The following is a 72,089-nucleotide window of genomic DNA, read 5'->3' as shown; positions in this document are numbered from 1 at the left end:
TGCAGGTGCGGCCAGAATAATACGCAGCACGCGAAAGGCGGCCAAGTTAGCAGCTAAGCGCCACCTATCAGCACAACAAAGACACCTCTGGCTATCCGCGCGCAGCGAGAGTGCCTGCCGCCGAGCACCCCTCTTTGCTGCAACCCTGCCGTTATCACTGTTCGAAAGATGCTGAGCTGGTTCGGGCAACACCGCCAGGTGCTGCCTACATCCAGGCGTGCTCACTTCAGCCTCGGTGGCCGCGCGGACTGAAGGGCCGAGATAACACGTAATGCCAAAACGGCCGTCTTGCGCCCGTTTACAGCGCGCGCCGCTCCTCGACGCGAGAAACGGGGCAACGAAGCGCATGGCGCTGTCAGCAGAGTATCAGTCGATCATAGAGCAAGGGATTGCATGCTATATGCTGTGATGTTGTTAGGCCTGCGGAAAAAGTGGGTCCCTGCTACCGGCGCCATATCGCCGCGTTCAATATAAGGTAGTTCCTGTCGCCACTGCTAGGCAGCGTGCATAAGCACGTTTCCGCTGCTCCGCGACCCTTCCTGTGCTCCGTATTATTCTGGCCGCACCTATACCCCCGAAAGAATATTCGCGATCAGGGGAAGAGAAAGGCTATTGAAGCGCATTTAAAATCACGGCTGCCAGCTAGCTCTTAATTGACAATCAGTGTTTCCTTTTTGGGTGTCACCCCCCTACGACACCATTTCCATTTTGACACCATTTATGAATGGCCCTCGTATACGTGAAGCTAACTGCCGGCGAAGGTAGCCAGACGTGCAAGCTTTTCGGGCCGTTTTTAGCGGATGCTTGGTCATTCCGACCAGGGTCAAGAAATCTCTTCCTCTCTCGAAAAAGTTTTACAAGGTGCCAAGGTTCATCGTGAAGGTTCTTCAGACGGCCTAGGGTAAAAAAAATACGGATGCAATTGAGAGGGACATGCTATTTTACGGCCAACGTTTCGCCTTAACATCATCATCATCATCAGCCTGACTATGCCCACTGCAGTGCAAAGGCCTCTCCCATGTCTCTCCAATTAACCCTGTCCTTTGCCAGTTGCGTCCACCATATTCCCGCAAATTTCTTAATCTCATCCGCCCACCTAATTTTCTGCCGCCCCCTGCTGCGCTTGCCTTCTCTTGGGATCCACTCCGTTACCCTTAAGGACCAGCGGTTATCTTGCCTTCGCATTACATGCCCTGCCCAAGCCCGCTTCTTCCTCTTGATTTCAACTAGGATATCATTAACACGCGTTTGTTCTCTCACCCCCTCCGCCCGCTTCCTATCTCTTAACGTTACACCTATCATTTTTCTTTCCATAGCTCGCTGCGTTGTCCTTAACTTAAGCTGAACCCTCTTCGTTAGCCTCCACGTTTCTGCCCCATAGGTGAGTACCGGTAAGATACACCTGTTGTATACTTTTCTCTTGAGAGATATTGGTAAACTGCCATTCATGATTTGAGATAACCTGCCATATGCGCTCCACCCCATTCTTATTCTTCGAGTTATTTCCCTCTCATGATCTGGATCAGCTGTCACTACCTACCCTAAATAGACATATTCTCTTACTACTTCCAGCAACTAGCTACCAACTGCGAACTGCTGTTCCCTTGCTACGCTGTTGAACATTACTTTGGTTTTCTGCATGTTAATTTTTAGCCCCACCGTTCTGCTCTGACTGTCTAATTCATTGATCATGCTTTGCAGTTCATGTCCTGAGTGACTTACCCAGGCAATGTCATCAGCGAATCGCAAATTACTAAGGTATTCTCCATTAACTCTTATCCCCAACTGTTCTCATTTCAGGCCCCGGAATACCTCCTGTAAACAGGCAGTGAATAGCACTGACGAGATCGTGTCTCCCTGCCTGACACCTTTCCTTATTGGAATTTTACTGCTGACTTTCCTCAATGGAGAAGGATTGGAGTAAGCATTATCGAACAGCTCCTCGTCGCAAGAAACGCCAAGTGACTTTCTTGAACCCCAACCGTCCTTCGAGTGGAGGAGCGGCCGTTTCCTCGACTACGCGGGGTGGAGGCGCAGCGTCGAGACTACGTTCGTTTTTTTTTTATGAATTCGGCGGTAAGCCTTTCCGGCTCCGGTGCGTTCACAGAACTCGCAGCACAGCTCTAAGCATTCGGACTTAAATGTTGATGGCAGGATTACTCAGTTTCTAAGTATATGACCTTTACAATTCCGGTGCACCACATACAAGTGTATGGAAAGGATTAAGAAATGTTGTGTAAGTTTAGAGAAACCAGTAATTCGTTTAATTTAGCGCACAAACTGACACCCTGGTTAAACCACTCACTCCAGTAAAGGCTGCACGTCCATGTTCGCCCTCTGTGCGCTGGAAGTGCTGTTCGTACGTGCACGTTTTCTCTTGTGGTTGGCCGGCTCTGGAAGGATTTCTTCGGGTTCTTCGTCATCGCCATCTTCAAGTACGTAGCTGAAAAATGAAGCATCGGCCCTGCAGAGTGGACAACAGCCTGGCATATCACTCCATTTTTCGGAGTGAAATAGAGAGCACAAATAGCCAACATGACAATTTTTTTTGCGGGTTTAGGATTAATTATTCCGCTTGAAGCGACATCCGAAATGTGCTTATCCTTGTCACTGCGGCGTGAAGAACTGTCAACGTCGGTTGGGACATGCTGTCAAGAACCTAGTCACAGATACTCACGTATGACACATGCAAGCGTGAAAGGTACACATTATGTAGACATACCTTTCGTGGTCATCATCTGGTTCCTGGTGGCAAATCCTGCACAAAAATTGGACAAGCCGTCAATTTCACAACATTTTCTGATGCGTTAAAATAACCCTAGTGCGACCGCACAGGGTACTTATATTTATCGAGGCCGATAGAGATGTGAAACATTTGTTATTCTGAATTGGTATGTGTTGGATTTCAGAAATTCTCAATGTGGAAAACATGAACGGACACCTTCAAACGCAATAACGTTCGGAGAAATAATGTACTCTTTTGAAGTTCACGCTTGCTCATACGCACGTTGCCTAGATACTGGGTCGCTGGGGGGGCATTGCCATAAATGCATAAAGGCAGACTATCAGCTGATGTATTCAGCTCACTAATCTCTCAGGCTGCAAGGTCAGACCTTAAAATGTGCTTCACTAAAAGGATGACTGAAACCGTAGTCATGAATTCAGCAAAAATTATGTGCACGACATAAAGAAATCAACTATCTGACGATACCTTAAAGCCACAGCCAAGTTAATTAATTGGTCACGAGTGAAATGAATAAACTTGCCTGTCGTCATTGGATGCATCCAGGTGCACCATTATATTCTCCCTGGGTCTGAAATGAACGAATGATAGCAGTGTGCAGTGTTAGGAATAGAGAACAGAACCCGCCGCTTGAGGAAGAGCTAGAAATTCTCAGCACTTGAAGAGGGTAGCTAGCTACGATAACGTGCACTGTGAGCACATAAGTTAACGCTATGATGTGGTATACTGTAATGGAGTATCACAAAATGAACAAGGGAGGGGAAACCTCAGGTTGCTTGAGCCAACGTTTCGACAAGAGGACTTGTCTTCGTCTGGGCCCAGACGAAGACAAGTCCTCTTGTCGAAACGTTGGCTCAAGCAACCTGTGGTTTTCCCCTCCCTTGTTCATTTTGTGATCGCCAAAGACCATCTACCGCACCCTCTCTATATAATGGAGTATGCTAAGTACAAGTTGTCGTTAGCTTTCCGAAACTTCAAGTGGTCTTTGAGTGATGCCGTAGTGGTAAACTTTGGATTAAAGTCTACCGCCAGCTGTCGCCGAAACAAACACGAGGATTTTGTAGCTGGACATATGTACAAGCCTAAAAATTAAACTTAGCGAGCCCGACATCCCGAAACAATGTCAATATGCGAATATGAATGGTATTTCAGCTAACATTGTGCCATAGTTTACAAAACGATAACCTACTGCACAAATATTTGACCAGCGTAGGGTTACAGGCAATTCTCCAGGCAACGCCAGGATATTATTACAGTAAATCATCGCCAATCTACCCGTCGGCGTTGAAGAAGCAGCACGGCTGGTCACGCAAGAAGCCTGACGGCAGTGGTCACCACGTGACCAGCACCGTGGCCACTCAAGGGCGCTCCACGTGTCCGCGCCAGCCATGTCACTCCGCCGCGACATCAACGCACACGGAGCCGTCTTGCACACAGGCCTTAAAGCCAACGACGTGAATGCGGCGTCATGACGTCACCCAGAGTATGCCTCGAAAAGGTGACGAGGGCACAGTGGCAGGTTGACTGACGAGTGGGAAAAGTATAAATCGTGAAATGAAAGAACTGCTGCGCCGGATGAACACATCAGTGAGTGGTGTAATCGTCCAGCCATATTTTGAAGAAATCTGATTTACTTTTTAAAAACCACATTTAAGTTGCTTTTGTGGGCTTCCTTAGCAACGCAGTAAAAAACAAAAGGATCCATTTCATATAACGGTAGCACAACCGCGGTATAGTTTCCCTCTGACTGTTCGGAGGAAAGAGATTTTAAACGGACCAGTTCTGCGGTATTTTTTTTTCATTTATTTATTTATTTATTAAAGATACCTGCAGCGCCCAAGGGCATTATTGCAGGGGGAAAACACAATAACTTCTGCTCATTTGGCCGAAAGTACACATGATAACAGAAATACAAACACACAACTAATAGATGAGGAGGAAAAGCATGCACTGAATGAAGACAACTACGCTCCACAAAATAAAATGACACTAATGAAATGAAAAAGACACGCGCAAGAGAACTGAGCTCCACGTCACACATCAGATAAGAATGCGCGGAATTGACCTTCCGTGCAGCACTCAGTGACGCCGGCTCAGTGACATTTCTGTCATCTAAGCGTACGAAATATATTAGGGCGCTCCACTTGCATTCACCTCTTTGAATTAAGGTTTCAATGAACATATTCTTAAACAGTTCCAGCCGAACACACCTGCGTTCATCAAATGATACCCCCCCCCCCCCCCCCCCCCCCGAGATGACTTCCTTAGTAAAAAAAGTTCTTGAGCAGGTATTGACGAAGGAACGAAAACATATGAGATGACCTCAGCCTAGACTTTCGGTGTGAACCATTACGTGCGGGTACTACCTTGTGTACGCGTATTCAAGTCCGTGCCTGGCACTCTGAATTTAGACCTTCGTTTGACGAAACAATCAACTTCAGTGAACGACAGCTGAAACTCGGCCAATTTAGCTGTATTCAAAGCAGCTAACTATGCTTTATTGAAGTGGAAGCAGAACATTGGCTATAGATTTCTGGTATGGATTTCTTTTCCGTGTGAGCTGAAATTTTCGGTCATCCGTTCTGCCGTGTGATGAGATAACGAATTCGTTGGCGATAAAGGATGAATCCATTAAACATAATGTTCATATTTTGAGCACAGTTAACGATTGCTACCTCTCTGTATTTTCAATGTATCCCAAATAACTTCAGATTTCACTAATTTCGCACTGCTCTCAGGAACGTACGAGCAATCCTCAGAAGCAGAATATTCCGCAGCGAAGGAAACTCAGAAGTCTACTTTCAGGGTTCGAATCTCTGTCATTGTAAACAGCCTCTGACTACTTTGTTGCATTTTAAGCTTTGCTTACACACTGTTCTGAATTGGTGGCGATTGAAGAGCTACTTACGGTGTCGTGTAATTTCTGTCCCGAATACCACACTGTTCTGGTTTTCGTCAGTCGCTTCTATTCCTGGCTTTACTCGCAACACCTGCCGTGAATTACGTCGGTATCCAGAAGACTACGTGTTAACATTTACTTTCTTGATGGATATTTTCAGCTTCAAAAATAATTTATAGAATACAGCTCCTTGTGTGCTAACTGGCAGACGTCTTTAACATTCCAAAAAACATTCCGACTTGCGCTTACACATTGATTCTGTTCGAAAATTGACAGCAACGGACCTTATAGTGATAGTTATATATAAACACTTTTGTCCCGCTTTCTCACCCAATATATTCTTGTCAAACGCATTAAATAAATTAGATCCATGGCAACGAAGAAATTACACCTCCGTTGCACATGCACGTAAGCTCCTGGAGATACAAAGTTTTAAGTCAGCCGTCATATAAATACACTTATAAATCTTGAGTTGGAGCCAGCAGTGAGAAGCGAATCAACTCGATCCAATTGATCAGAAATCGATTCGTTTCATAATCCTGCAAGTATAACCAGTGCAATATAAGGTTTTTCCGGTTTCCGCCGCACTCTTTCCTCTAAATTTCCAAGCGCTTTCGGCTCAGCAAAATTCGCGCATACGATGCAATAGTTCCGATTCAATAGCTTCCCGTCGATGGCTACTGAACTCGTGCTAAACCGTCTGAACAAATATATTCGCCTAAACTAACACGTTTACCCAGAGTTACTTTCTGTGTGCAATACTGAATTTTTGCCTGGTACCACTCTTTCTCCCATGTAAAGACAATTTAACTTGATAGAAGTTCCACATTTTGCTTGTATTTTTAATTTTTCGTTGTCCTTTTTGTGCATATATTTCGCTTTGTGTCACAGACCTGATATCGCGATTGTTGCATTACTCACCCACTACTGGAATAGCGGCTTCTAGCTGCAGTATCCAAGAATCAGGAAATAATAACTTAACAGAATATTGACAGGTCGGAAAACAGGCAGACTACAAGATATTGCCCATGAAATAGTTTTAGTCTCCACTCTCAATAATCTCAGTTTAACGACTTTCGAAAATAACACAAAAGTAAAGGCGAAATTTAAGCAGGAACTGACGGGAATTTTAAATCCCAAGGGTGTCATAGAGGAGAAAAAGATGGTGCAAAAGAGCACCCAGCTGGTTTCCAAACCACCCCAGCGCGAACCTAGTAAATCTTCCTCCACTGACACCTTTGACCACGCGGCAATTCCCGCAAGGATAAAACCCGCGGTTCCAGCAGATATTTGTACACATGGACAGCATCCCCCAGAGAATAGGAAGGTCGTGTCAATTTATGACTGCACGTAATCGCATTGATATCACGGGGGATTTATGAAAAGTTAGCTAGCGTTTCCGAAATCGGGAACACAATGGAGTTTAGAGGCCGGAACACACAAGCGCTGGAGAAATCAGCCGAAAGCGAGTGTGGAAAGGAATTTGAGGGCATCGGTGATGAGCGATGAAAAAAATACCCCGCCAAATAAGCATAAATCCAAATGAAAACCATATAAAAGGACAGTGCCAGTCAGCACCTATCAGCAGACTTAGAATGTGGTATCCTACTCCTGACATGCATCCCATGCTTTCGGTTGCTTCCGGCAGCAAGATATATGGGAAATACTCAAGATAAGTTTATGGCGAGAAGTCATTTCTATTAATATATATTTCAGTTGGGGATTGCTTTATCGAGGAACACCTGTGGGCGGCTTCATGCGAATTTAAAGCATGTCGACTTTTTCGCACTATGCTTCAGCTATCTTTTAAGCTTTGTAGCAGCACGAAATATTCTTACAACGCTAACTACACGGGGAAATGAAATAAACCCTTTTTTTACTCCATACAGGGGACCTGAAACGACATCGCGCCAGAATAAATCTACATTGCGCGACTGCCTGTCGAATGGAAGGCTTGCTGACGCTAAAATTAATGTGAAGTCGAGAGTAGGACGAAAACTCGTCTGGTCGGGGACAAACATACTGACGGTGAAGAAAGAACGCCGACCAAAGAAAAAACAAAAGACAAAAACAGACGTTTCGGGAAAATTAATATGCTGTAATATCCTCCAAATAACTGCAACAACTAAGTTACAGAAGAATCGATGTGGAGTAAACAGCGATTTAGCCGAAACGAAATGTGCAACAGATGGCCTATTAAGAAAAGAAGCTGAAAAATAAATTATTATCTCATTCGCCGACGGATTTCACTTACGTGTCTTGCCGGTCCTTTGACAGCATGTCGTCAAGTACATCATAATAACGCCACGTGATGTTTGGCAAATCCTCTCCGCCAGGTTTCTTCGATGCCTCCACCAAGTTCTTGAGACGCCTCCAGCGGTCTTTCAAGTTGGCAAATTTCTTCGCTGCGACTTTACCTGCATAAAAAAACGTTACACATTGTTAGTCACTGCTCGCACAGTATAACAGTCCCACAACTCACCTGTTATGCCCATTTGCTTTCCTATTAATGCCCAGCGCCTCTCCTTCAACTCAATGTCTTTAAAATTTATCTCCCTATTGTCGTAGAGAAATCGGTACGGCCTCACAAGCGCTATGAATACATGGGCGTTGAAACGCGGTTCGGGGAGAGCCACCATGGCTGCCGCGCCGACAGCAAAACGGGTGCGGACAGAGCGAGACTACGTTGTTTGAGGCTGCTGGGAAGGAGCGGTTCGCCAGACGCCGTCGCCGTGCCGGGGAAGAACCGTGCAATGGCGGTGGCGCGCCGTTGAGAGAGGAGGAGAGTCAGGCGGGAAGCGCCCTCTCCCGAGGCGTCAACCGGTTCCGCGACGGCAACGAGACGGGGGAGAAAACAGCGATGGGAACAACGAGGCCCACGAAAGCCCCCTACGTCTGGAGGATTGCAGCACAACGAATGCGAGAGAGAGAAGGGAGTGGGCAGGAAGGGTTTGGGGGGGGGGGGGGGGGGGGGGGGGGGGCGTTTCGCTGACCTTGGTAGATCGAGCTCCGCTCCTTTCTCTTCGCTGAGAGAGGGCAAGCAGCCAGAGAAAGCGGGCGCGGAGCGCGGTTCTTTTGAACAGATGTTTTCGTGCTCCAACGTACGAGAAAAGCTGCAAAGTACTGCAAAGAGATGTTCGGCGCTAACCGGCCGCTGTTATAGACAAATACCGAGGAGCCCATTCGTGAAGATTACAATAATACACACTGTACTTTTAAATGGTCGCTAAGCGCTCAATTCAAATTCGAAACAATTGGAAAGGGTCATTTAATTAGTCGCAAATTGTTCTCGCTTTTACACGTACAGACGCCCACAGACTTAACACAAATGACGGAAAGCGTGGCTGGACTGCCGTCGGCGCCACGAAGCGATAGTCAATGGTGCGAGACAATGCTCTCGGTATGTTTGCGGTGGTTGACGACAGCTGGTGCGCAGCTCGCTTTTACTGCTTTTCCGCTTGTGCCTGATTGCCGCGTGGACAGCGCGCTCGTCACGGGGGCGTTTACGCGCTTTTGCTCGCCGATTCGGCCTCCACGGCCCCGGCAACGCTCTTTCCAGTTTTCTTATCGCGGTAACCAGGAATTGCCCGCTAATCTGCCGCGGTTAGCACCTCCTATCGTCAGACACCGCAAACATTCCGGGAGCACTATCTCGCACCCGATGACTATCGCTTCATGTCGCTGACGGCAGTCCAGGCCACGCATTCCGTCATTCGTGCTAAGTCTGTGGGCGGCTGTACTGCAGTTTTACTGTTGTCTTTTGAAAACAGAAATCTAACCCACTCATCTAGTTATTTTTCGTATTACCGGTGTTCCCTTTGTGTTAGGGTGGCACATGAATAATTCCTTGCAGAGCACGAGTTTAATTACTTCCCATCGGAGTAGCCATTTCAGTGCGTTCTGCTGTTCGGTGCAAGTGCAAACGAAGAGTTCTTCTTTTTAGACTACCAAATGCCTCAGCAACGTTATTCCACGTGTCTATCTTCTAAACATGTTACAAGTAACATGTTTTCTTAATCTGTTCATAGCGCGAAGAACGATACTGCCAAATTCTCCTATCCATTTGCTAACTACTTCAATTAATCATCTGTAAGTGTAAGCATTGTTTCTATTAAGCGCAAGATTTTCTTGGCACTCTTTCCAGAGCACGTGATACAAAACGCTGAATATTTTTCTGCATTCTTCATTGGTGTCAGCTCTATCATGAATTTACAGTAATTAAATTTTGTCCATGTTTTAATTTCGAAGTTTCTAGTGCGTAAAAAATATTGTAAATGTGGGCGGAGAAATAGGCTCCTTCAGCAACCATCCTAATCAAAACTATTCCTGGGCGCAAACGTGTGATGATTGATGGAATACTCACTGCAGCTACTCTTTCTATCAAACTGTCAATTGGTAACAGTAAAAGTTAACATTATTTGATGCATCGCGGCGAATTTAGAACTGTAGCGAAATACGTATCACTCCATGAAGGTGTACCAATAAAAAGCATTTAAAGGTATATATTCCATGAGTTAAATGCTGTGCCATGTTTGTCTGTGAATAGAATTCGAGCCGCTGTCGATAAAGACTTCTGAAACTATCGAGTTACATTTACATTACCGCAGCGCAATTTGCCAGGGAAGATGGGCATGCCGGGGGAGGTATGAGGCACACATATACTTCCGTCATGCAATGTGAGTTATGGTATTAATCTATTGGTCAGTACTTTTTGCGGCATGCTCAGTCACGTACTTCATTTTTCTTATTCTCTGACTAGGCTAAAAATGCTTGCTCTGTGGCAAATGCAGCAGCACATTGAGCAGTTTTTTTTTTACGATGACTGACCCATGAAAGCAAATTAAATAAGCGTCACGCAAAGCAACTTCAATGATGATATTTATAATCATTCTCAGTAACCCAATTTCATTTCTTGCATAAGGGGTTACAAGATTAAAAAAACATACCTACAATAGCAGGAACTTTTTTGTACATTTTCAATAAACTGTGATGAGCATGTTATGATAGCAACAATGTTTGGAACTGTAGTAAGACTGACATTCGAGCGAGTTGGTAAAGCATATTGGAAAATTTCCAGCGCACACAGGACAGGGAAAAAGAAGAGGACACCACAAGCGCTGACTCGCAACCATGGAGGAAAAAAAAACTGTGGAGGGAGCGTCCGGCGACAACCTTGAAGCCTAGTCTTAACAAGTAAAGATATAGCAAAAAAAAAGAGAGTGTGTCCCCCCATGATCGCACCACATGATAGCGTGCGGTAAAGTCCAGCCCCGCTGCGCGCGCGCATGCGCCGATTAGCGCGGCAGACTAACTGTAGATAAACTTCCTTGCTGTAGACGCCCGCGCCGCGGGTCGCGCATACGCGCGCACTAAAACATGCCGGAATCAAAACATAAAGGACTGGCTGGGAGAGCGAAAAACTGACGGAGAAAACGGCTTCATAAACACTCGGCTTGCGAACGCTGGCCGCGTGACGTCATGCTCCCTCCTTAGTTTTTTTTCCTCCATGCTCGCAACTAAGCGCTTATTCGCAAACGCAGAAAATGTATGCTCAAAGGAAAAAACACGAAAACATCAAAACTTATGCAGTCACGCAGGCGCATCCAGATATGAAAATTCCCGTTGACGCAATCCTAATCAATTGACAAGAGAGGTATCAGAAGCCTATCATATCCACAAAAACCAGCCTACATGTGTTAGTGACCAATCTGTTGTCCTGCATGAACGGGAGTTTTCATACCTGGATGCGCCAGCGTGATTGCAGAAGTTTTGATGTTTTTTTGTTTTCCCTGTGAGCATATATTTTCTGCGTTAGCGAATAAACGCTTTGTTGCGAGTCAGCGCTTGTGGTGTCCTCTTCTGTGTGCCTGTCCTGTGTGCGCTGGAAATTTTCCCAAATGTTTGGAACGCCGTTCCAGTATGCAGATATTTCAAAACGTGACAGCGCGATAACTGGGCGTGGTATCTTCTTGTCAAATTCAGCTCGGAAAAAACACGTTAATGTGGGATAAAAAAATTATCTCCGTAGAAGTCTAAAGCCCCTACTTGCCCATAACAAAATTTTATTACTATCATAAATTTAAATTTCCACCTCAATAAGATTTTCACGGCTTCTGACGGCCCGCGAAACCACAATCCAAACGAATATTTACTTGTTATTTCCGGAAATGCAAATACGAGGCAAATTATAAAGCGGTCAGTTTTCCTGGTGTCTTCGCAATGAACGCGCGCCGATCATCAAGGCTTTTATCTCGGCCGGCTGCCCAATTCTGAACGATCGAACCAAAATAATAACAAATGACGAGTTGAAGTCTTCTGTTGAAAACAGAATCATGGTGTACTAACCTAGACTGATAGCAGGTTGTCAGGGCAGATTGCAAAATTAAGATACGGTGAGCATCCAAGGCGCCTTGTATCAAGAGGCTTCGAAAATAAACAATTAGTCAAATATATCGAGGGGCACGAGTGTGTCCTGAGATAGCCAAACAAGGCTTTCTTTACTACACGTACGCCAAATGTGCCATGGGCTAAAAAACAAAATAAGGGTTTGGTTTGGTTTGGTTTATTGGGGTATAACGTCCCAAAGCGACAGAGGCTATGAGAGACGCCGTAGTGAAGGGCTCCGGAAATTTCGACCCCCTGGGGTTCTTTAACGTGCACTGACATCGCACAGTATACGGGCCTCTAGAATTTCGCCTTCATCGAAATTATCGCCTTCATCGAAATCTTTCAGGTCAGCAGCCGAGCGCCGTAACCACTGAGCCACAGCGGCGGGGCCAAAATAAGGGAGATGCAACACTAAGGTCGTTATCATGAATAGTGCAGGGGCGAGCAGGTTCATTAATTACAGTGGCGAGCAGGTTCATTAAATACAGGTTCATTAATTACAGTTACAGCAAACTCCAGTGAAACATGTTGCGGCGCCGCCTTTAGCCCCAGTGTAGGCACGTCCATTTAAGCATGAAATGCTTTTACCTCCCGTTGTCGGCAGTGGGGTGACGTGTCACGCCGAGACCGAGAACCAACATCCGGACACTGAATTCCACTCATCCGGGCACTGAAACGAGAACATCCCGGAGTTGAAACGAGAGCACCCGGGCACCGTACGACATTTAACGAGACTCTGAGAGGGCCGCTTAGAGCAAGAGGGGAGCTCCAGGGCGAGAAGGGGTTTGCGCGGAAAAACTGCTTCCGCGCCGTCCCCAAGGATGGCGCTGCGGTCCTACACTCACGCGTGTAAAAGACTGGCCGCTGGGACTTCAGCTCATGACGTTGCCCCCTTTGGCAGGCAGATGTATACATGCTCGCGGAGGATTCGAAACGCTGCATATACATTCCTGTCAGGCCTGCGTCTCGTCGTGTCCGCGTACGCTTCTGCATCGTCCTGCATTTCATTGCCGCCACCGTCACAGCTGCTTAAGCCGAGCAATGGAGCGTGACAGAAACCGGATACAGCTGACGAGGCAGGGCGGAAGAGATTCCCCGGACACTCACAGGAAACGATTGCGTCCACATGGACCAGTGCACGGTATGTGTGGTGTGGTGTGGTGGGTTGAACGCTACACCCATTTCAAGATTTTGACTAGTACCATCTACAAGCAATGTATTATGCCCGTAAACATTTCATGCTTACTCTACTCTCGGTTACGGGAGAGGCAGAGATTTTTTTTCTGTCAAAGCGATGGATAGCGTGATAACGCATTATGCCCTGCTATCAGTCATGCCTAGTGCCCTGACAGCCTTTCCTCCGCTCACGTTCGCCGCACTGGCAATGGCGGTGGTGGACAGTCATGTGGCTCGTCGGCCTGCTTTCAAGAGACCCAACGCGAGAGTACACGTCTGCGCTGAAAGGCACCTGGTGTCGACAGCTGGCAAACTCAATTTTCGTATTTTCTTCCTCGAATAAGATGACCATGACTCGCTTTCGAACGCCAAAAAATCTGCTAGAATATCGGGAGCTATCAGTGGACTTACTCAGAGGAGCCACTTGTCGTATTTTATTAAGTATAATGTAGTCGTAGAGTATAGGTTGCAACTTAAGAGAGTCCATTGTATATGGGCGATGTGTAAACATAATAATTTGGAAACTGTGAATCGGTGAGGTGCATATCCGAAGTCAACCCAAAGAATCATAGACAAATAATCTGCCGATGATCGAAGCATTACGCCCCAACTCTCTAACATTTTGCCTGGGAAAGCTCTACGAACAGGTAATTAAGAAAAAACTACAGAGCTACATCGAGGACACCACCTCTTCCACCTATTTATGATTGTCTTCAGAGCCAGCCCGTCAACACAATACGCCTTCCTTCTCTTCAAGGAAGAATTGTTAACCAACATCCCAACAGGAGGATAGCACTTAATCAAGGCACTTGACCTCAAAGGAGCCTTTGATAACGTATCGCACCAAGCAATACTAGAATAGCTCTCGACCATCAACTGCAGCAAACGGACCTACGAATTTGTTCAAACGTTCTCATCCAGACGCACGGCCACCATAGGCATGGGGGAGACACTGTACTCACCATGGATGCCGACATCACGGTGTTGACAAGAACAGGCTCCCTGGAGGAACAAGAAGAATCCCTCCAGCAAGCCACCACCTGCGTAGAAGATATGGTCAGGCAATGTGGCGCACAGTGCTCTCCGGAAGAATCTAAAGTGATCCGCATCGAAGGCTACAACGGCCGCAACCAAAAACCAATCCAATTTCTACTCCGAGGGGCAGAAATCAGAGAAGTCTCAGTCATCAAAATCCTCTCAATCTGGCTTCAGTCTGACCACAGAGCGTTATAAGCCAACAAACTTCTCAGCGCATCAACCATTAATTATCGAGAATGGTACGCCGTGTACCAAGAACACGGAAGGGAATGCGCAAAGAGGACGTTATGCGACTCGTACAAGCGCTGATCATTAGCAGAGTTGCACACGGCCTCCCCTACTTACCTCTCTCAAAGCAGAGCTTAACAGAATCGAGCCATCATCCATTCAGCAATCAAGAATGCGTTCGCCCTCCCACCGTACACCGCCAACGACAAGCTCAACGCGTTGGTCGTCTAAAAGACCTTTCAAGAAGTTCAAGAGGCCGGTCTTCTATTACAAAGAGAACGCCTGCTCACAACAGAAACGGGCAGACAAATCCTACGAAGAAACGGGTACCCAGCAGACTTAGAGGCACCCACAGACTCCACATGAATGATGGAAAGCATGGCTTGGACTTCCGCCAGCGCCGCGAAACGACAGTCATCGAGGAACAGATAACGCTGTTGGTGTGTGTACGGCGGCTGATGATAGCTGGCGCGCACCTCGCTTTGACTGCTGTGTCACATGTGGCTGATCGCCTTGTAGACAGCCCGCTCGTTACGTGGGCGTTTCTCTGCGTTTTGCTCTTAAATGCGGCCTCCCACGCCCTAGCAATGCGTTGCAGTTTGTTATCACAGGAGCCCGAACTTCCGTGCTCAGCTGCCTCATCTCGCGCGCCTTGCGAGTTTGGTCCCAAGGCTGCCGATCTAACACAAATATTTGAGTAGAGCGGAGCGCTACCGAGTTCACCCAAGTATACTGAAACTTCAAGCAGCACACCGCACTGTTCATAAAATTTATTTTGTTAGATCGGCAACCTTCGTGGGAAGCTCACAAGGCGCGCGGGGTGAGGTAGCTTGCGCGCAGTTTCGGGTTCCTGCGATAAGAAAACTGCAACGCGATGCGCGGATGCGCAAGGACGCATTCGCGAGCAAAAATTTCGAGGGGTCACTTTCTTGATCTAAAGTGCGATTAGGCGAAAGCCTTTCCCGCAACGCTCTCCAGCGTCCGTATGCTAGACGAGGAAAACTGCATATGTGTTGGCAGGAAGTCGGCGTAGCATAGTGGTTAGCACGCTCGGCTATGGAACCGAAGGATGGTGGTTCGCTTCTCGCCATGCACAAGATTTTAGGAGTGTTTTGCTCATCGAGTGACACATCAGCGCACAGGTGCGACGCAGATATTCATCCATGAGCCTATAAAGGCTATCGCCTTTAATAATAATAATAATAATAATATAATAATAATAATCTTTATTCAGTATAATCTGAACATACTAAAAACGGAAGCTCCGAAGCCACAAGTGGGCTTGTGCGGCGACAACCGGCAGCCGTGGCAATTTTCGCACTACATCAGAGCTCCATCAGAGGAAAAAAAAATTAAAAGATGTAAATATAAAGAACATAAAAATTTTGGCATGGAAAGAATGAAAAAGCACTGATAAGATTTTAGTACATGTTAAAGATTCTCTAACGCTTGAACAGCAACACGCAGTTTTTTGCGGGTGGTTAATGACTTCTGGTTTCTGGGTTTCTTGTGAATGACTAGTAAGTCATGGCTTGTCTCCAGTTATGACAAGTGATGACTTTCGCTTCAGGTGTAACGCACAGTCATGGAAGCGATTATGAGCCATTAAAGGCTTTCGCCTTGAACGGGGAGAAATTCCCCCGTAACGAGTGCGAGGTCTACGCGGCAATCAGGGACAGGCGAAGAAGCTGTCAAAGCGAGCTGCGCACAGGCTATCGTCAGCCGCTGTAACTATAGCGAGAGCACTATCTCGCATCCGATTACTATAAAATCGCGGCGCTGGCGGCAGTCCAAGCCAGGCTTTACGTCATTCGTGTTTTCTGTGGGTGTCTGTACAGTCATGAAATTTATGAGCGTGAACACGGCAGCGCGTGGCAAATAGCCTCCAGCCCTACTTGTGGCGATACGCGGCGGCGGCTTTCCGCAACATGGTGGAAAGGGTTACGCCGCGTTGCCAGCTTCCGACAAGCCGAAGGACAGACCTCCCTTTTCACTTTGTTTACGAAAGCGGCCGCTGCGTATCGCCACGAGTAGGGCTCGAGGCTATCTGCCACGCGCTGCCGTGTTCACGCTCATAAATTTCATGGCTGTACACGGTCGTCCACTCTAAGTACGAACAGGGCGCAGCGTGGCCGCGCTCCGCGGGGCGCGAGCGCATCCGGCGCGGTCGCGCATCGAAGCTCTGCGGCGCAGGCGCACACGGGCCTAGAGGAGGTGCTTCGCGTCGTCTGCTACAGCGCGGGTGAGCATATTGCTTGCTGTGCGGTGAAGCGCATCTAACTCAATGCATGATTACAGCGCTCGTGAGCACTAAGACAGCACTGCGGGAAAGCGCACTATCAACAGCCCGCTGTCGCTGGTTGCGCGTACAACTCAGCGGCCTTTCCTCTCAGTGCCGCGATGTGGGGAATATGCATGTACTGCTGCAAACTTGTCATGTCAGGTTTAAATTGATTTGTTTTAGGGTGTTTAACGTCCGAAAGCGACATAGACTACAAGGGACGGTATAGTCGAGGATCCCAGGTTATTGTCGACGCCATGGGGGTTTTTAACGTGCGCTGACATTCCACAGTACACGGGTGCCTTGCATTTCGCCTGCATTGAAACGGGACCTCCGCAGTCAGGGTCATACCCGCCACTTCCGTTTCGAACACTTTGGCTTCTTTCAGATATTGTAACCTGGCGGCCAGTCGAAGAACGAGGCGTGGTGAACGATGGATAAGAGATGATTTAATGGCCGCTGGCCTAGCGCGAGCGCTCCGTCCCGCGCCACTGCCAGCGTCGTCTTCTTCGGAACAATATATATCACCGATACCGTGGCACTGAGACGAGAGGCCGCTGGGTTGTCGTACGCGCAACCAGCGACAACGCGCTGTAGTAAGAACGCTTTTCCGCAGTGCTGCCTCGGTGCACAGGAGCTCTGTAATCATGCCAAAAGTTAGGTGCGCTTCACCGCAGAGCTAGCACTGTGCACACCCGCGGTGTAGCAGACGACACGAAGCAACGCCTCCAGGCCCGTGTGCGCCTGTGCCGCAGAGCTTCGATGCGCGACCGCGCCGGATACGCTCGCGCCCCGCGGAGCGCGGCCATGCTGCGCCGTGTTCGTACTTAGAGTGGACGACCCTGTACATATAGTCCAGTCTACAATCAACAGTCCCTTGGCAAATAGACGTGGCTCCAATACCCAAGAACATGTCCACCCACTGCCACGAAGGCCGAAGAAGAGCCAGAATAAATCACAAAAGACAAATCACAGGGAGGAGCGGTAGGACAATCTATGTAAACGGAACCCTATATCCCTCTCCGCGTGGTGACGTAGCCGTCGCTACCGTAGTAAGACCCAACTACTAAGAACTACCAGTATGACTCCACCGTGGTTAGGGATTGAGGGTGTGGGAAGGTAGGGCATGTGAGGAGGATGTGAATAAAGTCTCCCGGTTTTCCGCAGAGCTTGCAGGAGGAAAGGAACTGATCGGGGTAGCGGGCATGAAGGAGTATAGGGTAGGGCGCAGTACGGGTCTGGAGTCGACGCCAGTGGGAGGCTTGCCTGCCATCTGTGGAAGGTGACAGCTGGAAGGTGGAGCTTCAAGCACAGATAGGAAGGCTTTTTCGCTACAAGGCACCTAGGGCTACCACACTAAAAGGCTGGAATAGAGAATGGTGCCTGCCAATTTGAAAGAAAATGAAGACCATAAAGAAAAATCATAGTTCTTTCTTGCCCTAGCCACGTATGTGCCCTTGCACGAAATTATTCGTGTCAACACGAGGAAGACGCAATCTTTATATCGTTGTGACGTTTTATAGGAATGTAATCGCAGCAACAGGAACGGGAAGATAACAAGACCCTGAAGTGTACTCTAATACAGCGCTGTTAATCACGGACACCGCTTTACGCGTGCTCTCTGTTATGGCAGTGAAAACGCAGGCTATTCGATATCTTCGATAAGCTAAAGAAATCGACTGAGTTCGGTTGTGATCGTATATCTTGCGCACAGCCGCGGTATGGCAGAGCATAGAAAACGCGGAATGAGAGATCAGCCAACAGATGCAATGTTTAGTCATGAAGATAGGTTTCAGATTAATGCTACGTGCCCTCTAGCATATAAAGAAAAACAGATTATTTATAAGTCAAGCCGGCCCACTCGTGACACTGCGTACTTATCGTGCCTGAATACGCTTTTCTTTAGGAATCTTCTTCTCACATGCTGCTCTTTTCGTCTGTTTCTTTCGCGTTTCAAAAGCATGTGGCTTGGACCGATAGATACGCTGCCTTTCATAGCGCTTACTGCAGTGTCATGCGCAACGTTCTTTAATTTGTATGCACGTCATTGATGCGCATTTTAGGGCGTAGCCGAGGCCCCGAAAACACGTCCAGGAGTCAAAAGCATGTTCAGGGATTGAAGTATTGTACCACTTGCACTGCTGCGACTTGTATTGCCAGCCGAGCCAATCTACACGACAGTGGCCTAGCGTCCTCGTATGCAAGTGTCCAAAGCCAACGCCACTGTGCTGCTTCATTCACGAAACGGTAACACTCGTTCTTTTGAGCCAGCTATTTCTCATGACTTTTAAAGATCTGAACACACTGGGTGGCCTTCTCAGCCAGCTTCCCCCAAACGGGCTGCAAGCCTACCATAGGCTGCATCTACCGCAGCCTTGCAGCTTAGAGAAGCTGATGTCCTGTGAAACGGTTAGCGAGACTTTCAATAATCTTCTGGGCATCGTTCCGATGGAAGACCTACTGATTCGCATGGCACAGTTGTACCTTTTGCTGATGCCACGCCAAGTACTGCGCTCATGGCGGATGGTCTTGCTAAGCTCGAACGCAGAGCTGGCATTCCACTGCCCGACGCTGTTCCAGCACATCGCAGAAGCAATGGGTGTTCCTGACCACCCGGTGACAATGGCGTGGAACTCTCTGGCAGGTATCTTCTATGCATGCCTGCTCACCTTGGACGAAGAGACTGGGCTCCACGAACATAAGGTGGTGTGCATCGCCTTGTGGTCTGGACTGCCTTTGCTGGCATATCGAGTGGACGGAGACAGCATAGAACGTCGCTTTGCTGTCGCTTTGACGGTGGCGCTCGGTGGCGACGCCTGCTACCTCGTCCCCGGGTTTCACGAAGACCTAGATGCCGCTTTTTATGCAGGACGCCACGCTGAGTAGAAACTTCGATCCGTCCAAGCTCAGAGCTGCAGCAAGAAAATGCTTTAAGAGGCGCCCGTCTCATCGCGACCTACTTGCCGACGACGAAGTCTGCCTCCACAACGGTAAGAACTATTTTTTTCGTACTGGAGGTACAGTTTGCTTCTTCAGGCGTTTAGTGTTGTTTCATGTACTATCGGCCGGAAAAGTAAATGGACCACCACTTAGGACAGGGGAGCGGCTGTGGGGCCGCACCGCGGCGCTGTTATCTCGCGCCGCTCGCTTGAAGCCAGAGTGCCCCGAGTGAAACTTCGTCCTCGCGCGGGGCTTGTCGCGCTTGATAAACACTTCGTCTTGCGTTCAGGTGCTCTGCTGTTGAGTCTCCATGAAGGGGAGCGCGCATCGCCTCTTAATCGAGCACATTAGGCTGTGGCAGAATAATTAGACAGCCGCAGTCCAGGGCTACTGGCGGAACTAAATGACTCATTAACAAGACGACTGAGCCAAGTCATCGCTGCTGACGGCAAATTTTCGTCCCACTAAGAGCACTCTGAAGAATGCCAATGACATTTTTAATCTGCTTTAGTAAATAAATTTCATGACTGACAATCATTTTAGTGATTCGTCTATCTAACACTCTCTTCGGGACTGAACTCTCGTAAAGAAATTCTTATAAAAAAATTACATATCGTAGACCCCAATTAAAATGCTTTGCAAATTACTCACTGAACAGAATATCAAGCTTATTGCGGACACTGTGCTGATAAGACAGTTCCGAAAGAAAAGCAGCGCCCACAGCAAAAGCTCGCCGTCCGTTACTTATCGCACTGGCATGAAAAAGCACCAGTCACGGTACCGCCGATGCATCGTCTTGGACCACGTTGCCTAAAATCCAGCAGTGGTGGAGGCAGCAGACAGGCAGTAATATCTAACACGAGGGCAATATAAAAGGACCACCAAAAATTGGCAGGGGCTTAGCTCTGCTATGCCAGGATATACGTAGCGAAAGTGAGCGCAACGATTAGGCAAGCGGTGTGACGTCATACCAAACGGCGGCGGCGGCTCCGCGGCTAGGCGCGCGGTGTCACGTCATGCCAGATGGCGCGGCGAGCGCGCGGCATCCGCCAGCTGCGGTGGTTGCTAGGCAACGGATTAAGGTAGGTCTCTCTACCTCCTCGGAGCACCGCCACAACGAAATCGCAAGTTGGTACAAAAACGCAACAGCGACTCGTTTCTTCACACTGCCGTGGTTTGACGGACTGCGGCTGACCGATTGGTCTGCCACAGCCCGATGTGCTCGATAAATAGGTGATGCGCGCTTCCTTTGGTCGAGACCGTCGGCAGCAGAGGAGCTGAACGCAACACTAAATATTTATCAAGCGCGACAAGCCCCCGCGTGAACGCGAGGGCGAAGTTAGTCGTCACTCGGGGCACTCGTGCTGCAAGCGAGCGGCGCGAGATAACAGCGCCGTGGAGCAGCCGCTCCGCTGCCCTAAGCGGCGGTCCATTTAGTTTTCCCTCCGATATTACAGTGTGATCCACCGTTAGGGTGAACAAGCGAGTGTGTAGCAGGGCTGTTCGAAGCGCCAGTGTTTTCGTGACGGTCGCGCATCGAACCATAGTGGTGTACGCGCACAGGAACCCGAACGTAGTGCTTCTCGTAGTCTCCCACTTCGCTTCGATGCGGGGCCGGGACGGACGCACAATGCGGTCCGAGAAGAGGAGCCACACACTCGCGTGTCGAACTAAGAGCTGATCACCCTGTGCACTTACTGTCCCACTTTTGGCGGCAAATTTCACAGAATTCTTTCGCATTGTTGTAGTTACACTGAAGGTTACTCTGTTTCGTTTGTTCGGCGTTATGAAGTCACATACTCTCTTGGATTGCCTTGAATGTTGACTGGGCTAAGAGCGCAAAAAGAAATGCAACTCTAGAAAAGGATGAGGGTGTGAAAACGGCGATGGGATACCAAATTAGTGTTGATGTGCAAATACGCCAGCAGGTAAAAAGCAAAGTTCGCGTTCAAGCCACCTGAGTATATTCGTGTAAAGGAGTCCATTAAAAATTTTAATCGTGCGACTCGAGAGTGCGTCCGCAGTTGATAAGATACGTGAGTGGTCCCTCATGCATGAAAGGTTAAGAAACCGCACTCTTAGTATTTCGTAGTTTCGCTAGTAAGTGCGCACCGCCTTTTAGGACAGAATACTGAAGCTCTCCCGACCTGCATAACTTCCCTACCTAAACTGAGGGAGCATCCCTGCTCCTTTGAATTCATTAACCGTTGAAGCTAACCAGATAATTTTTTTTTAACTTCTTTGGTCGTATTCTGAGTGGCTAAGCGCTCAGACTAGCAATGAGCTGATTCAACACGCCGCATATTGAAAATGTATGTAGTATTAAAATTTATTTTCTCTAAATACAAAAAAAACAACAAAAATAGTGGCCTCCACTTTGTATTTACATTTAGGTACGCTCATGCACCCCTTTTACATTTTAGCCACATTTTTCGCAGGTTTAAATGCCTTGTTAAGAAAAGGTAACTCGCCTGGCGACGTCAGTCTATTTACGGTGGAGCGGCTGTTCGGGCTGTTATCTCGGTTATAGCTTTTCTTTATCTGTGTAGCGCTCAGTGGTGAACTCACCAGAAGCAACCCCAAAAATCCACATTCTCGCCGTGCCGGGTTCGGGTGTTATGCGCACGCGCAGATTAAGCGGAAGTGCTCTAAAGCATTCGTTATGCACAAGTATCGAAGAGCGGAATCACGACCACAGCACTGCACCTGCCTTTAAACAACTCGATAGGAGACTTCAAAAAATGCCCCTTACTAACGCATCATTGAAAGCTGAGCAATGGCAGATGGCCGGCCTGCTCTTACCATCTTCTCTCATGCATCGAAAGTTAAAACCTGCCTTCACTAAAACCTAAAGGCTCTGGAGCTCTGGACGCTATAGATATCCAATTTTACCGTACGCTCCGACCTGCGTCAGCAATTTGAGCGCTGCTACTGCGGTCGTTCCAATACGCATTACCACCCCGGTAATAGGGAGACTACTTTCTTGGACCGCATTGTTTATATGTCACGGTTGTTGTGCACTATTCGTTCGAAGTAATCATTTTTCTTATATCCTCACCAGACGTGGTATACCCGAAATTTATATAGGGCCATAGCGTTGCTTCGTAGTAGTATTCTTTTCATAGGGAGACGCTTGAGCTTGGTGCATTATATAAATAAATCAGTAGGACAAAGACAAGGAAATATAGGAAACACACACACACAGCGCTAACTTCCAACTATGGTTTACTGCGCAAGGTAGCGGTGGTTTTCATGCCAAAGAAGCGCTGTCTGACCATCAGCACAGAACAAACAAACTAGCATGATATATCACGTAGATACTCAAGTTTATTTCATAAGACTGCCACGAAAGGTTTGCTTACGCAATCTCTTCCCAATAAAAACCCCCTTTTTCTTGCACACTTAACTATTGTTAGAAGTATAAGCGCGACTTGATACTTCGTATTTTTTGTTGCATTCTTTGAACTGCTTGGTATTCATTTCGCATGAGAGCATTCTTCCAATTTTCTGATTTACTGCATGTCATTATGTTCACGAGCCTTTATTTATTTTTTTTTCAGATGCATGGTAGTTAAACATTAGAGGACCGGCGCTCTTTCAAGACGACTCTCTACTGAGAAGAAAACGGGATGGGAAGCAGTGAAATACCTACCTCTATTAAGGCTCAATCCACAAGTCTCCTCGACCACATCTCCTGAGAAGACCCGTTCGCTGCATTATAGGACAGGCAATTAAAACAGCGTAGCTACTCAGTGTAGTTAGCTTCTAATCGAGTGCCTGCACCTCTTAGGGCGAATTGTCTTGGTTTGCAAAAACTATTAGGGAAACATGCTAAGGGCAGTGGGTCAGCTAGACCCACCTTATTCAAGACACAACGTCGTGAGCTTGACGGAAGAAGCAGAGAAGAAAAAAAAGTTTCCGACATCGTAACGGGAACCTACAATTCACCATTTTTATTGCAAAAAAGTTAACTAATTTTAGAACTTTGACTAGGTGCATTACTTCACTGCACTGTTCCTAACTCTTTTTTAAAAACAAGCTTAGTAACTGGGCTAGTGCACTTTTTATTCACAATTCTAACGTTTTCCTCAAATGTACATATTTGACTTTTATGACTGTTTGACAATTGTGTCCTATTTGCGCAAGCTGCCTGCCGTCTATATTGTCACGGAGACCGCACTATCGGTGAATAAAGAATCTACATCTCAGTTTTACGCACGAACAGCTTGAAAGCATAACAAAAATTAAGCATCTATGAGAGAACGGAAATAACGATATGCTGTTACGATTATGACTGAATCTGTTCTACCTGCGCACCTCGTACGGAATGACGCGTTTCCCTGCGGTGCCTCTTCACTTTTGCCTCAGCGGGTCGTGCGTAAAGATCTTACCGGTGGCGTCACTGAACATCTGCACAAGACGCGCGCGTGGCTACTGCTGCAACTGTCCGCCAGAGTATATGTGCACTGTTGCGCCACACATGCCGACCTGTTCGCCTTGTATGTCGATAATATTTCACCGAGTGCGAACACTGGACGAGCAAAATAGCTGCGTCGTTGAAAGGGTTCTAGTATTCATCAGCTTGGGACGCCTTTCAGGCTCGTTGTCTTCTTCTTTTCGAAGCATAATCGCCGTTATCTGATGTCGCCGGACACCTTGGCGGCGCTGGTCACCTACGGACATCAACAACCGGGACGCCGGATAAGTCTTGAATCAGCTGCTGATAGATCTGAGTTAAGAACCACCAGTCTATTTTTGGCCGTAACGCACATTTTCCGATGAAAGCGGTGGCGTGCAGGGCTGAACGTTCGCGGTTACTTCATTATCCCTCGACGTTGACGGAAGGTACAGTCGCGGACAGAAGAATATGGGCCGTGCTTCAGCTCTCAAAGTATTTTCAAGTGCCTTGTAGCTAATATATTCGATGTTTGATGCATATAAAGGTTAAATGTATCTTTGGGCTTGCACCTAAAGGCAGTAAACTATTCTATCCCGGTTGCGTGAGCGACATAAGCGTTTGAACGCGAATGTGTGGTCCATATTCTGTCCGCGATTGCCCGTTCGGCTGTCGGCAACTGCGGTATCTGGTCACGCAGAGCGTTGCTTGCCAGTGTCCGGCGCGCACGTTTGTGAGGTTTGAGCTCCCTCTTAAGTGTAGTGTCCCGAGCACGACGCTAACTTTCAGCTGAAGCCATGGCTGTCTAGAGCTGACATTCACTCGTTCAGTCTTCCAAAGGATTTTGCGAATTTAATTCCGCAGTGCTTTCCAGAAATTCGGATGAAAAGTGATGCTCAGATTCACACGCAGCGCGTTACAGAATGGCGCATCTCACCTACCTGCTGTGTCTGGGGGCCTTCGGTTGATGCCGAGGGCCCAGCCTTGCCCAGGGTAGGTAACTGAAGTAAGTTTCGGTTCCATCTTCATCAGAGCACCCAGTGACGAAGGAAATTTATGTTCAGTAATTAATAATACTTGCTCACGCTCACAGTGTCCGAGGTTGCGGCGGTGGTCGAATTACTGCAGGCACCGGAAATAAATCTTTGTTATCGCTGGCGGAGGTTCAAATTGCGTTAGGAAAGTAAGATCTTTCTTTTTGATTCCGTTACCATGCGAACGATACAATGAACCAGTTGGCTTTCCTCGCGCTGCTGTGGGAGAAATTAGAGCCAGCGTCAAGATTGCCTGCATAACGCTATAGAGGTTTATTAGGAATTCACCTACGCTCAGATAAGGGCCAACCACACATTTCACGGCTACAGCATGCGCTCTCGTTCAGCTCGGACATGGTCACGCTCGCTTATCGGACACGTCGCGCCTTTCTTCTGAAGTACGACGCTTTGGCGGGGCTAGTTGGTTCATTTGAAGCGAACGAGTAAAACTGCGCAAAGATAACGGGACGAAAGGCACACACAAGCACAGACTGTCAGTACTTGCGTGTGCCTTTCGTCCTGTTCTCTTTGCGCAGTTGTTGTTGATGATGTTGTTAACCTCGTACAATGGCACGTGCTAACACAGTGGGTTGGGCCAAGAATTGGGACGCACAGTTAGTTTACTCGTTCGCTTCTTCGTCTACTGCCGCGTCTCCTTCCTCGTACTCCATATGCAGGCGAAGACTACTCCGCTGTATGCAGTGACGTGAATAAAAGCGTTGATGTCAGTAGTTTCAGTAATGATATCCTCCAAGTTTTAACCAAGTGCGCTTTCCAAAGGATACAATATTTTTAAAAATACTGAAATCGCCTGGATTTCGTTTCTCATCCTTTTTCTTCTGTCTCCGCAACGTATCTGTGCACAACCTTAGAGGTGCAGCGTTTCAGTCGTTGATTACCTGCTCAAAACAATTAATTAGTACATACACTGATTTGCGTAACCAGTAAGGTTCACTCGGGTATTGCTTTATTATTAGTTCAGACCACATTGCTAAAAGTTTGTAGGGGGAGTGACGATGACTCCGGAGGCTAAGAAACATCCTTTCCTCGTCGTTCTCTAGGGGACGCTAATGTAAGTGGGGCGGTACGTGGGCTCCCGTTGCCCGGCCTGTTACACCTTTTTTTTCCCTATGGAGGACGCTGTGAGCGTAGGTGCTGCAGCACCGATTTACTCGTCTTAAGCAGATACTATTAATTGTAGGGGGCACATTTACCACTGTTCAGCATCTTACTTTGCATACCAAGCTAATGTAACAGTAGCTTGGTTTGGGCTAGTTGGTAACAGTTCTTAGAAAACATAGCGCAAAAAGGACACGGACGACACAGAAGTGGACAGGACGGGCGCTAACTTAGCGCCCGTCCAAGCTAAGACCAAGCTAATATATCTAGTATAAAGCGTTCATTTATGAAACCTGTGGTAATGGGAAAACTGATAACACACCGAAAAGGTAGTATCAAGGACGTGCAACGGGAATTAAGGCGGCGGTACCACGCTAGCGGCGGTCAGCAGCCGTTTTTCGTCATGTTTGTGTGAGCGGTGTGGCTCATCCGTTTGCGCTAGAAAAATGATATTGAGCGCATTTTAAAGATAATTGTATCTTCTTTGCGATGGTATGTGTCGCTAAAAGCTATTCACGTTAGTATAATAGCAGTAAGCAAAAGAGCGAGGGGCATAAAACGATATTTTTGCTCGACTTGCCTGCGTTTGCTTTGCTGTTTACGAAAACTACTGCTCCGAAAAGAAAACTGCTTCTGCAGCTTTTAGATGAAGTGTGACTCGAGAACCTCACAGGCAAGTTATTGAGTTATATTGGGTAGTTATTTAGAACTGGTGCCATAAATAAGTGTGAAATTTAAAAGAATGACGCATTAATAACTTCTAGTCCAATTCATAAATCACAAACATATTTAGCAGGATTGTAGATAGTACCCATGTTGTTAATTCTTGAAAATTTCATTGAGCTACATGTCATAATTTTTTAGTTTTCATTGTTCAAAGTTGGTCGTAACCTAGAAACTGCGCTTTTTTTATCTGAGTTGTAGAAGCAAGTAAACGTCGTATAGGGAACAAATTCGGCACACGAAATATTTATGAAATATTCCAAATCCTCTCAAGTCGGCATTTCGCTATGACAAACAGAACGGTAGTACTGCGCCATTCAATTGCGCCATTTTTTGTGCTCCGTAATCTCCGCAAAATACATCCAGCGCGAAAGATCGCTGCTATATTCCAGGCTTTTTTGACAGGAACTGAAGTCGCTGGTCTTAATACTACCAGTGATGTAAATTTGGGTATGATAAACGACTCATGTTAGCTTGTACTCGCCCGCTTTGTTGGTCGACGGGGCTGCTGCATTTGAATCTCGCGGGCGTTTTGACTCAACAATGGAGTTCCGCCGGTCAACGACAGTGGCGCTGTCAAACATTTTGAAGCAAGGCGGTCGTTTCTTCGGCTGCTCAGCAGGCTGTTATCGGCGTATCGTGCTGTTTTGCTTGTTGGTGTTTTTTTTACTGTGCTTTTGTATTTATGTGCAGCGCCGTTTTTTATCACGTTATCTTGCCAGTTTTTTTGTGTGTAAAAGTGTCAAATGGGGAATCGGCGGCGATACCTTCAGCGCAAAAGGTCGACGATGACAAAGCTTCGTACGCGCATGGCTGATGTCAGGGCCAAACGCAGGTGAGTCATTCGGACCGCAATTTTGTTATTAGTATGTGCATTGAAGTCCCAACTGTACCTGTGTCGCGTGCGTGAGCTACCTCGTAGTGTGTGTTATCGAGTGCGGTTTTTCATGAACGCGTGTGCAAGATTACGAGTGTCACGGCACTGTGACATTTCGTAAGGCGAGAGCAGAAATCTGCTGCATAATTCTTTGTTCCTTAGCTGGGGTCCTGTAGAAGTGGCTCTAAATTGGAGAGTTGAGGGGCTTGTGTTTAGAAATAGGCGATGAGTTTTAAAAGTCACAGAGGGCATTGAGGGATATTTTATGTACCTATATGACGACTCTCGTCCTGAGCATGCGCACGTCGCGGGTTGGATCCCAGATGTGGCAGATGGAATTTTTTTCTTCACTCCGCTTTGAAGTAAGTCTATAAACTGTTGGCATTTCTAAAAAATATACTACAGCTTATACAGGGCGATAAAATCACCTGCTGATTCTGTATTGCGCAAAACATTTCGCGTTTGCGTTTTGCATTCCTCCTGAGCTTGTTACGAGCTCGCAGTGCGTGGAAGCGGCAGTTTACGTTGTGGGGGGATGGACACCTTTCTATGCGAGTGGCATTTGGCAGCACGGGGAGCCTAATTTCACGAGGAGCCTAATTTTTATACGCACCACATCTAGCGCTGGAAAAAATGCTGGTACTGTATATTCAAAATGGCATGCAACATGTCTGCACTCCCTGAAGACTTGCCGCTGCAGACCATCAGACCTCGCCTAGTCGTTTGCTCTTTTGCAACAATATAGTTTTTCTTTACGCCCTCCTGTTATGGCCTCGTAGGTGAGTATATGTTAGGTAAAATCATTATAGAGGGTATTTTTGCTATAAACTTATCACTTGTTTCATACAAATGCTTGAAAGCTACACAGCCCTCCTTGAGTTTGGTGTTTTCCTTAGCTGAAAAGGCGCTGAAGCACATTTGTGGATGAATGCACTCTAAATATGTTTCTAATTGATTTTCACATATAACCGTTGAGATCGCTGCTATATGAAACATGAAACAGTGTTTTCATTTTTTTTCCGCTTTATATTTTCAAAAATGTGGGGCTTTTATATTTGCGTTGCAACGGCACTGTTGAGTTGTTTCTTTTTCCCAAGTATAGCTTAGTTGGACATGTTGTACTTCTTATGCCTGCCCATTACTTTCCTTTCTTCTGTTCTATAGCTGCGTCTTTTCTTTTGCTACTAGCCCGCTTGTGGCGTTCACTTTCCTTGGAAGCACAGTATCAATTTACACTTTCAAGGGATATTCAACCTCACAGCTCACATTTTTCTGCTTGTGTGTAATGGATACAGCCTTCTGCTGGTAAGCTTTTCCTTCGTGAACTGCTGGTGACATCAAAACAAGCAGTGTATCATTGTTCCAGCAGCTTTGCATCACCCTGTAAGGCGTAAGCAGAATATGTTTCTGTCGTGCTCAGCAGGCTTTTATCCTAACATATCTGCTCTCATTGTTACAGTGGCAGCAAATTACTTAGATGTATGTAAGGACTTTTCAGTCCACTTGCTATGTTTAGGCACATATTTTCTTTCCTTTTCCATTACTGCCCTCACATTTTTGTATGACGGGAGGTAAGCATATGTCTTTGTGTGTTACTGAAACACTAAGTCAATGGAAAGTAACTGCAATGATTGAGCAGTAAAGAACAAGCTAATACCCACTTTTGAGCACTGACATTTCCTGTCACTTCCTGGAAATAGACTCACATATGACATTGGTATGGACTTGTTTGCTTGCAGGCAGCCACCATGATGTGTGGGGGAGTTGTGCAAGGCATCTGAACGTGCTTAGCAGATGTTGCAATAAAATGGTCCTATTTTTATAAGGAACATGCGTTTGTCTTTTGAAAATGCACATCAATGGAAGTGAATGAAGCCTTCTGCTTCTGCCTCTACCACTGGCGAAGTGCATGTGTGGACAGTGCGATTTCACTAGCATTGTAGTGAATGCAAAGCATGCCCCCAAAATTATATGTCAATCATACACTGCAAGAAAAAAAGAATGCACGGATAACATTCTTGAAAGGGGAGCGTAGCTGGTGATATGCATGCGCACAATGCAGCAAAAACAATGCCAGCATCTCTTGCCATTGTTTGCACTGCATAAAATACCAGTACTTTTCCTCAGCGGTGTGCAAACCACGGATACCTAAATCGCTAGAAATGCAATCAGTTGTCAGTCTCGGCTACAGGGTATTATGATTCAAAACTAGCTCTTGTAAATGGCGCGGTTTCCGGAAGAGCTGCTCCGCAATGGTACAGCGAATTTGCTGCGCATGGCGCTGCACGAATGCGCGTGTAGTGTCTAGATAGGAGTAGGTGAGTTGCATAAATATGGAAGTCTGCTATGGTGGGCTTGCTGCTCGCAACGCTGGCACTTCCTCTATGTGCACGTGCCAATCTGCTCGCGGGTGCTCAAAAGGGGTGGTGTCCCTCATTGTTAGTCCATTAAAACTTCCTGTTGGGCGAGTTGGTAGTTCATATTGAATTAAAAATATTATAGCGCAAACAAAGACACGGACAAAAAAAGAGAGGAAACACACACACATAGCGCTTGTGTGTGTGTTTCCTTTCTTTTTTTGTCCGTGTCTTTGTTTGCGCTATAATATTTTTAATTCATTGTTAGTCATGGCTGGAATTCCGCTCCGGTCAAGAATGGAGAAAATTGTGCTGCGGGCGTGCGGGGCAGCTTGGTGCATGCGAGTGAGAGGGGAGCTTGCGGAGCGGGCGAGCGTAGTGTAAGGGCCGTTTCACATGCTGCGACTAGAACGAAAATAGTCGGCCTAGTCGGTGACGCCGCAGTGCGATTTTCGCACAGTGCTTTCACATGCAACGCGTACCCAGCGAATTCGGTCGGAGGGACACGCAAGGTTGCTCGATGTTCGCATAGGCAACCCACGATTAAACCCGACAGAAACACTGCACGGAATGTGTTGATGATGTAATGACCAGCTTGTTTTTAGATGCAAGGCAATATTTCGTATGTTTTGATTAGAATAAAGTTTTGCTTACGCCGCGGGAACAGCTCCCACGTGACCCCACGCCGAGACGGCGCGTGACGTCACGTCACGTGCGAGTTGTTGCCGCGGCAGGTCTCGACGCACGTGCGCTCTCGCTCGCGCGCCTGGAGACCGGTCGTGGCCGCGGCAGCTGCTCCCGCGTGACGTCACGTCACGTGCCGACTCGGCGCTGCCCATTGGCCAGTCGCAGAGCGACCACACCGACGCTGCGACTGGATTCCAACCGGACGGAACTTGGTCGCAGGCCGTCTGCGGCTAGACCGACGGCCCTCCCCAGTCGCAGACCGACCGAATTCGCAGCGTCGCAGGCGAGAATCGCATGCATGTGAAACGGCCCTAAGTGTGTGTGAGAGAGAGAGAGAGCGCGGTCGCCCTCTCCCGAAGTGCACGCCTCACGTGTCAGGTCGCCGGCAACGCGAGGCTGCTGAAACTTTTCGCGGTCCTTCCCACTGGCTGTATCGCCTCGCGTAATGGAAATACAAGCAGGTGGGAAGGTATTCCCTTTTTCCCTCTCTCTCTACCCTTTGTTTTCCCCTTCACTGTCATCTCGCTTTCCATTTCCATCCCCCAGCCCCAGCTCAGGTGCTTCTAGACATGATAGCAGATGCCGGGGCTGGCAAGAATCCTTTTACCTTCTTTTGCATTTGCAATAAAAGCCACTTACTACTACTACTCAGGATAGTTCCGTGAACACGAGGGGCCGAGAGCTTCCGGTGAAATTTCTTGGAAACCGGTATGAAGTCCTTTGGCTGCGTGGTCTGTGGATGACATTGGTGAAAACATTTCGTCTAAGAGCTATTTTTCAGCAGATTTCGAAGCCCTCTCACCAACACCATCAAGGACTTCAGGATAATTCAGCAAGGTTATGTGGGAAGCAGGTTTTACATCGCAAATTGTTTTTCGACCTGGTTTACAAAGCGGGGAACATAAATTGACGTTAGTGTCGATCCGTATTCACAAATTAGAAGAAAGACCATAAATATTTTCAAAATTGTGCTCGTCTAGCTGATAAACATTTACGACCAGATTTTCATTAGCGTGGTTATGAAAAAAACCTCATTGGAAGGGGCCGGAACTCTACATTTTACCAGATCTGACGAACGCTTCAGCCTCTTGCTCAGGACGGTTCCTCATGCTTGTTTACAAAAAAGCATACAGCAGCAGCATGCTTGCATTGTCTTCGCATTCGGCCTTGAAATAGCATTTGCCACAGCGGTTGCTTTTGTGTGCATGGTCATGAAACGTGAAAAAAATCTGCCATCATTTACACATACATCTATTTTCCTCAATATTTCATGAAATTCTAAGATATTACGGGAGTAGGCATTGCTCTGGCTGAATGTAACTTCTAAGTCAAAATGTTTGCTTGCACATGAATGAGCACATATAGCTATGGCTCTGCAAATAAAGTGTTCCCGCATGCGCGGTAATCTCTTCAGCTTCGCATATCTGTTTAGAGGCACTTTATTTTATGCTCGCATAAAGATTGTGTTTATTATTATTAGCGCAAAACGTAACAAAACCCCATTGTATTGGCCTCGAATTTCAAGTTGATTCACTTAGGACACACACTTCCCCATTGAGGTAACAGCGTTTCATTGACAATCTGCTCCACTGAGTGCACGTGATCAATTAGCAATTTTCGCTCCTTCAAGTTGGCAGAAAAAAAAATGTTTTCACTATTTTCTGGGATACACATCTTACGCTCTGCATTTTTCTCACCTGAAAAAGAAAAAAAAAACGCGACTGCGCATACAGATTTGCAGGCAGGCCAACACGTGCAAAGAAAACTGACTTCCTTCAAGACACACGTCATCAACGCACGTGTTTCTGGTCCGATGGGCAAAACATGCGCCGTACCGAGAAGGCTCACACTGGGAGAAGAAAGGCTGCCAGGCGTTTCGAATCAGGGAACAAAGCTGGTGGGGGAATGCTCGGCACCTGAAAAACCGGTTCAGAACCGAAAGTCGACGATTTTGCCCATCGGGGCACACCTTTTTGACGTCACACTGTTTACATCAGGGAGAGGTCTATTATGAGGCACCGGCCGGATTCACTGGCGCCTGGAGCGCGCTCCTGCCACCCGCCCTAAGTCATTCAGCGCAAGCGTTTCCCCTCTTCTATCCTGTGAGGGCAGGCGAGGCGTCTCGAATCGGGGTAGAAAGGCGGCGAAGGAGCCCTCGGGACCAACAACACCTGCTCAGAACCAAAAGTTGTCAGTTCTGCCAACCGGGCCACAACTTTTTGACGTCACGCTGCTTACAATAGGGAGGGGGTTTCACAGTTCTGCGAAGCTGATGTTTTGCAAAGGCGATTGACATGCGGCCGTTCCAATCCAAGGTTCTTCTGCAGCCAAGGCCAGGCTAGAAAGAGGAGACAGACCTGTGTGCCTCTGCTGCGGGGAGAAAGAGCAGTATTCGAAAGAGCAACTTTTGAGAAGGAAAACCGAGACTCCTCTACTCTCTTCCTCGATTTTGTTTTTCACATTCCCTCAAAATGCGGACTGAACTCGACTTCTGTCGGGCTTATGTATCCACGGGACGAATGCCCTGTGTTGGCTGACGCTCTGACAACCGGTGCCGTTGCGCAGTTTCCACAGCTATTCTAAAAGATTTTTTTTTTTTTCAGCGAGAGAGCTACCGGGCGCTCCGTGTTAGAAGGAGCACAGGGAACGCTATGAGTAGCGAGACAGGAGGCGGCCAGAGATGATTATCCTAGGGCGAAGACACGATCTTGCACCCCTGCCTCGCGCTATGGCTCATCGGTTGAGAAGCGCTGTCTTGAAACGCCGCCATATATTTCGCATCGGCTCCTGGACAATGCAGACCACTGGGAGGCCAGATCTGCGAATTTCCGCTACCTATCGCCGAAATTCACTAATTGTGCAAGGATCGATTCGCCCCAGACCTCAGGGTGAGCACAAAATGTTTTCTTATGCTAGATCAAACACGAAACAGAGCAAACGAAACAGAGCAGCAGAAGCGATTTCAGTTGAAAAGTGACGTGAAAGCAAAAGTCCACTGATTTTGCGGACATTAGCTAGAGGACTACCACGGTGCGTATAGTTTTGACTTCCCGCATTCCCCGGAATGGAGAAGAAATGAGCCTTTTACTATACAAATTTACTGCACAAACAGTGCCAGTACAAAAAGATGGGAGGGGGGGGGGGGGGTAGTGCAATATCCACATTCGATCGCTTATTTTCTAGACAGATGCTGCCGCACGCTCACATCCGTGTTCACAAGACAGCAGGGAATTAGAACTGTTGGAATATCACAATTTCGTGATGATCACTAACGATATCACAAAAGCAGGAACGTTGCCTCGTGTGGCTACAAAATGCAGTTCCAATGAATGGATGGAAATGCTATGCTAAGGCCACAGTAGGGAGAAACTCGACGCGATTGTAATGAGTACTTATTAGCTCTTTCCAGCTATGTCCCGCAGTCTCCAGTCGAAGTTTCACAGCCAGTGTTTCCTTTTCGTTTTTCGAACCTTGGTGGTGGTAGCAGTTTATTTGACAATAAAAAGCGAACGAAAAGAATGTTGCCGGCTGCGGCCGTAAGCGCTTTCGGGATTTTTGTTACCATGCATGGATGCGCGGACGGAAAAAAAGAAAATCAGCATTACTTGCAACGTATCTCAACGTCACAGACTACCTCTCCCAAGCTATTATCGGGAACGGGTGGGAGATGAAGGGGGCTAACACACTGTGATATTGCTTTCTTTTCCTCTCCGCAGCTACTGACCCAACGACTTGAACGCAATATGTTTGTACCATTCTGATATGCCTTATTCTGCCCATTTTCTCTTATTTACTGTTACCATATCAGCTGTCTCTTAGAATTCTACATAGCACTGGCAGTGTGTGAGTAAACAATAAAAACACTCGCCATGCTTCGAAATCTCGGGTTGATGTTTCACTGCAGGTGTTTTTCCTGGAATTGCGAAATAAACGTTTGCATGGTGAACGGGAATCAATAGCACACAAGCTACGCGCCACGCGCCTTTGACCTCAGAAAAGGCTGTGACAACACACATGGCAACCGCCCTTTGAAACCAAGAGGTCATCTACTGTTCCGCTGCATCCATTTCGACATCATCCATAGTTTTACGAAGGCCATAGCCCATAGATGTCTTGTGGCCCTTTGTTATGGATGCCAGTGGAACCTACGAAGCTTTATTTTGTAATATTGCTTGCCGTGGCTGCCGCTGCTAGTCATCAAAATATTTGTCAGGGTCGCGAGAAAAGAATAACTATAAAACAACGTGTACAACTCTGGAAAAAAATGGAAACAAAATAAATTTCTATAAATGTCAAAGATATAGAGACTTCGTGTTCAGGAAAGTAAAAACAGCGCTAAATTCTACACAAAACACACAGAAAGACGGACAGGACGGGCGCTGACTCCAACTGAACACAATGTCACATCAACTAGCCTCGCAAAAGGTCACATTCGAAATAGTGCCTCCTAAAAAAGAATCGCCAGGCACCATGGCAGGGCCGCCAAGGGGTGCGTAGGGGCGAAAGAAGCAGTACGGGTGTGCCAAACACGTTCGAGCGCGGTCGTCATTGTCGTCGCGTTTATCCCCCCTCCGTGACTAACCGCCTCCTTCTGCCACAACGCGAGGGAGAGGAGGTCAAGGTAGCGCAGAGAGGAGGACCAGACCGTCTCGGAGGAGCGCTTTTTCCATGGAGGAAGGAAAAAAAGAGGAGAGGCCCTTTCCACACGACGCCCTGGGAGAAAAGTGTGGAGGAAATCACGTGGCTTTTCAACGATCGGGAGGCCATTTTGTCCGGGCAGCTTAGCAACGGCGTCGTAGTTGCTGCTTGCAAACCGAGCGGTAGCAGACGGCCGCGGCGTAGCAATTGCGGTGAGGCGTAGGCGTACTTTTCTCAACTGCTCGAATTTGTTTTTGATCGTGCTCACGGGCTGACGTTGGCGCCGTTCACTCATATCTCAGGTGGAATTCGCTGCAAAACTCTCGTTGTTGCGTGCATTGACTTCAACGTGCTCGGCGACGATCGCACGGGCATTTCGTCTACTGCGTCATTGCTCGGAGCTGTCGGGAGACCACCGCTGCACACTGAGGAGCACTCGCGCTGTTCGTTCACCAGTGATTCGATACGCCGTGCGCTAGAGAGGTCGTCGGCGTATTGTGCGGACGTTTCGCGTCCTGTGCGTGCAGTGTGCGTGTGCCATTCGCGCTCCCGTTTCCATCGGCAGTGAAACCTCGTTGCTATTGTTCTTGCAACGCTCCAGTGATCGTCACTGGTGTTAGTTTAACTGTCATTTTCATTTTTAGGGATTGCGATTTTGTGAGCCGCGGGGGCCATGACATGGGCGGAGGGCGATATTTTAAAGGAAGCAGCTGCGCTCGCTTTGCTCTTAGTATACTGCAGCAACTTTGTTACACGCCCGTTTCAAGTGTGTAACGTTTGAAGCGTCTGGCGAGCTCTAGCTTCTGGGACGTGCCGGGCTCAAGTGTATTCGTTCACATCGTGGCCAAGTCTGTGTTTCTGGTCGCGCGCTATGTTTAGACCGGTTTCCTGTTGCAGGTTTGCAATTGCTTTTCTATCTGATGTCATGGTCAAGAAGTGCGGAAAAGGCGATGCTCTAACTGAATTAGGAGGCCTTTTCTCACGTGATTATTGTGCTCATGTCCTGCGATAGTGTTATTTTGGGTAAAAAGTACTTAGTGAAATGAGGATCCACATGTGCGCTGAATTTCATTGATGCCTGTGGTTATGTTGAAGAAAAATAATTGGATGCATTCTTACCCACAGTAGATCGACTTTCATTTTATGTATTGTCAGTCGCAAGTAAAGTGTGCTACTATGCAGTGACATTACACGCTAGTATTTAATCTAGTAGCAAAAAGTGGTGCGTACAGCTGCAGCTCTGCACATTCAACATGAAACACAGCATTGAAATGATGCACAACACCGTGAAACTTATACTGCAGCCACTGGATACTCCTAAACTTCTAGAAGTCTGAAAAGCTACGGTAATATATATTATGCACAATACTAGATCTGTGGATATGTGAAACATGCTATGTTGCCATGCTACAAAGGGTGGAGTTATGGAGGGGGGCAGTCACAATTTAAACATGTATTTCTTCGACTTTTTTCATTGAGAAAAAGATGTCCACGATGGTTATCCTGTGTAAAATTTCAGATAAATCCTCCCCTGCCGTCTACTATATGCACTTTGGCCCTCTCCGTTTCTCTCACCTGTGTGAGTGGCTCTTGGAGTTGTGAATCAAAAGTCATTGCAGGCACGGCCACCATTACAACACGTTATGATATTACATTTTGCGTTCAGGGTCAAGAACTCAAACTTTTTAGTATACTTGCCCATCCTCACTGCTGTATACGAGAAAGCATTCCTTGCATCACCAGCCGCACGAAAACTTGCTATGAAGATAAGTATAGTATTTAAGACCAACAACAAAGTACTGCAGACTTTTTCTTACCCTTAGTTCTGCAGCACAAGGCACTGTTGACACAGCCAGCTTCCCAAACATATGCAATGGAAGCAGATTGCAACATTCAGCAACAAGAGCTGCATTAAAAGGCAGGTTGAACACTAAGGTGGGGTGTGACCATGCATGGCAGCATTGTTCACGACTCAGCCGAAAGCAGACAAGTGCACACTCATTCAGCATAAAACTGAGAGGTTTGTGCTATCCACCAGAGAGCGCAATTAAAGGGTGGCCAGTATATGGAACACTTTTAAGCGAGCATAGCATGCAAACAACCCAATATCAATAACCTTGCTCAGAGATCTCATGCATGAACCTCTAAACTCATTCTAGCAAAGAAGGATTTTTTTTGCAACCTCATGAGCACATTTGACAGCTGTCCACTCAAAAATCATTATGCTCTCAAATAGAAACTGTTGCAGAGTACCATTCAAATATAAGCCTCGTGTCAGCAAGCTGGACATGAAAGGCCTCCAGGGTAGCAATATACTAAAACATTTCAGGAGGCTTAAGTTTAAAGGCAGTACTTTACACTGCATTAAGCTAGGACAGTTTGTTCGGAAGCTTCATGAAACACGCTGTGAGATCCAAGACACACAGCATTAAAAAAAAGAAAAAAAAAGTGCTTTCAGGCAATCGGTATGTGAAATCTCTTAATTTTAGAACGTTCCCCAAAGCTCTTTTAAAATTTGATAAAATATTTTTCCAGAAATGACTCAAAAAACCTGAGCTGCCGGTGACTATTGCATGAAATACTCTGTAAAGAATGCAAGGGCTCGTTCAGTCGAATGTGAAATTTACCGTTGATTTTATATGCGACTATTTTTGCGTCTACCTTTATGCACTCGCTGTAGTTTCTACCGGCATCTTCGTTATACCTGCGATTAACTCGATCCCGACTTAATGTATTCATTGATCACACGCGCCCTTAGGTTAGTCTAAACTCAAGGTAGACACGTGAGCCAAAGCAGATGAGTAATTTTTTGTTATTTTCACAATACAGCCACTACCAGTGGCGTACGCAGAAATATTTTTCGGGGAGTTTTATACGCCGCCGGTAAAAAGAAAAATACCCTGCGCTTAAACAATACCATAGAGATTTTTCTTCTTTAATGAAGGCGAAGGGTTAGTTTTCTTCACTGTAATATCTACATAAAGATACGAATGCACACAGGATCCGAAGAACTCCATTCATAAAAAGCATTGATTTTCTCACAAAAACAACTCATACGGAAAAACGTGGCTATTTACAATATTTTCGCATCATATACAACAACACAAAAGCTTCTGCTCTACAACAAGTCATCAACTGCAAACAAATGGCATTTGTCAAAACTTCTACCCCATACATGCAAACCTGCGGAGGCCTGTGCCCATGCGGTAGCACGCTCCTTCGTTGGCTTTGAAACGCGCGCGCAATCGGCGCGGTGGCGTGACGTCAGCCCGGACAAGATGGCGCCCAGCTTGTTTCCGGCTTCACAAAATGTCACGTGACGGCCTCTCCTCTTTTTTTCCTTCCTCCATGGCTTTTTCGCTTCCACGGACAAGTGGAGCCGCCCTGGTGGTTGAACTAACGTCTTGTCCAAGATGGCCGCCGTGGTACCCCCGCCTTAAGAAGGCGCGAGCTGGGGCACGATCATGGCCTATAGTCAGGTACAACTTACGAACGCAGTGGCTTTTCCCCGACAATGGACCCCCTTCCAGGCAATGGCGTCGACCGATTCTCATGGCCACGCTATTGTGACAATGCAGGAAGTGGCAGATGAAAGGAGATAGTCCTCTCCCTCTATGGTCAGGTAGAGACCCCTGTCTCCAGTCAGGCGCCGCTCCCTGCATTGTCACACTAGCAGGGTTATTGGCCATTGGCTAGAAATGAGTCCTATGACGGGGAAAAGCCGCTAGGTTCTTGTTGTGTCCCCTTATTGCTTTTGTGTGTGTGCGCCCCCGCGTCCTCCTCCTAACGACCACTCAATCCTCCTCCTAACGACCACTCGCATCCTCCTCCTAACGACCGCTTGCCCCTCGTCGCACGCTGTCGCCGGATGCCCCCCCACGGTGCGCCCCCGCACCCTCCTCCTGTTCTGGGAAGCCACTCCCTGCCGTGGACGCTTCTCCACTCCCTCCTTTCTTCGGGCGGCCAGTTCGGCTCCTGCCTCGGTCGACGCTGGTCGCACCCTCATCGGTTTTAAATAAACGAAGTCTTAAAGTACCGTGTGCGTCTTTCGCTGCATTCAACACAGCGACCGGACACGACAGTGGCGACGAGGATGGGATTCGACCCGCGCTACGCAACGCTATTGACAAGCCATGGCTACGCGAGGGTTTCCCAATCAGATACCAGAATTCAACGGCTCATCGTGGTCATCGTGGGTTGGACGCCTTCAGTTCTACTTTGAAGCTAACAACATCACAGACCCAGCCTTGAAGAGGGCCAACCTGCTGACGCTGTGCGGGGAGCAGACCTACGATACTGTCTGCGCCCTTATTCAGCCAAGCACACCAGCGGCAGTGTCTTACGACGACATCGTAAAAGCGCTGCAAAAGCACTACGACCCAAGGCCATCCGAGGTCTACAGCCGGGCTCGCTTCCAACGACGAGATCAACTGGGAGGAGAAACTGTGAGCGCCTACGTAGCCGCGCTCAAGAAGCTCGCTGCCGACTGCAATTTTGGAACGCTGTCGACAACAGCTACCGGGCAGGAGGGAGACGCAGCTTCTTCTGCTAACACCACCATGCTTCCCTTGGACGTGATGTTACGCGACAGATTTGTGTGCGGACTGAGTGACGAGTCACTGCAGCAGCGCCTGTTCGCTGAGAAGGACCTCACATTCAGCAAAGCTTACGACATCGCCGTTCGAGCGGAGAGCGCCGGTCACCAGCAGAGAGGGATTCGCCGGAACACCGAGCCGGTACACCAGACAAGCAACCAGGTGCGCAAGCCTTCTGTTGTTGTAAAATCGGTCAAAAAGGCACAACGCTGCTGGCGGTGTGACGACCAACACAACCCCCAGGGATGTCGATTCCAGTCAGCCACGTGTAATTTTTGCCACAAGCGAGGGCATATCGAAAGAGCATGCATTACGAAACGGAGACTTGCCAAGATAAAGTCACCTTCCCAGCCTAATCACAGCGTCAACGCCTCAGAGAATACGCCGCTATCTGATCTCCATGGAACAACATCAGCAACACCATCTGTGTTGTACGACCTGAACACCATGAATCTCGGCACGCGACCGAAGATTTTTACAGAAGTAAGCGTACATCACCAGCTGATTAAGTTCGAGGTGGACTCCGGCGCAGCCTGTACTCTGATCAGTGAGGACACGTTCCGAACTTCATGGCCATCTGACGCACCCGCCCTGCAACAAGACAACACGCACCTGCGAACGTGGTCAGGACAGAATCTGCCACTATTGGGCTCTGCCAACGTGCAGGTTAACTACAACGGCCAGACCCATACGCTACCTCTGCTTGTTGTGAAGGGCACAGGATCAAGCCTTCTAGGGAGAAACTGGTTTTCTCCACTAGGCGTGATGATATGCAGTAAACATCAAAACGCCGATGCGCTAAGCCGTCTGCCACTAGACGCAACTGTTGACGAACCATTTCCACCAGGAGACGTTCTGATGTTCGAAGCACTGCCAGAACCTCCGCTTACAGCAGGCACAGTTGCAGCATCTACGCAGAAGTGCGCAGCTCTCCGGCTAGTTTACACAGCTGTTCAACAAGGCAACGTGCATAAACTCAAAGGGGACAACTTCGACGCTTACCGCAGGCGAGCTACAGAGTTGAGCACCCATCGCGGCTGCATCATATTTGGGTCCCGAGTTGTGATGCCGAGAGAACTACGCGCACAAGCTATGTCTCTCATCCACGCCGGACATCGGGGCATCGTTGCAATGAAAAAGTGTGCCAGAAGCTACATGTGGTGGCCTGGCATTGACAACGACATCGAAACAGTGGTGCGAGAATGCAAGCCTTGCCAGAGCAGCCGGAGCGCCCCGCCGAAAGCTCCTGTCCCAGAATGGGAAAAGCCAGACACACCATGGCACACACTGCACATTGATTTTGCAGGACCAATTGAGGGCTGCACTTTCCTTGTGGTCGTAGATGCCTACACAAAGTGGCTTGAGATAAGGCAAATGGGACAGACGACTTCGGCAGCAGTCATTGACAACCTCCGATCACTATTTGCAACGTTCGGCCTGCCGCGCAAGGTAGTGTCGGACAACGGAACACCGTTTGTGTCTGCGGAGATCCTCAAGTTTTATCGCGACAACGGGATCTCATCAGTTACATCGGCCCCCTACCACCCAGCGACAAACGGACAAGCCGAGCGCTACGTAGCCGAGCTAAAACGCGCCCTTGAAAGAGATCAGACAGGCTCGCTGCAGCGCCGCCTTGCGCGCTTTCTCTTCAAGCAGCACACGACGGTACAGAGCACAACAGGCGAGACCCCCTCGAAAATGATGTTCGAGCGTGAAATGCGAACTCAGCTCACAGCCATCCTCCCCGAGCCAAAGGCAGAGACGTTCCGGGAAGAAAAAGCAATTCCGCGCTGCGGCACGCTTAATGAGGGGCAGCGCGTCCTCGCCCGACAGTTTCTGAAAAAGCCACGCTGGGAGGAAGCTACAATTGTCAGACGCATAGGCCTGCGCTCTTGGCTCGTCAACATACATGGCACAGTAGCACGCCGACATCTCAACCAGCTGCGTAGATTTACGACGCCGTCTGAGAGCTGTCCGCCAGCGGAGAGAACACGTGCACCATTTTCCCACATAGCCTGGCACCTCTTCCCGGAAGAAGAGACTTCGCCCAGGACAGACCCAGGAGACACAGCGAACAACAGCCAGCCTACAAGTGTTTCTCCCCCGAGCGCACAAAGCCAGCGCGCCTCCACGCGTGAGCGCCGACCCCCTGCACGATACCAGGCAACTTTCTAAGGGGGAAGGAAGTGTTGTGTCCCCTTATTGCTTTTGTGTGTGTGCGCCCCCGCGTCCTCCTCCTAACGACCACTCAATCCTCCTCCTAACGACCACTCGCATCCTCCTCCTAACGACCGCTTGCCCCTCGTCGCACGCTGTCGCCGGATGCCCCCCCACGGTGCGCCCCCGCACCCTCCTCCTGTTCTGGGAAGCCACTCCCTGCCGTGGACGCTTCTCCACTCCCTCCTTTCTTCGGGCGGCCAGTTCGGCTCCTGCCTCGGTCGACGCTGGTCGCACCCTCATCGGTTTTAAATAAACGAAGTCTTAAAGTACCGTGTGCGTCTTTCGCTGCATTCAACACAGCGACCGGACACGACAGTTCTTGAGTTGTATCCGACTATAGTTCGGGAGATTTAGCGCACGGGGATATAACGCGGATTAGAAAGCGAAAGCAGATCAACTAACGGTTCTTTCCGCACAGAAGGAACTATGGAAAGGGAGAATAGAAATAAGACGAGAACAGCGCTCAAAACAGACGAAGAAACAAACAATGCCAAAAACGAGAGTCGTCGATTAAAAGTGATCGTTCACTGCGGAGTAAAGACACTTAGGCCCCATAAATGGCGACATTTCTCGACTGTGAGCGTTCCGTTGTATTTATGAGATAGTTTAAGTGTGCGCTTGACCAAAATTACTGTTCTTGGGTTGCCGTACTAACGATTGTAGGATGTTGATATCCAGGTTTCTGACCTTTTAAGGTCAAAGCGTAATTTTCTCATATGAATTCGGTGTGCATGTCTTGGTTTCTAATGGCATCAACCGAAGCCATTAAGCCCTAGTTGTACTCTTGAGGCACCTGGCTCCTGCAGCCTCGGATCATAGACACGGTTGCTCGACAGTGCAGAACATTAGGGTATTGGGAAAATGCAATGTGCTTATTACCAGCACTGCAATACAGCAAATGCGCTGCGACCGCCAGTCCGGAATATCTGAACAGCTATTCAGCAACTTTTCCACCTCACAATTCCTTTAATCTGTACCGCGAACACGCCGTCTGACTACGAGAATTTGACCCAGTGTTCTTGAGTGCTACACTCTAAACATAAAGGTGTAAAAAGAGAGTAAAGTTGTTTTCAAGTGCACTGTCTTTTGTAAGAGGCGTATTCGTGTTTAGAGCATACGTACAGTCTTTGTCAAAAGTAACCAGGCTGCATGGTTTGCTTCTAGCTTGCATAGTGGAGTCCTTGGGGCTTTCCTAAAGACCAAAAGTTGTTGGAAGGTAAGAAGACCCCCAGTCCTTACCTTTAACGACCATTTCAGCTTCAGGGAAGCTGTAAGGGCTCCACTGTACGAGCTAGAAGCAAACCATGCAGCCTGGTTACTTTTGACAAGGACTGTACAATCTTTAGGACCATTTGGCTGAGCAGCAATGTTTTCTTCGTCCCGTTACAGAAGTCTCGAAAAAGATAAAGATGACTCAAACACCGTATTAATTCTTATCTCCAAGAACGGCTTCTGGTTTTCATGTTTTCATGAGTTTCGAGCGTACTGGAAAATTGCAGCGCGGCATTAACAAGGACGAGACGAGAAGGACGCAAACACAAGCGCTGCCTAACAACTGTGTTTTATTGCTCTGAGCCAGCCTATATAAGAACTAAGTAAAAAAAAACAGAACCAACACATCACCTCACGCATTCGTGGTACGATTATTGGAATTGTCTCCCGTTTCTCCAATCTTTCGTCCTATCATTGGCGTTCAGAAATGACATTTCTTTTTCACTAAGGCGCACAGAGGGGTTGCTGACACACTTATCTGCGCATTTTGATATCGCCACAGCTTCTGCTATCAACCTTGTGGTGGTGTCGCAACACTTGCAAGGAATAACTGTTCTTTCAAGAGAAGGGGTGCAGCCCTCGCACTGGCTACAGGGTAAGGCGAGTTCCCCTGAGTTTGGGTCCCTTAGATTCCTTTTGTGCTCTTGTAGCCTTGTGTTCAGGCATCTCCCTGTTTGGCCTATATAGATGTTGCCGCACGACAGGGGAATTGAATATACCACATCTTTTTCGCAGTCGACGAGACGTGGACGCTGCCTCGTCACGCAGTCGGGCTCACGTTCGGTGTCGGTATTTACTCCTTTGCACAACTGATGCAGTGCCTGCAATGCGCTCTCGTGCTCATCCGTACGTAACTGTCCTCTCGAAATGATGGCGAGCGAAATAACAGCTCCCTCTGCGTTCATCATAGATTAAATGTTCACTAGAATAGTTGTTTAATGCTCATCCAGTCCCGTGTACTGTTCAATATCAGTGCACTTCAAAGAACGCTAGGAGGCCCAAAATTATCCAGAGCCCGCCACTACGGCCTCTCTCATAGCTTCCGTCACTTTGTATCGTTAAACGCCGTAAAATTAAAGCAGACTACATGCTCGCTTTTTCCTGTTTTCTATCCTCGTGAAAAAAAAAAAAGAAGCAGCGGTTTTCTTTTTTCATTCTTGGTGTGTTCCCCAGTCCTCTCCCCGCATCTCGTGGGACTCACGCCATTGAGTTCACAATCGCAGTTGAACTTTCGATGATTTTATCTTATCGTCTCTCTTTTCCTTGCTTGTGAGTGTGATGTTGCACATTTGCAACATCCTTTGATAACACCGCAATCTTAATACAGTCTGCTCAATGGCACTGAGCAGTCGTCCATACGGCCAAAATTCCTTCGAGCTACATACAGCACCATACCTGCGCGCCATGCTTTTGGGTGTTGAGTACTCAAACTATGAAGCAAACCATTCAGTGTATTTTTATCTTTCGACAATAGGTCTCCTTGATGTTCTGCGTGCTTTGACAAGCGTGTTTGGTTGTACAGTTCGACCGGACCCATCTTGGCGAAAAAAAAGGAACTTTTGAAAAGTTGAGCTTTTGAGCCTTTCCCATGTGTCATCACTGTCGTAATACTTTTTAGAGTAATTTTCGACATTAATGCAAGTTATCTGTTGCGCCGAAAAGATCGAGGTACGGATGCGTACCCTATCCGAGGTCTAGTTTGTGTTGTCGTTTGTGTGTTTATTTTGTGTTGTCGCCTGTGTTGTCGTTTTTGTTCCTCGTTCTCCTGTCGTGTCCCATTCGCGCAGTACTAACCATTTTTCGGCAATGATCCAACTAGCCCGCAAGAACGTTCCACTTCGTCACAAGCACAACTGTGTATGCCTTTTTTTTCTTCGAAACCATTGGTCGAAATTGTTGAAAGTGTAGTCAGTCAAATTGTACAGATATTCTAAGTGCAATTTTACTCTTTGCATTTATATGAGGCACCCACCGAGCTTGCTTCCTATAAAGGTTTATGAATTAGGCATCTTCAGGCTCATGCTCAGGTCAGCCCAAGTTCATGCAGGCGTGATTTTCGGTTCAGTTTCTCTTTCGCGCATCTCGTCTTGTTCTGGCGGCCACTTTGTTTTTTCTTCAGCTATTGCCTACACCGTGATTCATACACCTATGACATGACTCACGCCCAAACGTGTTTTTTGCGCCTTCTTGAAAATGTGCCTACGGGAACGATATACCGCTCTCATTCCGGGCTCGATGTCGAGAGTCAGCGGTGTCGAGCAGCTTACCCGCGCAGTGACTCATTCACGCAAGAAAGGGAAGCAAAGCGAACGATTCCGGCATGTTGCCCGTGTCGCCCCCGCCTCCTCCCGATAAAAGATAAACCCGGAGTGGCTTTCCTCTGCCGTACTTGAGATAGTTTTGCGGCGTTTTTCAAACACTCCGGCCGTCCGCATGTCGCAGACACTTCTAGAACGCTCGAAGGGAGAACAACAACGCAGGAAATGCCGGTGAAGGAAGGAAAGAATTCAATTTTAGAACCACGATGACCACCTGGTGAATGCGTCTACTTATAAACAACGCTGAATGATGAGCTTTTAGGTATGGCATGTTAAAGGAGAATTTTTGCAGCAAAAAAAAAAAATGCGTGCACACAAGTGATAACCACGCAGGACAAGGGCTGGGCGGAAGATATTTTATGTATTATACTGGCTGTTTTAGCGCACATTTTCAAAAATAGGTTTTTTGAGGTAAACATATGGTTTTTGTGGCTTAGTGTTATGAGTTTTAGTGGACGCCAGAGAACCAATGAACCGTCTTAATTAACTCGTAACCTGGTCAACAAACTTTTTAACTATAACACTCAGGCTACTGGTTGCCATTAGAGACTTGTAGCCGGTCTTTATTAATAGCAATATCAGATTTTAGAATTTTGAAAACGCGATTACCCTTGGAGCTGTGGCTCGGCAAAATTTTGCTTTTTCGACTAGTTGCGTAGACTGAAGGGGTTGTGTTGATTTGTCTGCATGATTTCGAAAGCGCATGTATTTTCGCACGGTGCAGCCAAATTTTGTCGAGTCACAGCAGCGAGGCTGATCGCGTTTTAGAAATTCTAAAAACTGATATGGCTATTACTAACAGGCAGCCTTCAAATCTCTTATTGCAACCAGTTGACTATCTGCGGCAGTTAAAAAGTTCGTTATCGGAAATTAGATAACCAACGTACTGCTGAAGACAATTCACCGGCTTTCCGGTGTCGGCCAACACTGGTAATACTATGCCCCAAAAGCCAAATTTTACCTCGAAGTGCCTATTTTAAAATTTTTTTTTAGTCTTCCCTGAAACACCTTTTAGATATTACAACATAGCTTAAAGTTACATGTTACCAATAATTAAGTAGATAGTTAAAAGATCGAAAAGCTCTTATTGCCTTTAATAAATTCCGCGTCATATTTTACCGCTTGTGTTTGTAGACCCCTACACGTCTGCCTGCCTACGACCAGACATTTGTTCCGGTCACTTAGCTAGTGGTTCTATGTTTACCGGAAAGTGCCTAAAAGTGGCACCACGGGTACAATAAAGATGCGTCGAAAAGTTTAGTCCTTACTTCCGGTTTTGTGACGCCTCTTCCGGTCATAGGAATTATGTCACTGACGACGCATTTTTTTCTCGATGAGGCTAGAAATGCGATCGCATATAGACATGAGAACTGTATACTTAATGTGCTTGATCGCGCACCACCTTAAAGCGGCTTTAAATAATATTTATCGGGTCATTAATATACACGAAAATTCCTTTAAAGTAAGCCTAGCGTCGGGGGTTCCCGTTTATCAACAACAAAGTTGCGACGATGAGACGCAGTGAGAAAAGTATGAGTGGTGAATTGCGCTCCAGACACACGTTGCATCTGCGAGGATCGCGGGTGTGCGGCAGTGTTGTGCGGAACACCAAACAGTTATCGCCGACAGGGGCGCGTTATTTTTGTCTCCCTGCCTGAAGGCCAACGCATTGTCTCCAAACATTTATGCTTGCAGACGCATGCATTTATGCAGACGCATGCGTTCGCTTAATACCTTTCCTTAGTCTCTGCAGCTGGTTATGCTTGTTTTTTCGCAGTCTTTTTGTTCCACTGAAGTTAATAATCATCTCGCCCGTTATGGTTTTTCCGTTTATCACAGATTCCACTTTCCTGACAACTCAACTCTTCCGCCCCGAGAGACAGCGCCTCCGTTTGAGATATCCTTTATCACTCCCTCCATCGACGCCGGACAGTGCTCAGGTGCTTGCATTGCTCGAGAGAGTTGTTCGGGAAGGCTGCACGGTCTGCTCGCCAAGTGGCGACCTCGCTGCATGTGAGTAAATGATTTCAAACTTCCAGAGCTCGCTCTATGCTACTTCAGAATGTAGGTTGATCGTTGTATTAGCCGTTGATCTAAAGCTAAAATTAAGAGCAGGCCTTTACATTGCGATTTAGAGAATCGACGCTTGTATCTTTTTTTTTTAATTTAGAGTAAAAGACGACTTAAAGCAGTGCTTTTAACAACCAGTACAAGTTGCGGCACTAGTGAGACTTCTAAAGTAGCTTTGCTTTGAGGCTAGGTGTGTGGCTTAAAATTCGGCGCTATGAGGTGGTCAGACTTCACCAGTACGTTCCTAGCGGATGTGTCCATTGTATCTTTAGTTTTTTTTTCTATCTATTGCTGTACTTTTTCGACTGCTTTCCATAATGCCTTCAGGTATAAAAACGGCCTCTTTGAGTGCTGTAAAAGGCCTCCTGAGGCTAATCCGGTGTTAAGAATACAAGGAGCGAAATACACTCGACTAGAGTGAACGCAGTAAGACCACTGTGCTTTTACAAAGGAAACTATGCCAGTATGTCTGTACTGGTTTCAATTGCATGCCTGTACTGAGCGAATGTCCTCTACCTGATGTCTAACGTACCCATAATTGCCATGCGCTGCGATTTGGGGCGGTAAAGAAAGAAGGGAATGGATCAATTCGAAGGGATAAGAAACGTCAAGTCGACATCCGGCATTTCAGCCTACAGCTTCGTGACGAGAGCTTAGTGAACACTCGCTTACCAGATGTCTTTTTTTATTTTGTAGCCTACGCAGTCCTCGTTGTATTGCCCGGGAATACGGCAGTAGGCATAGACTCCCAACAACAGCCATTATCTGGTGCAGAACTCCTTGCAGTTCTCCTTGACAGGGAGAGGAGGACATGGGGTAATGCAGTGCTCGCGGCCATCAAGAGTCCCGAGGTTCACCTGATGACTTTCTTTTGCAAAGAGTTTGACTGTGTTTTAGCTCCTCTTCTAATAAGGTTTAACGCGCAAGCGTACATTCTTGAAAATATGCCGCAGCTTTTCACCGCGAGCAGTGTTTCAGATCGGGAAGGTTCAGAGGCAGTGACAATAAAAAAGGGTGCAGTAAATATATAATTAAAGCTATATTCCTAAAAATATACCACCGCTTTTCAGCCCGAGCATTGTTTCGGGTGGGGGCGGTTCAGAGTATTGTAGAAAACGGACTATCATACGCGGTAAAAAAGAAACAAAGGCCAGAATCTTTGATAATTTTTATCTCTTTACATATTCCGACCTTTTTTTAGATGGTGATTATTCATACAGCTCTCAAATAAGGTCTGGAATGAGGTAAATTCATCTCACGCATTTCGTCCTAGGTACTTGTGGCCAAAATGAAATATATTGTTTTTAAATTGGTATTTGGTATATTTGCATAGAGCTAATTGCGGCACATATCATGCAAGTTTTGCGCCTAGCTGCCGTTTTCTAGGGCTAAAAACTAAAGCTAATATCTGAGCCATAAATTAGAGCAAGTGTGCATCTTGAATGACAAATCCAGAAGACAGAAGCTAAGTTTTCGTTGACGAAGAGATGAGAATTTCAGCATAAAAAGAATGAAAAATGAAAGAAAAAAGCCAGTTTCTCGTTCGGCCGTATCCGTATTTCGTGCACACTCTGTATTGAAAACATAGAGAACATTTGGAGTACCACAGAAAACACTTGCGCTTTCGAGAAGCTTGCAGGTAAAGCAACCCCTCCGGTGCATGCAACTCGTCGAAAAACGAGTGGAGGGGAGGCGATATTGTTCACATTTACACCGATTCCCTTGCCGCCCTTAAGCAGCTTAAGGCTGTCCGGCGCACATTCCAGATTACGCAATCTATTCACCAACTTTGTACAAAATACCCTCTCCTGTGCGTATACACTGGATTCGCGGCTATGCCCAGGATCCCCGTAATATTCATGTGGATACAATGACACAGTTTGACACATCGGACATCCCGCTACCTTCCCTTCTTCCCCCAGATCCGTTCCTGTCTTATGCTTCCGATAAACAGGCTTTGCGTCAGCGAACACGCGCTCTAATTCCTCCGTGTTCGTACCCTCTCCCCCTGAGTCTAACTCGGGAGGAGGAGGTATCTGTGCGCCGGATTCGTGCGAGAGAGTGCTCTGACTCCTCCAGTGCGTCATCGGTGGCGTGACAAACGTTTCGAAGTGAAAGTCTCCCCATTGTGGTGCTGCGCCAGACCAGTGTGACGAAAAACACTTGCTGTTGGTTTGCCCGGCTACAGACTCCCTGAGACGGCGCTTCCTAAAGAAGGTAGGCCTGCGATGGGACGTTGCAGGCGACTATCGCAAGTGAGCACATGACAATCGCTTTATCGAGGACTGTTGCCACTTTTTATGCGAGGCTCGTTTACACTACTTCTTCTAACTTTCTCTCCCTTTCTCATTATGCCTAATGGCAACCATCTCGAATAAAAAAAAAAAACTCGCCGAAACCAAAATTTGTTCGGCTGCAGTGCTCACGATAAGTGCGTTTTCGAAATTCTAAAATTGATTTGCGTTATACTTACTGTGGAATACACATATCTCAGTAATTGAGGAGGTTGACAGTGATCGTTGAAAACTTAACAACTCAGTGTTAGTGAACCAGCCGACTATTTGCACATCTTAGTTGTACTCTACACCAGTGACAATGCAGAGCCGAAAAAGTGCTCATCTAACTCAACAAGCCTAATTTTAGTAATTTCATAACACCTTAGGTGGACTCGGTATCCTGGTTACAGTGTTGATCGCACGTGGGCATGCTCACAAAAGTTCGGCCTCAGGAACCATGTCGATTAAACGTCCAGTTCAAGCGCATATGTTCAATCCGTAGCCGGCCAGTTCCAGCGCCGTACGTACAGGCGCCCAAATCTTTAACTGGCGTGCGCGAGCGGCGACTTTTCTGTGCGTCAGCGCCATATGACGGGGCGAAGTTGGAAACAGGATGAGGCTAAGCGCATGCTCACAAAGCACGCTCGGCTGTGCCCGTCGTCTGCCAGGCTTTTCCTTCTTAAGGACGTCACCCCTTCCTATCGCGTTTCGACGAGCAGGCAGCGTGAGTAGACGAATGGTTCTGCTCGGATATTGCGTTCCGAAGAACAGCGTTGTAGCAACCAAGCGAGGAAATAAAGCTGAAAGATAGGCCGAACACTCCCAATCATGCGATAAGCCGGAGAACATATATCGTTCATGTGTTACCTGCTGACGCGAAAGATTTTTTTCACCTGCGCGAAGGGCGCTTATCAACACTCTGCGTGCCGTATGCTTCAGCGTGGCGACGAAACTAAAAGGCCGCTGTGAAAGCGAAGTGAAGCTGCTCTGCAGCCGTGCTCGCAGCAGTTCGGAACAGTTATCATGATGCCACTCCGTGTATGTCAAGCGACATGACTCCAAAGTAAAGGGATGTCATTGGGCGGCTCATCGCAGAAGGAGATGCTAAAGCAACTGGAGTGGCAGGGGCTTCAGTGGGCAGAATCATACGTGCCTACTGGGACGAAGGTCGGATCGAAGATGCTCCTCGCTACCTCACCAGGAAAACAAAAGAAGAAAACTTGCAGGTTGTTGCCTGAGCTAGTGATAACCTAGGCCTTTCATAACGATAATGACTGATGTTCTCCATTCATAGTGATAACGACCCATGTTCTTTTGTGTCTCGTCTTTGATTGCGCTGTTTTTCCAATTCGTAAAACATGTTCCAACCAGTCCGTATTTGTCCTCTTCTGGAATATCTTTCAGTTTTATTTCCTCGCTTGGTTGCTACAACGTTGTTCTTCGGAACGTAAAATTCGAGCAAAATCATTCGTCTACTCACGCTGCCTGCTCGTCGAAACGCGATAAGAAGGGGTGACGTCCTTGAGAAGGAACAGCCTAGCAGACGACGGCCCCAGCTGATCGGGCTTTGTGAGCATGCGCTTAGCCTCATCCTATTTCCAACTTCGTTCCGTCATATGGCGCTGACGAACAGAAAAGTCGCCGCTCGCGCACGCCAGCTAAAGATTTGGGCGCCTGTACGCCATGTCTCAGTAGCATAACCTACTGATAACAGCTACTGGCTTGGTTTGGTCTACGGAGTACGCAGTAAGCTACGGGGAACGCAATAACAACTACAGTGATAGCATTAAGACTACTGTGCTTTGCAATGATCCTTACATGAATGCTTTTAATCGAGGGAAATGATGTCAGTATATCCTTATATCATAATCAGAAACGCCCGTGTTCATGTGCAGCCAATGGGAACGTGCACCCTCGGTGGACATTGTTCAGTCCCTCAGTGTGCGTTGGAGCTGTTCTGTCAGACACCTACGATGTACCCACAAATTGCCCCGAATCTCTTGGAGAGGAGGGAGATATTTTTTTCTCTCATTTTTCATCCTTTCGAACTTCAGTGGTGCGCTAGCGCCGACTGTATTACTCATAAAAAAATGCTCCCAGAAGCTTTTTGATCACAATTAAGTCGGGACTGGCTACAGGGGACGTGTTGATGCTTTCGTGCATGTGCTATATCAAGTTGTTTAGTCTCCATGAGCCTGGAGTTGGAGAGGGGAAGAATGTGATTTAGACACAGTTGTAAACTCATTGCACGTGCTTAGGCAGAATTATTCAGGTTTTTCTTTTGTTACACTGTATACCTAGTGCATTTAGATATATTTTCGTAGCGGTGCATCGGATACGAACGAAATATGTCGGTGCGGGTTAGAAGAGGTTGTCACTACAGTGGGACGTGTCCTGGCTCTCACGACGCATTGCATAGCCCTGATGGTTTTAAAAAATGGATCCTGGTGGGTACTTTCAAGAACAATGTCTTAGTGCAAGGAAAGATCGGCATTCTAAGCACTGGCCGTTTATCACGTCTTCCCCCCAGCACCACAGCAGAGTGAGCGATACAGTAAAAGTAGAAACGAGGTCGATATCAATTCCTTCTGCAGATTTTTCGGGGAAGTGGAATATAAGTAATTGTCAGTCAAAATTGTCCTTTAAAAAACGAGCAGAAGCATAGCCTTTCTGCACAAATGCGTTTAAACGAGTACTTCCTCTAAAAAAGTGATGGCGCTACCAATTCGAGGAGCAGGTTGAAGAAGTCAACGGGAAAAAATACTACAGTAATTGGATGGGAGCACCTTCAAGCCTGGTCCGCCTGCGCAATGTGGCCGAAAAATATTATCCCGCAGCGTCGGTTGACTGCTGGAGGACCATGTAAACATAATAAATCTATGGTGAAAGCGTTGGATGCAATGTCTATCGCGGTAGCGGACGGGCTGTGCGATATATTTCTGATCGCAAAACCCTTTCGTAAGCCTGGGCTCCACACAAGCCCAACCTATTCTAGCTTAGCTTATCTGAATGGCATAGTGTGCCATAAATCACAGCCTAGAGTCGAACGCCTAAATTATATTGAGCACAGCGAACATGTTTTGTGATTTCCTTGCAAACATAGTCACTAGCTTTGTCAAGCCGCGTGCGCGGCTTTTTTTCCTTTCTCCTCAGCCATTGTGCATGACTGAAATAAATGCACTGAACTGAACTGAACTTCAGAAATGCTGGCCCCAGTGTCCTGGTATCCACGCAACACAGCTCGCTTCTTTATTTTCTGGACGACAAGGCATCGCTAGTGGCGAGCTGATGTCAATAAGAGACGTCAGACGAACGTTCGTAGTCACACCTATCGGCTTTGAGAACAGATACTTCTCCTTAATGGGCCGATGAATTCTTTTCATATTCTAGCATTTTTCATACGAGAGCCCTAAGGGGACCATTAAAGCGAAACTGTCAGGCGTCGGCATCCGGATAACCGTGGCAGATAGAAGCTGGCGTTTAGCTGCACTTCGTGCTATCTACCTACCACTCACTATAAAACCGGCTGTAATGACAGACTGGCAATAATAGAACACCATCTATAATGCAACACCGGCTATTGCGGTAATACGCCCGCCATAATGAAACAGTGGCGCTAGCAACTTCGAAAGGACGCCTTAGTGACAGGTGATAGTGATTGCGTTCTAGCGATAAACTGGCTTAATAATAACGTAAACTAGCGGCAAGTAACAGCAGTGGCCGTAGTGCACACCGATAGCACAAACGAAGTGAAGGCAGAGAGGAATAGCCTCCATTTGCACCACATAAATCCGATTTTTCACCCTGGAATTTCTTTAGGCACCATAAACCACTTTCTCTTGGAAGGTGCCGTAGTAGGTGCGTTTGACAATTTCATTCTTTTAATGAAATAAGTTAGAAATTCACCCGAAAATTCAAGAAAATGAGCCATCTTTGCAGATTTCACCACTTCCGCTTTTATGGGAGGAAGAGAGCTTAAGTGTTTCTCTTCATTACTTCGTTCTATGGCACCGCAAATACACGAGCCAGCTCTGCCTTGATCAATGATAATCAGAAGGGCAGTAGATTTCTTCCCGCATAAAGTCAGTTATCCATGGCTCTGAAACTAACGTCCACTTTTCTTCTCCAGTGGTGACATAGGGGGAAGCGTTTTTGTTGCGCCTTAAAGGACCGCAGCACCTTGCCGAAAACTGTTCGCATTTCTCCATCACAATTGCTGTTTTCATGTATTGCGAGTGAAATTATAACATGCCTATCGCCAAGCATTGCCGACTGTACTTCCCTAACAAGACAACAACTGCCCTAATCAATGTCTTCGAGATTTCTGATCAATGCTCGTCTTTGGGTACATGTGAGAAGTTCATTTTTTTCCACCTCACATAAAATCCAAAGCACCAGCAATCATGAAGGAGGACACGTTTAATTTGATCATGAGTTTACCTGTTTGGTTACCTCTCAAGAGACGACAGGCCATCGTTGAGGGGTCTTAACCACTATTCAGATTATAGATGTACAGCAGCTCCTGAAATGAAATACGTTGTGACGGATGCTAATTCCTACAAAGACTTCGAGAAAAGCACTAATACATGACGAGAAAAGTTTTCCAGCCATTGAAGAATTTCATGACGACAAAACTTGGTGGTGCTCCTTTGTTGAGAATACTGATGCTTTTTTTTTGCGTAGGAGCACAATGGACGACCAAGCTGGCAACGGCCACGGGGTGGCCATCTTCAAATTCAACGGTGAAGACTTGGAGCTCGACAGTGCAGCGCTCAAGCAAGTTCTGAAAGGCAACCGTGTCAAGAACAAGCCAGTAGTTGTTATCTCAGTAGCTGGAGCGAACAGCAGAGGGAAGTCTTTCCTGCTCAATTTTTTGATACGTTACCTCCGCAAGAAATGCAAGAGGGCTCGGCTCAACGAGTCTGACACTACACTGGACGACTTCAGTTGGTCGGGAGGATTCGAACGCGAGAAAATGGGAATACTTATCTGGAGTGAAGTTTTCTTGGTAAGCCCATCGCATCTGCTGAAAGAACGCCCCATGCTTAACACGTTTTCCTACAGGTGGCAACAGCTCAAGGCATGGAGCTAGCTGTGTTGTTAATGGACACCCAGGGCACATTTGACGGCAAGTCAACAATGAAAGAGTGTGCTAAAATTTTCGCACTAGGCACATTACTGAGTTCACTCCAGATCTACAACCTTTTCCACAACATTGGCGAGGATGACCTGCAGCACATAAAGCTACTCTGCGACTACGCGCACATGGTGAATGAGGTGCGTAGTTCACCTGCATGTGTTCAGTAGAGCAGACTGCCGTTACACTCTAAAGTGTGCTGTGTTACCGCAGGAAGTTAGAAATACACCGTTCCAGGAGCTACTCTTTTTGATCACAGACTGGAGTGCTCCACACCAGTTCAGCTATGGTGAAGAAGGGGGCCAAGCGTATTTGAACCACAGGCTGCAAGTCTCTAGCGAACATCCTGATGATCTTGGGATTCTTCGGCAACATATCATGTCCTCCTTCGAAGACATCAGATGCGTTCTCATGCCTGATCCATGCCTTAAAGTGAGTTGAAGCTCCCCAAGAGGCGTGTGTTATAATGCTAACCTTGCAGGTGCCGACAGACTCGGAGTTCAGAGGCCAAGCGACGGATATTGAGCCCAGCTTCAAAGACCATTTGGAGAAAAGGTTGTCTGGGTTTCTCAATCCAAGCAACTTGCAGCCGAAAAGGATAAATGGAAACAATATCACTTGTCAGCAGCTATGCACTTATATTCAGGTACGGCTATTTGCTAATTTTCCACGCGGTGCAGTACTTGTTTTCTACAGGTATATGCAGAGAGATTCAAGATTGGCAAACTACCAGGACCCAAAACAATGCGAGAGGTGAGAAAATACTTCTGAAATGGTGCAATAACAAGACTTTTAAACTGTGTTTAGGTGCCTGGCGTGGCAAACAATGTGGCAGCTTCTCTGAAGGCTCTCGACATTTACCTCAGTGAAATGAATAAGGTAAGTGAAGGGAGTTTCTGTGTTATGCTATCTTAGACATATTTTTACATCCGCAGCTTTGTGCTGGAGACAAGAGTGTGAAAAGCGACAAGCTCTCCCAACTTCACCTTCAATACCGAGAGATTGCGCTACAGAAGTTCGACGCTGTCGTAAAATTCGGCCGGAGAGACCAGGAGCAGATATACAGAGAAGCGCTGGTGGAGGTACGAATCGATTCAAACAGTTTTTTTTTTTAAACTCATTTTCAAGTTACTTGGGAATGCTTGGGTCACACCTCCAGTAGTTTATCCGCGTGTCGGCCGTCTGGCACTCTGCTCACTGAGGGGTTGGTTCTCTTTGACACTACAACCATCTTGATCATTATCACCCTAACTACGCTCCCAAAAGAACAAAGGCCTCTACCATTCCTCTGCGCCATAATAATGCGCGCTTAAGTATGATTTGGTTTGGTTTTTGTGGGGTTTAACGTCCCAAAGCGACTAAGGCTATGAGAGACGCCGTAGTGAAGGGCTCCGGAAATTTCGACCACCTGGGGTTCTTTAACGTGCACTGACATCGCACAGTACACGGGCCTCTAGAATTTCTCCTCCAAAGAAATTCTAGCCGCCGCGGCCGGGATCGAACCCGCGTCTTTTGGGTCAGCAGCCGAGTTGTTTGTCGTCGACGAGCACCATTCTGAGTTCGGCGCAAGGGGCACTACAAAGCCCTTCTTGCCCGGTATTTGATCCCTTTGCCTATGTGGGACTGTGGTGATCGTGCAACTCATAGAGAAATTTTTCAGTGCCTTTTCATATGCCTCCTCTGCACTGTGGTTACTCTATCCCTACTTGAATTCTTAGATATACGGACATGGCGGTTCAAGCAAGCGGACGCGCGTCGCATCGGTTCCGCACATTTTGAGCAAATTCCACCGGACCAAATCATTCTCGCCACCGGATTGTATTCGGAACGGAAAGATATCAAGTGCTGGATCCCCAGGATAGATATTTCAAGAGGTAGGACCAGTTTTCGGCTTTCTACCGGACTTGAAAGTTATAAAGCGGGCGCCGGCCCGCTAACCCTAACGGGCCACCCAGCTCGACATCGTGAGAGCATGGGCCGCTAACCTTGTCGACGACGCCGACGCCTAGCATCGACGCCGTTTCAAAGACGGACCATATGGCGGGGCCCAGCCAAGACAACGATGTGCCAGCACAATCGTCAAACGTCCTTCTCAACGAATTCCAAGTGATGGATGAAGACGACTTCGGAGACGCCGACTTGGGAAGTGAGGACGAGATCCCGTCCGACTCCTCGTCGAAGCCAGCCGGGTACAACAACGATGCCAGCTGGGAGCTTGTACAATCCAAGCGCCAGAGAAAACTTCAAAGGCGAAAGGAACGCAAAGGCACGGGAACTGGCCCGGACGCCAATCCTCAAGACGGAAAATTACCGGGTGATGCGACCGGCTGCAACAAGTATGGATCAAGGGGGCAGAGCAGGCCTAGGCGAAGAATGCCGCCACTCCCCAGAAGCGACTACAAGATCATTATTCGACCCAAGAAAGGACTCATGGTGAAGTCCCTCACCACCCACCAAGTAGCGCGCGCAATTGTCATGGCGTGCGGCCAGCAATGTAAGGACGAGGACCTACTTGTAAGGCTTCGCACCGGATCCAATATCATTATCGTTAGCACTCCGCACGAGCAAACGGCTCAGCTAGTGCGGCACATTACCCGTCTCAAATTCGACGGAAAGCCTTATGATGTAAACGCTTACGTGGCAGCACCGGAAGACGTCCTGCGCGGCGTCATCCACGGTGTAGAGCCAGGTACCCCTCCCGAAGAACTTAAAGCACACCTACGGGTCAGAACTCAAGGAGTGACCATACTTCAGGCAAGGATGCTCGGAAAATCCAAGACGGCAGTGCTCACGTTCGACGGCCCAGTCTTGCCGAAATTCGTCATTTATTACGGAGGTGAAGTACCATGCTACCAGTACCGCCCCACTAGGCAAGTGTGTTACGTCTGCTTCCAGCAAGGACACCGTTCCGACGTGTGCCCCACACCGAACATTATTGTGTGCGGACTGTGTGGAGTTTCAAACCCGCCCGCCGACCACGAGTGCACGCCCAAGTGCATAATCTGTGGCGAGGCACACCGGACCGGATCCAAGGAGTGCCGAGAGAGATTGAAAAAAGCCAGGCCAAAACCCACAGGAGAAAGAGGACGGAGCGACCAACGCGGGCGACCACCCAAGCGATGGCTCAGCTCAGAGGGAGAGACATCGAGGAGCCGATCGAGGTCCAACTCCTTCCCGCCTCTACCACCAGCCGGCCCACAGGAGGGGGAGAAGCAAGAGAAAAAGAAAAAGAAGAAGGTTTCCCAGACAAGCGGCAGCAAGGTGAGCTGGGCTTCTACCACTGCTTCGCACTCGGTAGGAAAGGGTAGTAACATAGACAACACAAACAACAAAGACAGTCGCGTCACAGAACCGAAGGACGCGAACAGCGATGCGCTCAGACGCGAGCTAGAACTCGCTCGAATCAAACAAAACGAGCTCGAACGCAAAGTTGAGGAACTCACAAAAACACTAAAGGACCAACAGCGGGAACTCGACACGACTAGAGCACTTCCAAAACAACAACCACAGGCATCGAATGAAGGAGACCTTGAAACACGAATGCAACAGATGATGCAGCAGATGATGCAGGATATCATGCAGCAAATCCAATCGCAAATGCAACAGATGCAAGTTCAATTCCAAGGGCAGATCGCAGAGATCAGAAGCGCTTTTCGAAAACAAAAACATACCGAAAACATTAGGGAAAAAGCATACAACCGTCCAGCGCTAACAGCTTTCGCAAGCGAACAAGGCAACAGCAGTGACGCGTAAACATGATCAATACGTATCGGCAAGAACAAGAACACTTAGATATTTGGCAATGGAACTGCAGAGGCTACCGCAAAAAGCAGGCCCTTTTAAAACAATATATAAACACACAACTGACACCTCCTGATGTAATTGCGCTCCAAGAGACTGGAATCAAGCCGACCTTACAAGGGTACGAGGTTTACGAGAGTCAAAACGAAGGTAAAGCGGCCGTCCTAGTCAGCAAAACCATTACCGCCATCAGGCACGATACCATCGCCGACACCGACATCGAGCACGCGCTTGTTGAAATTATTCCGAAAAAGCGACAGGGAAGCAGCACGTTCTTACTTAACGTGTACAGCCCGCCGAGACAAAGAAAAGCCAAACTCTTCGAACTGTTCTATGGAGCGCACAAGCTGGCCAAAAAAAATGCACTCATCATCGTAGGAGATTTCAACGCCATGGACAGGAGTTGGGGATACCAGAAACAAGACATCAAGGGAAGAACATTAGTGGAAGTAGCGGAGTACTTTGGCTGCAGTCTAATCACAGATCCTGCGACCCCCACGAGAATCGGAAATAGCGTGAGCAGGGACACATGCCCGGACCTCACCTTCGTAAGGAAGAGCAGGGAGTCACAGTGGGAAAACATGATGGAAAATCTAGGCAGCGATCACTTTATCCTCCGGACACGAATAGCATCCGACACCATAAGACGCCAGATTGGACAGGCGAAAATTACTGACTGGAACGCGTTTCGCGGGGCTTGCAACAAATCTGAAGGCGGTATCCAATCACTGGAGGAATGGAGCGGCATGCTGAGAGAAACGCGACAACGATGCACAAAAAGCCTAAGGAGAACGACAGCAACGCCTGAAGTAGACGCCCACCTCCTCAGACTATGGGAAGCGAGACGCAGTCTCACCAAAAGATGGCGGAAGCAAAAACACAACAGGAAACTAAAACTAAAGATAGCAGAAATTACGGCAAAGGCGGAAGAATATGCGATGCAACTCGCGAAACAAAATTGGGACCAACTCAGCGACTCGCTTAGGGGAACTCTAGGCACGGCCAGAACCTGGAATCTCTTAAGAGCACTAATCGATCCGACCAAAATAAAATCAGAAAACAATAAAGCCATCCACAGGTTCATCCACTCCTTCGAGAGATCAGACATCACCCTACTGGAGAAGGCACGAGAAAAATGTTTCGGCGATCACAACCCCCCGCGATACCAAGGAACGTATCGAGGAGCCGAAAACGAGAAACTCGACCGCCCCATAACTGTGGAAGAGGTTTACGCGGCCATAAGAAACACCACCAGAAACACGGCAGCCGGAGCGGACAAAATCGACAACGCCCTAATCCGCAACCTGAGCGACGACCTCATACAAGAGCTCGTCAGCTTTCTTAACAAACATTGGGAGGCGGAGACGGTTCCCGAAGATTGGAAACACGCCGAAGTAATAATGATACCTAAACCTGGTAAAAAGCTACAAATTGAAAACCTCAGGCCCATATCACTCACGTCGTGCCTTGGCAAACTTTACGAACGGGTGGTAACTTTAAGACTGCAAAATTACATGGAAGACAACGACTGTGTACCACATACCATGTTCGGCTTCAGAGCGAAGCTCTCGACGCAGGACGTTCTCCTCCAAATACAAGAAGATGTCCTGCGAAACGTGCCTCGGACGGGAGAAAATGTCATAATGGCCCTGGACATCAAAGGGGCATTCGATAATGTCAGCCACGAAGCGATCCTTACGGGCCTAGACAAGCTGGATTGCGGGCGCAGAATCCACGGCTTCGTCAAAGCCTTCCTGTCCGACAGAACTGCCACCATCGGCATAGGAGACCTTCGATCGGACAAAATTCGCACTCCAAATAAGGGAACACCCCAAGGGTCAGTTATCTCCCCCTTACTTTTCAACATAGCTATGATAGGCCTAGCTCGAAAACTAGAGAACATCGAAGGCATCAGGCATGCAATGTATGCTGACGATATAACAGTCTGGACAAACACGGGTTGTCTCGGAGAGAAGGAAGAAAGGCTACAGCAAGCGGCCTCTTGTGTAGAGCAATACCTCGCAGAAAGAGGACTCGCATGCTCGACCGAGAAATCGGAACTGCTGAGAGTCTGGAGAGGAAAGCAAAACCGGACCGTCCCAACCAACGAGGACCTAAAACTCAACGTCTACCTTGACGGGACATCTATCCCCGAAAAGACAACAATAAGAATTTTAGGCATGTGGGTTCAATCCAACCAGCGCAGTACTCACACTTTTACCCTGCTCAAAGCAACAACACTACAAGTCTCACGCATGATCACCCGCATCACCAACAGGCGACATGGCATGCGTGAAGAGGACACACTCAAACTAGTCAGAAGCCTTGTAGTTAGTAGAATCACGTACAGCCTACCCTACCAGTGCCTCAACAAAAACGAAATACAACAAGCGGATGCCCTGCTACGCAAAGCGTATAAGACAGCGCTCCGACTTCCGCGCAACACGTCAACCGAAAAACTCATGGCCCTGGGATTACATAACACCTTTGAGGAGCTACGAGAGGCGCAGCTTGAGTCGCAAAAACTCAGGCTGTTGCAGACAACGACTGGAAGAGCGCTCCTGCAGAGGCTCGGATACCGCGAGCAGATGCGAGAAATGACGAGGACGGCAACGATCCCCGACGAGCTTCGCAAGACCCTCAAGGTAGCGCCAATACCAAAAAACATGGATCCCAATCTCCATCGAGGCAGAAGAGAAGCGAGGGCCGACTTCATCGAAAGAACATACGCTCCTCAAGCCACGACCGTGTATGCAGACGCGTCTTGGAGAGGAGGAGACACCAAAATCGCTGTGGCGGCGGTGGTCGATTCGTCTTTACGCGAAATGACCAGCGCGTCTCTCCGAGGCTGCACAGCTGCAGAGTCCGAGGAAGTAGCCGTTGCTCTAGCGGTGGCGGAGGGCTATAGAACCGGGCGGTCGCTAACAATACTCACCGACTCTCAAACAGCCTGCCGAAATTACATGAATGGCAGGATAGGTCGTCACGCGCTCCGTATACTCCTCGCAGCGAGCGACAGAATTAAAAACCAGGAAGAACAAAGCGACAAGATCCCACACAAAATTGTGTGGGTACCGGGGCACACGGGGGTGGCAGGGAACCAAGAGGCCGACAGGATAGCTCGAGGATACATTACTTTCCGAGCATCCGATGAGCCCGCGGAACTCGCGCCAGCACCCAGGGATTACTCGGCCATACTACAAAACTACAGAGGCAGAAGATTGCGGTATCCCCCACCGCACAAATCTCTCAGCAGAGAGGAAGCTGTCACTTGGAGACAATTACAAACAGGCTCTTTCCCAAACCTACATATACTAAACAAAATGCACCCTACCATATACGCGGACAAATGTCCCTGGTGCGACGGAAAACCTACTCTCTATCACATCACATGGGCCTGCCAAAAGATAGACGTGGTCCCCAAAATACAAAACCCGAGTGCGGAGCAGTGGGAGACTCTGCTGTCCAGCGACCGCTGTGAAGACCAAGAAGGTCTGGTACAGCGAGCTCAACGGGCGGCAGTGGCCAGCGGAGCCCTGGACTGAGGGCAACCGACCACTGATTAGAGGCGGACGACTTCGACAGAGAAGACTCCTGGGGGTAAAATCAAGGAGAAAACGTCTCTGAAGATGCTCCCAAACCGCAGGAAAAAGGACTAGAGTAAAATAAAGTTTTTCCTTCCTTTTTCCTTCCTTCCTTAGATATACGTAAATAGCCCCGTGTGAAAGTCAAGTTTCGATGTGGGGATACCTGACCGCCAGGAAGCACGCTCGACTACCCAAAACTCTCTTACTTCAGGACTTTTGGTTTGGTTTTATTGGGGTTTAACGTCCCAAAGCAACTAAGGCTATGAGAGACGCCGTAGTGGAGGGCTCCGGAAATTTCGACCACCTGGGGTTCTTTAACGTGCACTGACATCGCACAGTACACGGGCCTCTAGAATTTCTGCTCCAAAGAAATTCTAGCCGCCGCGGCCGGGATCGAACCCGCGTCTTTTGGGTCAGCAGCCGAGTTGTTTGTCGTCGACGAGCACCATTCTGAGTTCGGCGCAAGGGGCACTACAAAGCCCTTCTTGCCCGGTATTTGATCCCTTTGCCTATGTGGGACTATGGTGATCGTGCAACTCATAGAGAAATTTTTCAGTGCCTTTTCATATGCCTCCTCTGCACTGTGGTTACTCTATCCCTACTTGAATTCTTAGATATACGTAAATAGCCCCGTGTGAAAGTCAAGTTTCGATGTGGGGATACCTGACCGCCAGGAAGCACGCTCGACTACCCAAAACTCTCTTACTTCAGGACTTTTGGTTTGGTTTTATTGGGGTTTAACGTCCCAAAGCGACTAAGGCTATGAGAGACGCCGTAGTGGAGGGCTCCGGAAATTTCGATCACCTGGGGTTCTTTAACGTGCACTGACATCGCACAGTACACGGGCCTCTAGAATTTCTGCTCCAAAGAAATTCTAGCCGCCGCGGCCGGGATCGAACCCGCGTCTTTTGGGTCAGCAGCCGAGTTGTTTATCGTCGACGAGCACCATTCTGAGTTCGGCGCAAGGGGCACTACAAAGCCCTTCTTGCCCGGTATTTGATCCCTTTGCCTATGTGGGACTATGGTGATCGTGCAACTCATAGAGAAATTTTTCAGTGCCTTTTCATATGCCTCCTCTGCACTGTGATTACTCTATCCCTACTTGAATTCTTAGATATACGTAAATAGCCCCGTGTGAAAGTCAAGTTTCGATGTGGGGATACCTGACCGCCAGGAAGCACGCTCGACTACCCAAAACTCTCTTACTTCAGGACTTTTGGTTTGGTTTTATTGGGGTTTAACGTCCCAAAGCGACTAAGGCTATGAGAGACGCCGTAGTGGAGGGCTCCGGAAATTTCGATCACCTGGGGTTCTTTAACGTGCACTGACATCGCACAGTACACAGGCCTCTAGAATTTCTGCTCCAAAGAAATTCTAGCCGCCGCGGCCGGGATCGAACCCGCGTCTTTTGGGTCAGCAGCCGAGTTGTTTATCGTCGACGAGCACCATTCTGAGTTCGGCGCAAGGGGCACTACAAAGCCCTTCTTGCCCGGTATTTGATCCCTTTGCCTATGTGGGACTATGGTGATCGTGCAACTCATAGAGAAATTTTTCAGTGCCTTTTCATATGCCTCCTCTGCACTGTGATTACTCTATCCCTACTTGAATTCTTAGATATACGTAAATAGCCCCGTGTGAAAGTCAAGTTTCGATGTGGGGATACCTGACCGCCAGGAAGCACGCTCGACTACCCAAAACTCTCTTACTTCAGGACTTTTGGTTTGGTTTTATTGGGGTTTAACGTCCCAAAGCGACTAAGGCTATGAGAGACGCCGTAGTGGAGGGCTCCGGAAATTTCGATCACCTGGGGTTCTTTAACGTGCACTGACATCGCACAGTACACGGGCCTCTAGAATTTCTGCTCCAAAGAAATTCTAGCCGCCGCGGCCGGGATCGAACCCGCGTCTTTTGGGTCAGCAGCCGAGTTGTTTATCGTCGACGAGCACCATTCTGAGTTCGGCGCAAGGGGCACTACAAAGCCCTTCTTGCCCGGTATTTGATCCCTTTGCCTATGTGGGACTATGGTGATCGTGCAACTCATAGAGAAATTTTTCAGTGCCTTTTCATATGCCTCCTCTGCACTGTGATTACTCTATCCCTACTTGAATTCTTAGATATACGTAAATAGCCCCGTGTGAAAGTCAAGTTTCGATGTGGGGATACCTGACCGCCAGGAAGCACGCTCGACTACCCAAAACTCTCTTACTTCAGGACTTTTGGTTTGGTTTTATTGGGGTTTAACGTCCCAAAGCGACTAAGGCTATGAGAGACGCCGTAGTGGAGGGCTCCGGAAATTTCGATCACCTGGGGTTCTTTAACGTGCACTGACATCGCACAGTACACAGGCCTCTAGAATTTCTGCTCCAAAGAAATTCTAGCCGCCGCGGCCGGGATCGAACCCGCGTCTTTCGGGTCAGCAGCCGAGCACCATAACCGCTGAGCCACCGCGGCGGCATTCTTACTTCAGGACTATTACACCACTATCTTGCTGCGGGTCATGCAAGCATGAGACAATCAGAAGATGAATTTTTCGCTTCTTATGTTTTCCAATAAGCAGGCATGGCTAGGGAAAGAAAAAAGTTATTTTATAGATGCTAATGACCGCTCGTTTAACGTGATGCCATGCATCAGGAGGTAGTGTACATATACTATAAACCGCTTGTTTAAAGGCATCCCTGCCTTACAGTTGCGACACCCACTAAAGTTTGTTTCCGTGCTTCAGATTTGCTCAGACATCGAAGTCTTCCATGGCCCCACCCACCACTGCCCTTCCAAAGAAGAAAGGAACAGAGCCTGTCATCCATTTATACTAGCACGCCAGTAAGAATCCAGAGTGACGAACACCGCGTAGGGTTACCTTTGACCTGTCGCTTATGTGGCTCAGCTGCAGCCGTTTAAACGCAAGGAGCACCTTTTTCGAACTTTGCTGCCTGGATACCAGGAAATGCCTTAAAATGGACGACGAGATAGGCAAGACATATTTTACAGAGCGCCTGTTCAGTGTCCATTACTGGCTTTAGCGGCGTCGTGAGTCGTCTCCTGTAGAGGGTTAGCAGAGGGTTAGCAGGAGCGTAGGATAAAGAAAAAGTGGTCAGAGTGGTGGCTATTTCTCGTTTTTTCGTCGCCACGTTTCCTTTCCTGTACCAGGGCGATGAGAAAATGCGAGAAGGAGAATAATGATTAGGAAATTAGGCGAGCAAGTCGTCAAGATCTTACCCTGGTTAACGGCATAGGCCATCCGCTGATTAACGGACCTCCTTCACCTCCTCTTCCTTCAAATTCCTCTCTCTCATATAAGGGCAGGTCATGTGGTGCAAATAATAGGTGACGGAATGGATGTCAGAGGTAATCGACGTGTAGCAAAGGGCGGATGAAAGTAACGTGGGAAGATGAGAGGCGCCTTGTAGGGTGGGATGGCCGCAGCTGGCGACAAAAGAGGTTAACTGGAGGGATACGGGAAAGCAATTTGCGCAACAGAGGACGTTATTATTATGATATACAACACAGGATTATTATGATATACAACACACAATTCATTTGTAAAATATACAAACATTGTAGCCAAACTACTATCAGGGCCTGGGCACTGTTGGGAGGCTGTGCGCCAGGGTTACTGCAGATGCCTCTGGTTGCCCAGGTTGCCCCTCAATGCCCAACCACACAGCACCCTCCGCCTCCGCTGCAGCCTTGCGTCTAGAAGCAGATGTATTGATCGCTTCTCCCAGAACAGAGTTACTCACGGACGAAATATACAAATGCTCGCACTGGACTGTTCAGAAGGCCGTCATCGAAGCAATAAGGAAAGAAGTGCCGAAGTCATCCATTTTCCCTCTATAGCTCCTTCCACTCTGTCCCAAACTCCTCATTCGAGCACTTGCACTTCATGCACTCCTCCCCAAGCTTAACCCCGCTTTATAAAATTCCTTCCTTCCGCTCGCTCTAGCTTGCGCTCAGCATTGGTGTTACGGGCTCGTAGTGAACACCTTGTCTTCAGCGCCGACAAGCGGAGTACTTCTTAGCAGGACAAGGGCAGGGGTGTAATTCAAAGCAAAGGAAAAGTCGCATAAAAGGCGAAGCGTAAAGGAGTGCGTTTTCTATGAGGGTTTTAGAGAAAAGCCGTGGACGAATGCAATCGAGAGGCGCTTAGAAGAATGAAGTCTGTTTAAAGACCGTAGGAGGCTGTGAAAAATGTCAGAGTGGAGTACAGGTGCTGTTCGAAAGCAACAGCCGAAGCGTGACCATCCTGTGAGTGCTTTGTCGCGATAGCCGTACGGATCTCGTTCAGCGGAGAACCCGGCGCCGCAGTTGGCGTGTCGAGAAAATTCGGATTGGTAGAAAGAGTCGTGACATCACAATCACATGACCTCGTGCGGATAATTCAAACACACCACAACTACCATATATATAACAGTGATGGCGTCACTCCGCAATTCCGTATTGGTTAACGGGGCGTGACGCCATTCCACCAACATTATGTAGTATCTGCGAAGAAATAAAAGCGATTGCGCTGAATAGAAAAAAATGGTTGAGCCGGGACTCGAACCGCTACCCTGTAGGTCGTGAGCCGGGCGCGCTACCCCTCGAGCAGGAACATTTGCCGAGTGCCATAGGTTAGGGGATTTATGCGACCACCTCCTACTTCATAGCAACGCTATAACGCTGCATTGTTAAGGCTATTTAAACATCCCCAATTTTTTTATTCTTGAAGACAGTCAGCATGGCTTTCTTGATATAATAAATTGAAAGAGCTTTTTGGCAAAAATTTTTGCCTTATTGGTTATGAAGGTCACGAAATGTTAATTCGCATTTACTTTGTATCTTTCAGAGAATTGACAGAACGTTTGAGGAATTTGTCAAGAGGAACAACGAAAAAATCCCCAAAGAAAGATTAATGCCGCGGGTCAAGACTGCTTTAGCGTCGGCTGCATTTGCCGCTCTCCCTGTACCCTTTTCAAAGCTTGCCACTCTTTGGCTTGACTCTTGGTTCTAGTCTTCTGGACGACAAAAATGAAAAGTCTCATTGTTCTAAGGTGTGTATGCAGTCTCGTGTGTACAATTCATTCAGTGTGACCGATGTAACAACCTAAAATATATGCATGGCAGACATTTAACATTATCCGTTGCTCAAAGGTGGCTTAAACAAAATGCTCCATCACGTGAAAATACCAGTTTTTTGCAGGGTGTTTAGTAAATCTACTAAAAACAATATGCTGCCTTCCTCAAACGCGCGTGTGTGACAATTTCATAAACGGCTTGAATGGAAGAGGCCAGACCTGAAGTTAGCTTGACTTCTAGGTGAAGAGTCAGCATTTTTGGCGAAGTAAAGTGGCTCACATCGCGTAATGAAAAAAGGCCGGGGATTTGATCATTCCTGCATTGTTTACTATGATGATGTGACAGCTGAAAAAAAAAACATATCGTTTGGATAAGACATTCATTTACTGATTCTTCTGGGGAAAGAATTTATGCACGACGCACTAAAGATGCTGCCGCTTTGCGACAGACGCTCAATTAGGAAATAAAGGGCCTGTCCCGCTAAGACTAATGAGTTCGGCTCGATGCAACAGATGCGGAACAATGACACGAGATCGGCACCCGAGACAGGACACTGCATCAGGCATCGGCTCTCTAGAAGATCTGCACGTTACCCTCAAGGCGCTATCACTCATTTCCGCGTTAAATCTGGTAACAGTGGTTGTGTTGGTAATAAATTTCTTTGTGCGGAGATTTTAGATGAAGAAGCGTCAGTGGCGTTCTTCATTCAACCACTGGACGCTGCCACCACTCCAGTCCCATTAAACAATTCCTCTGGCCGTCGAGGGCCCAGCTGGAGAGCACCTCCTCTCAAAGCTGCTTTTATTTTTTTCGAAGAACAATATGCCTGAATGCATTAACTGGCAACCTGCAGTGGTGCATATACTAGTTTTGAGTAATGTCGCGGACGGGTTTATTTCAGCTTTGACGGCTCCACTGTGACGGTCGCTATAGGCGACCGTCTTCAACACGACACGGGCGTGAGTGAAAAGGCTAATGACGAAAACATCGTGGAAGAAAAAAGAAATGAAGACACCACCGAAAGCTTTACGCGACCTCCTGCTTCTCCTCTTTCCGTGCTACTCTTAATAGGAACTAGAAACGCTCTTTTTGCTCCCTTTACCCAATAAAGAAGCATGTTGTGAGTTCCGTAATGAACTTCGAAAGAAGCAACCACGCTTGTGGAAAGACAAGGCAAACAACTCAAAAGCTTCCATGCTAGCTCGTGTGGATGGATTGTCTACTGGCTGCCACATTATTGCCACAGAGCCCTTCCCGCAGTACATTCCAGAAGCTCATTTATGTGTCATTCCTTTTAAGCAGACACTGCAAGAACAGCGAAATTCCCGTTTTAGGCATATCTTTTTTCTGCAGTATATAAACAAAAAGGACGAGCTAAAAAACTTCGTGCCTTGTTTTTTCTCCTCCAGTTTTCTTCTTCACTCCCAGTCCTGACATCAAATGCAGCTTGCCCCAGAAGGCACAACGTCCCATAAATCGTCACAACGGTTCCGTCTGAGTTGGCAGCGACGCCGTTAATGATAGAAGGTTCAAAATTTTGTTTTCGCTGCTGTGGCTTCTTTTCTTCTTTCTGCTTAAGGTCACCGTCTCACCTTCAAGCATTCCTCGCCACTTCAGGTGCATGCTTATAGCCGTGTTCAGCACGCTGCCCCTCAACTGCATAAGATCACGGGTCTCTCAACCCAGGATTCGGCAATGTTCCCAGCAGGTATTCAAGGGGAGCGTTCATCCTTGCAACATTTATAAGCTACCTCGGAACATAGCTTACAGACTGAAAACAACCGTCATTGTGTCCTTATAAATGTACTTATGGCACTCGCACGAAGGCAAAGGTACATCTCACCAAATTTGTATTAGCATCACGGAAGCATCGACCAAGCGGTCGTTCAGCCTCCCATGCATGACTGCAGTGGCGCAACCGACGAGTGCGCGCGCATGCGAAAAGAACGCTTGCCAGTTGTGGCGTCGTCTATCCATTTTTTCCCCATGTAACCTCGAGACATTGCAGTAAAATAGTTATGTCCTGTTCCTCAGCTCAGCTCTTCTGCGCACCTGACAAAACCTCAGCAGCTCTACTGCCCGCGACAACAGCAGCGGAGGTTAGGACACGTCAGTAGAACAGCTGAGCAAAGGACGGCTTCAACTGGCAAGTGGTCTGTGCGCATGCGCGAACGCGGGTCCGTTCATTACTACGGTCCTGCGTGCGCCGCTGGCCGACCGTCTGGTCGACGCTACCACGATATTATCAAAAAATTGAATGGCATTACATGATTTCTAAATGAAACTGCAGTGTGCTATGTAGGTTAATTCGGTCGTCCTCGTTTAAAAAATAAATCTCCGTGCACTCGTCAGAACGCGTCTAAAAACTCCTCCGCTCAAGGATGTCTGATCCGTTAAAGGGCATTCCAGCAAGGTTCGGTTGACTACAAAAACCTCAACCAAAAACCAGGTGCACCAGTTGTTTCCAGCAATTCAAATAACCCTACCACTAGGTGTCCGCATCGAACGCTCTCCTCCTCAGAATATAATCTCAGTCTATAAAAATAAAAAGAATTCTATAATTCATTGCACTAGGCATTAAAGCTGTCGTATATAGGTTGTGGTTTGCGGGGTTTAACCTCCCAAAGCGATTCGGGCTATGAGAGACGCTGTAGTGAAGGGCTCCGGAAATTTCGACCACCTGGGGTCCTTAACCAAGCACAGTACACGGGCCTCTAGAATTTCGCCTTCAGGGAAATCCTACCGCCGCGGCCGGGATCCAACCCGCGTCTTTCGGGTCAGCAGCCGAGCACCATAACCACTGAGCCACCGCGGCGGCGTAACTGTTGTATACAGTCATTGTAAACGTTTCCGTTGGGGGTCCTTCGCACTACAATTTTAAAAAGTTGCTCTCTTAGCTCTTAACCACCCAGGTCGACACTGTGTCTCTCATGATAGTTTTAGAAGGAAGCACACTGCCCAAAAATATGCCGGAAAGGGAAACTTAGGGTCCTAAACATGCTATACATGATCCAATGGCACTCGTTTTATGGCACTGGTCGAGTTAGTGGCCAGCTAGTGCTCCAAGATATTCATATTGTTTTGCTTGAGTTGTTGCGCAGTGACCATTGCTGTGCGTTGCAGGATGCAGTTCTGACAGCGACGGCCTCATTTCTGCCTACCAGGATGCTTCATTTCTGTTGGCATCATTGCTGATGCGTCTTCAAAAGATCCACGAGCCTGAGAAACGATACGAGTAGATTGATTTCATTGCGAAGAATCGCTTCTTGGCATCCTTGTATTGAACGTTTACTTCGTAAGCCTGTTTTCATCTACCGCTTAGCCTCACCGCCTTTCCTCCAACTCTTCCACCTTCCTGCAGAAGCCTGTTGACTTGGATAGCGACCATGACTCGTCCAGTACGCCAAATGAGCACTCGTTAGGAGCTGCAGGGCACTCTGGGCGGAAAAACGGTTGTTCCATTGAAACGTAGCAGAGGCTTCTGGAGACGAGAGTTTGAAAAACTGGAATGGACGAATCCGGATAGATACTTGAAAAACTTAGTAGCGCCTAACTCCGTCACCGAGTCCGGGTTTGATTATTCCACTGCTTTGCGCTTCACCGGGTGTATCTCGTATGCTTAACTTGTCACTATTGTGTCAGCGTTCAATCCCTTGGAGGTGGATCCATCGAGGGAAAGTACTTCCTGTCGCCAGGACCATTTCCTATGTCCAAGCAGTCGCACATGGTCGGACACCTGAGAGAGATCCAGTTCGTGGAAGACGAAGGTACACAGGACAGTGCTGGCACAACTTCCTGCACAGTGATATGTGCATCCGAAGAGAAGTGGGAAACTTGAATCTCGCTTGCCCATTTTGCCGCTCTCCTTTCTGGTGCCTCTGTGGGTTTCTTTGCTTCGAGTTAACTGAGGAAATCATGTTTATCGAATTTTTGTCAAGTTTCGAGCCGCCTGATGAAAGCCAACTGCAAGAGTATGTTTGGTAATCTTAGCTTGCATAGGCAAAATGTTGTTGTCTCCGAATCCAGCGTTTTACTTGTACTTGATATGAAAAGCTGATGTTTGTTTCTATGGCTTTTAAATGCCGGAACTGAGCAGGATTATGTGCCAGGCTTTATTTCTTTAAAGGAGGCGAGAAATCTCCGTTATAACTCGCATTCTGATTCACTCCTCAGGGCATGGTAAGACTGGAGGAATTTTGTGTCATCTGGCTGATTTTTTGTAATGTCACTGCTGG

At 47.7% G+C, this 72,089-nt stretch overlaps 2 protein-coding genes across 3 annotated transcripts in view; one reads left to right on the top strand and one right to left on the bottom strand.

Annotated features, from left to right (window-relative positions):
• LOC149329007 (uncharacterized) overlaps window positions 1-8,501 on the bottom strand; it is a 9,727-nt gene extending 1,226 nt beyond the window's left edge. The window contains exons 1-5 of one of the 2 annotated variants that reach the window (XM_089562035.1): window positions 8,125-8,501; window positions 7,897-8,059; window positions 3,267-3,314; window positions 2,723-2,758; window positions 2,306-2,464 (exon numbers count right to left, since the gene is read on the bottom strand). In XM_089562035.1, coding sequence (XP_089418161.1) covers window positions 2,306-2,464; window positions 2,723-2,758; window positions 3,267-3,314; window positions 7,897-8,059; window positions 8,125-8,281 — 563 coding nt within the window. In that variant the 5' untranslated portion in view covers window positions 8,282-8,501. The remainder of the gene's footprint in view (window positions 1-2,305; window positions 2,465-2,722; window positions 2,759-3,266; window positions 3,315-7,896; window positions 8,060-8,124) is intronic. The other variant, XM_089562036.1, reaches the window with a different exon arrangement.
• Window positions 8,502-14,168: 5,667 nt separating this feature from the next.
• On the top strand, window positions 14,169-67,789 carry LOC149329006 (atlastin-2-like). Its single transcript, XM_089559161.1, has 9 exons — window positions 14,169-14,266; window positions 54,958-55,282; window positions 55,339-55,551; window positions 55,625-55,843; window positions 55,893-56,057; window positions 56,108-56,164; window positions 56,219-56,290; window positions 56,347-56,493; window positions 67,625-67,789. The coding sequence occupies exons 1-9, from the start codon at window positions 14,169-14,171 to the stop codon at window positions 67,787-67,789; spliced, it is 1,461 nt and encodes a 486-aa protein (XP_089415287.1).
• Window positions 67,790-72,089: the final 4,300 nt, after the last annotated feature.

The sequence above is a fragment of the Amblyomma mixtum genome, chromosome 9 (assembly GCF_055824585.1).
Source record: "Amblyomma mixtum isolate Tamu chromosome 9, ASM5582458v1, whole genome shotgun sequence".
Lineage (NCBI taxonomy): Eukaryota > Metazoa > Arthropoda > Arachnida > Ixodida > Ixodidae > Amblyomma > Amblyomma mixtum.
The sequence above is the reverse complement of the archived record's forward strand: the minus strand, read 5'-3'. Positions and strand labels throughout refer to the sequence as shown.

Excerpts from the sequence above, each read along its gene's own strand:
- LOC149329006 (XM_089559161.1), top strand. The coding sequence starts at position 14,169 with ATGGATGCCGACATCACGGTGTTGACAAGAACAGGCTCCCTGGAGGAA. Across the intron at positions 55,283-55,338 it reads TCTGGAGTGAAGTTTTCTTG|GTGGCAACAGCTCAAGGCAT; the intron begins GTAAGCCCATCG and ends GTTTTCCTACAG. Across the intron at positions 56,291-56,346 it reads ACCTCAGTGAAATGAATAAG|CTTTGTGCTGGAGACAAGAG; the intron begins GTAAGTGAAGGG and ends TTACATCCGCAG.